Here is a 72,089-nt window from a genome sequence, read left to right as displayed (position 1 = left end):
CCGGGCACAAGGCCGGAAAGTACCGGATATCCCGAATGAGGTTAACTTACATTTAATTTTTGAAATGTTGCAGGAACATAGAACCGCTATCGTCGAACAAGGAATCGCAATAGTTCAGCTGCAAAGTAAAAATGATAAGGCGGCCCCGGAGAGGTCGAAAGTGGTCAACGAATCAAGAAGGGAAGAAACATGGATAATCGAGAGTAATGGATCGGGAGACGGTTCATCTACCGAAGTTCTGAGAATGCTCGAAACATTGGCAAAGCGGGTAGACTCAACTCAGAAGAGGGTGGAAATATATAACTCTCGGGTGGATCAGATCACGGGGGCTCCACTTATTCTAAAAGGACCGAATTCAAAAAGGTACATTCAAAGGCCTTTTCCTCTAAGTGCGGCTCATAAATTGATCCCGAAGAGGTTCAAAATGCCAGATATCCAGAAATATGACGGCATAACGGACCCACAGGAGCACGTGACTTCATACACCTGTGCCATAAAAGGCAATGACGTCAAAGAGGATGAAATTGAGTCCGTGTTGTTGAAAAAGTTTGGGGAAACCCTATTGAAGGGAGCATTAACTTGGTACGACCATCTGCTCGAGCATTCAATCACTTCTTTCTAAATGCTCGCAGATATTTTCATAAAAGCCCATGCTGGAGCTAAAAAGGTGCAGGCCCGGAAGGTGGATATTTTTCGTATAGCCCAAAGGGACGATGAGAGTTATGTGAATTTTTCAACCGGTTCCAAAGGGAACAGATGGAGCTCCCTCCAGTTCCGGAGGAATAGGTTGCACAAGCTTTTACCAAAGGGCTTAATCCTCGGAGCTCGACGGTCTCGTTCAAACTAAAAGAAAACTTGCTGGAATACGAGGTTGTGACCTGGGCAGATGTCCATAACAAATACGAATCAAAGATTCGGGTAGAGGATGACCAACTTAAACTTCCCCCGGGGCCCGTAAATATGAGCAAAAGCTGTGAGAGATAGAGGAAAATTATGAGCCGGAGTCAAGACCATCGAGGGAAAGGTATCGACCATACTCTCATTCAGAAAAGCCAAGCTTCAGGTCGGAAAAATCAAGGATTGGCCCCTGTCAATTCTCCGATCGGCGTGATAAACGAACTAAGCACCGTCGAAGAGTTGAGGTCTATCATTTAGAAGTGATGTCGGGATTGCGACTAGCAACAAAGACCTACAGAGGATATCGGAGTACAACTTCAGCATCAATACCTCGGATCTTGTCTCGGCCATTGGCCATATCGCAGAAGCAAGATGGCCTAGACCACTAAGATCAGATCTAGTTCAATGGGACTCAGGCGTGATGTGTGATTACCATGGAACTCATGGGCACAGAACTGAACACTGTCGCCAATTGAGGGAGGAGGTGGCTCGGTTATGGAAAAATGGCCACCTTCGAGAATTCCTGAGTGAACGAGCTAAAAGCCACTACAAGGAAAGGGAGTCACACAAACGGGCCAAACCGGTGGAACCTCAGCATATAATTAACCTGATAATTGGAGGAACAGATGCTCTTCAAGGGCCGGTGATGAAACAGACAAAGGTTACCGTTGTGCGTGAGAAGCGCAGCCAAGATTACGTGCCCGAGGGTTCCATTTCTTTCAGCAATGAGGATGCAAAAAGCATCATTCAACCACACAATGATGCGTTGGTAATTTCTATTCTTATTTTTAAATCACAAGTTAAACGTATTTTGATTGACCCAGGTAGCTCGGCCAATATCATCTGGTGAAGAGTGGTTGAACAGCTAAGGCTACTCGATCAGATTGTACCGGTAGCCCGAGTTCTTAGTGGGTTCAATATGGCGAGTGAAACCACGAAGGGAGAGATTTCTTTGTCGGTCAACATTGACGGCACCATTCAGCAGACGGTGTTCTATGTCATCGAATGGGATATAAAGAATAATGCTTTTCTTGGCAGACCGTGGATACATAGCATGAGGGCAGTCCTATCGACATTATATCAGCTGTTGAAATTCCCAACACCGGAAGGGATAAAAACCATCCGAGGTGAACAACCCGCTGCAAGGGAGATGTGCGTGGTCGAGGAAGCGCCACTCTTTCCCAAAAAATCGGATCCAAAATATGATGAGTCAGCTGATGGCAAGGACTCTAAATAGCAACTAAAGTGTACGGTTTCGACAGCGGAGCAGAAGGGGTCTGACTCGGGGAATGAAGAGGATGATTTCGGTGTACCCAGATCATTCGTCTTGCCGGATGACTTGGATGCAACCAATTTACAGTAGAGGAGCTGGATCAAGTCATCTTGTTCAAATATCTACCGAATAGAAAGGTATACCTGGGCAAGGGATTAACCTCGGAGATCTGGAACATGTTAATTAAGTTTCTTCAAGCTAATGTCGATTGTTTCGCATGGTCCCATATAGATATGACAGGTGTGCCACCGGAAGTGACGACTCACAAGCTCAGGCTTGACGGGAGATTTCCCCGATGAAGCAGAAGAGGAGGTCTATGGCAGAGCCAAAACACGCCTTCGTAAAGGATGAGGTAACAAAACTTTTGAAAATAGGCTCTATCCGGGAGGTAAAATACCCGGACACCCTAGCTAACATAGTGGTGGTGCCGAAAAAAGGTAATAAATTTAGAATGTGCGTTGATTATAAGGATTTAAATAAAGCATGCACGAAGGATTCATTTCCGGTGCCTCACATCGAAAGAATGATCGATGAGACGGCCGGGCATGAGATGTTAAGTTTTCTCGATGCTTACTCCGGGTACAACCAAATCCGGATGCACCCGGAGGATCAAGAGAAAACATCCTTTATTACCCAGTATGGGACTTACTGTTATAATGTCATGCCCTTCGGATTAAAAAATTCCGGTGCAACTTACCAACGCCTAGTTAATGGGATGTTCGAAGAATAGATAGGGAAAACAATGGAAGTTAATATTGATGACATGGTAGTCAAGTCCCTGGAAACAGAGGACCATTTAAAATATTGGCAGGAAACCTTCGATGTACTCCATAAATACAACATGAAGCTTAACCCGGAGAAATGTGCCTTCGATGTCCGATCGGGCATGTTCTTGGGTTTCATGGTGTCCAACCGGGGAATTGAAATTAACCTAGACAAGATCAAATCCATTGAGGATATTGAGGTGGTAAATAACGTCAAAGGAGTGCAGAGGCTCATCGGAAGGATAGCAGCGCAGAGTCGGTTCATATCGAGATCTTCGAATAAAAGTCACCGTTTCTTCTCCTTATTAAGGAAGAATGACTTAATTTTGACACCAGAATGCTAAATATCCTTGCAGGAATTAAAAAGGTACTTGTCCAGCCCACCTCTGCTACACACACCGAAGGAGGATGAGCAGTTGCTTCTCTACCTTGCCGTATCCGAGGTAGCGGTAAGTGGTGTTTCGGTCTGAGAAGAATCAGGTACGCAATTCCCTATCTATTATGTGAGTAGAACTTTAGTAGATGCGGAGACCCGTTATCCCCACTTTGAAAAGTTGGCTTTGGCATTGGTAAGTGCTTCAAGAACGCTCAAACCTTACTTTCAATGCCATCCAATATGTGTAGTAACTACTTATCCTCGAAAGAACATCATGCGTTAATCAGAATTGTCAGGTAGACTGTTACACCTTCGAAATTTTCCGTTGGTACGCAAGTAAATGGACTAATGATGTGTGCGAGGAGTGTTAGTGTATAATGTTTCATGATCAAGGTGCGTAAATGGATGAGAATGATTAGAATGAAAAGTCGAGAAATGAGAAAAATTGAAAGTTGGCAAAACTGCCCAGTGGTCGTATAGTGCAAAATACGGACCGTAAAGTGCAATACGGTCCGTAAACTTGACGTCGTAAACTGGCATGTCTAACTTCAACTTTCTGCCAGCTGAGGGAATGGCTAAAATACGACCTGGTGGACGGACCGTAAAGTGATTTACGGCCCGTAAACCATGGTCGTAAATCACCATGCATGCAGGCCAAAGTTTTTGGTTCTGCTTAAGCTTAAAAATGACCACGAGGGACGGTCTGTAAACTGAAATACGGACCGTAAACCTCAATGGACGACCACTGTTCACCCAGCACAGATTTTTCAATTCATTAAATATGAGGATCAAGACTTGTCTTATTTCATTTACAACAGTACACCACTTCTCTCTAGAACTTCCCTCTACATTTATTTTATGAGTTTTCAAGGATTATAAGTCATCCATAACATTAAGACAAGTAAATCAAGGACAAGGGAATCATCAAGGATCATCCAAGTCAAGAAATCCAAATGGAGAATATCTAGGGTTTTGCTCAAAGAAGAGTATTATCAACCAAAGCTTGTTCCTACAACTTCTAAGGTAAGATTCATGATTTTTACAAGATGTTTGAGGTATTGGAGAATTAAAATACATGGATTGTAGAAAATGTGGTCAACTAGGTCATGAATGATGAATAGTGACATTTTGAGAAATAGTTTGAATTGAGTTATGAATGTTGTTGTGTTGTGATATGAATGTGTTATAAATGGTATTAAGATCATGAACTGAACACTTTAGACGAATGGACGAAGATGGGTGTTATAATCATGAATGTGGCTGAATTAGAGGAAAATTGAGGAATTCTAGATAATGTGGATAATGTGAATGACTAATGGCCATTGTTATGATATTAATGAAGGTATAAATGCTAGCATTGGAAGGGAACGTGCAAGCATAGAATAGTTCGACGGAAAGGTATGTAAGGCTAACCCTTCTTTCATAAGGCATGGTTCTTGGCCAAATTCCTAAATTCCTCTATATGAGTATGTTGTCTTCACATGGTTGACATTCCGAGCTCATAAGCTCACGACCCTTGATATGTACTATGCTTATACTACGTTCCTCGTATGACGAGTAAGTCTATAATGTAAATGTAACGATAATGATGAGGATAGAAATGATGATGAGAGTAAAATGAGACTAGAGATGCTTACGAGCTACGATATATGTGTATGTGTGCCTATGAAGGGCTATAATAAGACCCCGACCTTATGATGCCGGGTAAGACTATATGTATATGACTATGTATAAAGTATGTATACGATTATGAAACGCGCGCACACCTCTGCAGAGGGTACGGATAACCCTGATGCCTTGGTAGGGCCAGGTATGTATGACCTTGAGCCTTGGTTGGCCAAGTATGTATAAGACACCGATCCCATGAGGTCGGGTATGCTATGTAAATGCTATGTTTATGAAATGATTATGTATATAATATGAATATGAATGTGAAAAGACTATGTATAGGAATACGAATAAGGACATGTATACGAATATGAGCACAAGTATGGTACGAGTATTATTATGGGATACGAACGACGGTGTATGCAAGTAAGCGACATGATGATGATATTACTGTCTCCCCTCCTATGCTATCTTCATATGATATCTATTATGCTTTTATATTGATGTTGATCATGCTTTACATACTCAGTACATTCTTCGTACTGACGTCCTTTTGTTTGTGGACGCTGCGTCATGCCCGCAGATGCGCAGGGAGACAGATTTGATCCTTAGCTGCTTATTCGGAGATTTCATAGAGAGCTCCATTTCCTTCGGAGCCATATCTTTCGGGTACTCAATCTTTTGTGTATATAATTATGGGCATAGCGGGGTCCTGTCCCGCTAATGTGATATGTTATACTCTTAGAGGCTCGTAGACATGTGTGTGTGTGGGTAGATGTGTTTGGCCTTGTCGGCCTATGTTTTGTATATCATTTTGTCGGCCACGTTGGCCCATGTATATTGATGTGGCATGAATGCCTATGATGATATAAATGTGCGGTTGTCCATATGGGACTAGTTGACGAATGAATGGAAATGCATGTATGATTATGGGGATCACCTAGATGTAAGTATAAGAGTAAGCTAAGAGGGTGCTCGGGTGGGTTAGCACTGGCTGCTCGTCACGGCCCCGAGTCGGGTCGTGACAAAAGTGGTATCAGAGCAGTTCAGTCCTAGGATGTGTCTACGAGCCGTGTCTATTAGAGTCTTGGTTATGGGTATGTTGCACGCCACACTTATAAACGAGAAGCTGCGGACATCTTAGGAATATATGACCTTCTTTCTTCATAAGAATCGTGCGATAGAGCTATGATGTAAGAAATTCTTGTTCCTAAATCGTGTGTTGTGTATTTCAGAGATGCCTAAAAAGAAAAAGGCTACAGCAGCCCAAAGGGGCAAGACGGTGGCAGAAAAGCGGGCTGAAAGAGCACCACCACCGGTAGTAGAGGAAGATGAGTCCCAGAGTGCGGCTCAATCTCAGTCCTCCCAGACAGTGCCTATTACTGAGGAGCACGTGGGAGCCTCAGCCCCAGCTCCAGCTCCTCCACCGAATGCTTCAGGCCAAGATGTGAGAGAGGCCATTAATTTGTTGACTCAGTTGGTTGCGGCCCAGACTCAGAGGCCAAGCGCAGGGCAAGGTGACAGGACTGTTAGTGCTAGGGCCCGTGACTTCATTGCTTTGAAACCCCCGGAATTCTTTGGGTCGAAACTGGAGGAGGATCCCCAGGACTTTATTGATGGTATGCTAAGGACGCTCCAGTTGATACATGTTTCAGACACCGAATCGGTGGAGCTAGCGTCATACAGATTGAGGGATGTCTCAATCCAGTGGTATACGGTTTGGATGGCTTCGCGGGGAGCCAATGCACCTCCGCCGGTATGGCAATAGTTTGTCGATGCTTTTCTCCGTCACTACATGCCTCCAGAAGTTCGGCGAGCTAGGGCTGATAAATTCTTGAATCTGAGGCAAGGTAGCATGAGTGCTACAGAGTATAGTCTCCGCTTCAATTCCTTGGCTAGGTATGCTTTGGCCATGGTAGCGGATATGGGCGATCGGGTGCACCGGTTTGTGAAAGGCCTAGGGCCACACTTGATGGATAAATGTTTGACTGCGTCCCTTCAGGATGGCATGGATATTGCACGCATTCAGGCACATGCTCAGGAATTAGAGGAACACCTACAGCAGCGGAGAAATGAACGTGAGCAGGATAGGGGCCATAACAAGAGGGCCAGACCTTCGGGTTCGAGGAGCGAGTCCAGGGGCGGACACAGACAGCAGTTTCCCAGCCATTCAGGCTATTCTATGACCAGTACACCTCCACAGTTCACGGGGCAGAGATTTGACAGATCTACTCGTTCCAAGCCGAGTCAGGGTTATTCGGGGTCTCAGTTTAGAGGTGATTCAGGCCAGCCAAGGCCACCTGTACCATGATGTTCTCAGTGTGGAAAGTTGCATTGGGGTAAGTGCCGATCAGGTTCAGACGCTTGCTATTCATATGGTCGGCCAAGCCATATTATGCGTGATTGCCCCTCAGTACAGGGTAGAGGCAGGACCCAGCCATCAGGGTCGGTAGCCGGATCTGCTGCGTCTGTACGCCCTACGGGGCCAGGTTCACATGCGCCAGTCGGCCATGGTAGGGGTAGAGGCAGAGCTCCCAGTACTAGAGGTCCTCAGCACCGTATTTATGCTTTGGCTGGACGCCAAGATCTTGAGTCTTCTCCTGATGTGGTCACAGGTATATTATCGGTATTCTCTCATGATGTATATGCTTTGATTGATCCGGGCTCCACATTATCAGATGTTACTCCATACATTGCGGGTCAATTTATAATTGAGCCGGAGTCTATCAAACCTTTTGAGGTGTCTACACCCGTGGGTGAATCGGTAATGTCACGACCCAACCCCGTAGGCCGTGACTAGTGCCCGATTTGGACACTCATATTGCCTGTTAACTGTAATCATTTATAACTAGCATGTCATGAACTTGTTTGTATGTAAAGGTAGGGTGTTATTTTAAAGCTGTCAAAATTTTGTATGTCGTAGTCACCTGTCTCCTGAGGAGTTACAATTTTTAAACAACACATATATATTTCTACGCAAGCCGACAAAGCTGCCACGATATGCAACATACCATAGTGCGCACGATCACCAAACCGGCCCGGGAATCGGTGAACGATATCATAATAATGGGCACGAGCAGAGTAGTGCGGAAACTAATGCAATTTACATATCAAAACATTTATGAAACTGGACATAATCATATGACAACCCGTTAGGCAAACTAGTCCGGACAACTGATCAATACGGAGTTTATCTCACAAAAGTACTTCTGAAATCGTATTCATAGTTCAAAATGTAAGTCAGAATATCATGGAGTAATCAAAACATTATTGTTTAATAGCTAAAGTCATAAGCAAAAGTCTCTTTTCAGTATCGAACAAAGTTAAGTCAATTAGGGCAACGAAGGAGACTCGGGGCTAGAGGGCCCACCTTGGTCCAAGTCGAGGCGGCGAACAAAATTTACAGACATTTGACCTTATGGAATCAACCATGAAAGCTTAGGGGTGATTCGATCATGTTTACGAAAGTTACGAATGTTTGAATGTTTCTTTTCAACAAAGCATAAGTTTCTAATTCAATTTCACTGAATGGAATAGTGCTAAAAGTAAACTCGGATTTCTATGAATAGAATGATCCCCGAGGTTCAGACTCAAACCTAGTACATCTAGGACATGCCAAGAGAAGAAATGGGATAGCTTTACATACCTCGCTTGCGCCTTACGCTCGTCCAAACTCAATCCCCGTTTCGTCCAAAATCTACAATTGGTCATAGTTGCCAAATATGAGTTTCACGCTTTTAGAATTTCAAGTCTTAAATTCATATTGTCTACAGGAATTTCGGCAGCATTCCCCCTATAAATTCAACGTCCCCAAGAATCATCTCGGCCCAAAATATCAACAACAACAACACCACAATACCAAGAGCATCAACAATCATCACAAAACGCACTATAACATAAATAATCCTCTTTTCTACATAAGGCGACAATTTCCATTCCAACTTCAGAATATCAAGCTAATATCAACATTCTCATATTCATTCACTAACTCAAGGTTATTCAAACATAATTCAATAACACTCCAATCAATACCCAAGGATTTAAACAATTCCGCCAATTCCACATTCTATCCAAAACTTCAACGAATGCAACAACACTATCAACTCGCATTGTTTTCTTCCAAATTCATTAACAACAACCATAATTCACATTTAGAATCTCACTCTCACCATGATATAAAAATCATATAAAAATCACATAATTTCTCATAATAAGATACAACCAATTTCCATGCCAACTTAATCCATTTTACCTTCGTTTACCTCATAAGGGTCACAACAACACAACTAACATACTAAACAAAATTAATCCATTTCCATTCTACCTCCCTACACCACACGGCTACATTCCATATTTCCAACCTCAATCAAATTTATCCCACTTTCATTTCCAATATGAATTCCACCATAACCACAACTAGAATAATACATAAAATTCAACTCATCTTAACTACACAACAATACACACACACGGCCACATGGACACATGCACACCCATTTTGCAAACTTCCACATTTCCATAAATTCTACTCATTTCCACATACCACAACATAAACAAACCTTCACAACATGATAAAAAGGAATTAATTCTTACCTTTTCTCTTCAACTTCTTCACTTGACCAAAGTGCGGAAACGATGAAACGGATGAATTATCTTCCGAAATAATTGCACCACGTTGAAGAGGACCCTTGAATTAGTGGAAATACCACAAGAAAATAATTTTTGGAACAAGATTTAAAGTACCTAATTTCCAAGGGTCTTGGCCGAATAGCCCCTTTCTCTTGCTCTTCATCTTTTGTTTTCTCCTTATCTAACTTTTCTTGAAGTTTCTAAAAGATAAGGTCCCTTATATAATTTATCACATGGACAAATTTATCCTTTCCATGGGTTGGGCTAGCATGGCCGGCTACCCCTAGTGGAATTGGGCCTCATTTTTCTCTTTTATTTTTGAGCCCAACAATTTAAGGATCTTATTTGCAATTCCCGAAACAAATTTCCAAAATTCCAAATTTTGCCCTTGGCCTTCCTCCGTATTTTCGCAACAATATTTCTCATAAATATCACACACATATGTTAGATAAAACAAAAACATAGCCTTATTTCCTACAAGGCAAGATTATTCCAACTTTTCCAAATGCGCAAAAACGCGGGATATAACATTCTCCCCCCCTTTAGAACATTCGTCCTCGAATGTTAGATTGGCCTTATAGGGTCCCACAAGCATTTCGGGGGAGTTTATTTTAATGAGGCGATGAAAACTCTCGACCACATAGTACAAAATCTTATCTGATAGCTGGTCCTCAAATAACATAATTGACGTAGCAATTTATCTTTTAGCAATCATATCCTTCCTCCATACCCGCTCCTTATCTGTCGTTCTGTTTTCTCGATAATTGAATTACTTGGTATTCACATGATTCATCATTCCATACCATAGGTTTCCCTTTTTCCCTGCACTATTACATTCCAGTTCCTTTTTGCAAATAATTTCGTGCTTTGCCCGTCGGCTCTTTTTGAGGCTCTGCTTACTTACGTTTCTTACTTTTCACCTTTCTGACATTTTGATCTCCTTATCTTCCACTTAGTTACTCTCTTTCCTTTTTATAAATTTGGAAAAATTTGGGCAGAGGTTCCTCTGTACTTCTTACTATTCCAACACCTGCACGCAGAAATACCAACAATGCCTCACAGGGCCAACATATATACGTACGTATCATATCATATCATAGCCACACAAGGCTAATAATTTCAAATAAAAGCATAAAGATGTCGAGACTTACCTCACATGTCCAACTCAAACTGCACCTATTACACTTTTCTGTTTATTTTCCCTTTTCGATCTTCAACTTTATATTTCAATCATACTTCAAATGACTTCCCCAACATACATCTTTCATACCTTTGCGTACCTGAGTACTGTGTAGCTTCCAATATCATCAGTCACTGTCTTCTGTCGATACCGTTCTTCGGCTAAAATCAAAGGTTAGTAGAAAGAATTCATTTCCTACGGCTGGCTCTATCGCACGATCTAAGATTCAAAGAAAGGTAACACCCTAAATGTCCTGTAGCCTCCTGTTTATAGATGTGGTGTACAACACACCGATAAACAAGACTCTACGAGACACGGCCTGTAGACATTCCGAGGACAAACCGCTCTGATACCACTTTTGTCACGACCCAGCCCCGTCGGCCACGACTGGTGCCCTACTTGGGCACCCAAACGGACAAACATACCAAATCGTCATATTAAAGCTAGGTCAATTTTCAAATTCATCATTTTAAATAGATCTGAAAATCATTGTCATCTGAAGCGGTCACGTGTACAGAGATATCATATCAGAACAAAAAGGGGCAGCGGAATACACATCGCCGAATATATACACACATATACGAACATACAGGCCATTTAGGCGGCATCAAAATCGGATAGATTGGCGGAATGTACATCGCCAGACACAAATATCACACGCTGCCTCAAATTATATCAAACTGTCTCGGACACATTTCAAACACAACCATATATATACATATATATCAGAAGCCGACAAGGCTATCAAATGGCGCAACGACCCAAAACATATACAAATGCACGCCGACAAGGCGGCCATGGCGAGTGGGATCATACAAACACACCTGGCCAGAAGTAGGCACAACCCACATATACGACTACAGACCTCTAAACAGACCAACCGAATCATATGGCGGGACAGGGCCCCACCGTACCCCTGAACAAATACATACATATGTAGCGAATGAAGATATATACCAAAATGTAGGCTCCGGAATAAGAAGAGCACTCCAAATAGCAAAAGAGGGTGTCCTAAACAGGTGGATCACCAAACTGTGCGTCTGTACCTGCGGTCATGAAACGCAGCCCCCCCCCCCCCCCCCCCCCCCGAAGAAAGGGGGTCAGTACGAAATATGTACTGAGTATGCAAAGTAGAAGATACAAAAAACAAATCTGAGGCATAAACGAAATAGAAGTATAGAACAAAAGTGCAAACCCAAAATATCAAAATGTTTACTCTCAAAAAAATAAGTCATGCATAGGGCACAGAGAATATGGTCGCCCGCCCGTCGATGGCGCCATAACACAGCATAACACCAGAAGGTTTCAAATCTCCGTATCCCCGTCACACATCATCACAACATATCATAAGCCATATCACAGCATAACTCCATAAACGGAACCCGGCCCTATGGCGAGGTCTCGGGAACCGTAACACAGCATACTGCCGAATATATCATAGTGCGCACGATCACAAAACCGTCCCGGGAACCGGCGAACGATATCTTAATAATGGGCACGAGCAGAGTAGTGCGGAAACTAATGCAATTTACATATCAAAACATTTATGAAACTGGACATAATCATATGACAACCTGTTAGGCAAACTAGTCCGGACAACTGATCAATACGAAGTTTATCTCACAAAAGTACTTCTGAAATCGTTTTCATAGTTCAAAATGTAAGTCAGAATATCATGGAGTAATCAAAACATTATTTTTAATAGCTAAAGTCATAAGCAAAAGTCTCTTTTCGATATCGAACAAAGTTAAGTCAATTAGGGCAACGAAGGAGACTCGGGGCTAGAGGGCCCACCTTGGTCCATGTCTAGGCGGTGAACAAATTTTACAGACATTTGACCTTATGGAATCAACCATGAAAGCTTAGGGGTGATTCGATCATGTTTACGAAAGTTACGAATGTTTGAACGTTTCTTTTCAACAAAGCATAAGTTTCTAATTCAATTTCACTGAATGGAATAGTGCTAAAAGTAAACTCGGATTTCTATGAATAGAATGATCCCCGAGGTTCAAACTCAAACTTAGTACATCTAGGACATGCCAAGAGAAGAAAAGGGATAGCTTTACATACCTTGCTTGCGCCTTACGCTCGTCCAAACTGAATCCCCGTTTCGTCCAAAATCTACAATTGGTCAGAGTTGCCAAATATGAGTTTCACACTTTTGGAATTTCAAGTCTTAAATTCATATTGTCTACAGGAATTTCGGCAGCATTCCCCTTATAAATTCAACGTCCCCAAGAATCATCTCGGCCCAAAATATCAACAACAACAACACCACAATACCAAGAGCATCAATAATCATCACAAAACGCACTATAACATAAATAGTCCTCTTTTCTACATAAGGCGACAATTTCCATTCCAACTTCACAATATCAAGCAAATATCAACATTCTCATATTCATTCACTAACTCAAGGTTATTCAAACATAATTCAATAACACTCCAATCAATACCCAAGGATTTAAACAATTCCGCCAATTCCACATTCTATCCGAAACTATCAACTCGTATTGTTTTCTTCCAAATTCATTAACAACAACCATAATTCACATTTAGAATCTCACTCTCACCGTGATATAAAAATCATATAAAAATCACATAATTTCCTATAATAACATACAATCAATTTCCATGCCAACTTAATCCATTTTACCTTCATTTACCTCATAAGGGTCACAACAACACAACTAACATACTAAACAAATTTAATCCATTTCCATTCTACCTCCCTACACCACACGGCTACATTCCATATTTCCAACCTCAATCAAATTTATCCCACTTTCATTTCCAATATGAATTCCACCATAACCACAACTAGAATAATACATAAAATTCAACTCATCTTAACTACACAACAATACACACACACGGCCACATGGACACATGCACACCCATTTTGCAAACTTCCATATTTCCATAAATTCTACTCATTTCCACATACCACAACATAAACAAACCTTCACAACATGATAAAAAGGAATTAATTCTTACCTTTTCTCTTCAACTTCTTCACTTGACCAAAGTGCGGAAACGATGAAACGGATGAATTATCTTCCGAAATAATTGCACCACGTTGAAGAGGACCCTTGAATTAGTGGAAATACCACAAGAAAATAATTTTTGGAACAAGATTTAAAGTACCTAATTTCCAAGGGTCTTGGCCGAATAGCCCCTTTCTCTTGCTCTTCATCTTTTGTTTTCTCCTTATCTAACTTTTCTTGAAGTTTCTAAAAGATAAGGTCCCTTATATAATTTATCACATGGACAAATTTATCCTTTCCATGGGTTGGGCTAGCTTGGCTGGCCACCCCTAGTGGAATTGGGCCTCATTTTTCTCTTTTATTTTTGAGCCCAACAATTTAAGGATCTTATTTGCAATTCCCGAAACAAATTTCCAAAATTCCAAATTTTGCCCTTGGCCTTCCTCCGTATTTCCGCAACAATATTTCTCATAAATATCACACACATATGTTAGATAAAACAAAAACATAGCCTTATTCCCTACAAGACAAGATTATTCCAACTTTTCCAAATGCGCAAAAACGCGGGATATAACAATATCTCCCTTTTCATCATCTTCCCCATATACATATACATATACATATATCATATAAGCAGCATGCAGGAGAGCCCAAAGAAAGTCATGTATCCATCGGAGTGACGTAAGGTCGGTAACCTCCGATTACATTATGGAATAACCATGGCCTCTTTGTCTCACCTTGAAGGAACAATTATTATAAGATGAGACGAGCAACGAATAACTGCATACATAAACCGACACCTAAAGGCTCAGAAACAAGTTTCGGGTCAATCCAATTTAGTATAAAAAAGTTATGAGCGTTTGAAGTACAGAACCTTCTATGAACGTTTTGGGAGCTATTTTTTGAAAATCAAAGCAATAATCATAACCAGTACCTTTAAACATGAAATCATTCTTATCATAGTCATCATGGAAACATTCTCATCCTTGACATTATCAATGTCATTGTAAAACATATCCATCGTTATTGTCATAAAATCTTACAAAATCATAAACCTCTGTTTTGGTAGAATACAGACACTTTGGAAAAACATTTACGAGTTATTAGGAAGAGAATCATGCCTTGGAATCATAAACATCTAACTTTTGAAAACAAGGAAATATGGAAACAATTACGAAATCATAACATCGGAATCATGCCTTGAAAGAAAGGGACGAGCCTTAACATACCTGTTCCACGTCCTATTCGCTACGCTTAATTGTCCAAGCTCGTTATCGCTAGTCTACATTCAAGAAGATTGACGCAATCATTAGATTCATCACCATATACTTGTCTTAATCCTTCAAATGAATTCATTTGTAATCTGCCGAAATTTCGGCAGCATCTCCCCTGTATATACACCATCCCCGAGAATCTAACTCGGCCCAAATCATCAATCAACAATCCGAGAATTCAACTCGGCCAAACTATCAACAACAATACCATCAATCATACCAACAACATCAATAATCAATTCAAGACGCATTCTAACATTAACAACCTTTGTCATACAATTTAACGACATTTCATTTATATTCAATTCAATTCCCATAACATTCAAAACGACTCAATCAACATACTACTTCACCTGAAACCTTCTAATTCCAACAAGAACAATAGCAACCTATTTCCTTCTTTCAAATTCAATCACAACAACCCAACTTACAATCTTCCAAACAAATGTCTCACTTCCAAATTCGTGAATTCCACCAACATTTTACATTAACAACTTCATTCATACAAATATAAGAATTCATGCTAATGTCACATTAACTTCCACAATGACACCACAACGATTACAACTTCATTTCAAGCCATTAAATCCTCATTTTACATCATGGAATCCACAACACAACAATCAAACTACTAAATAAAATCAATTCATTTGTTCTACACAATGCAACTATATTCGGCCAACACCCCCAACATACCAAATTCATGATTTTCATCCATTTACACACACTACAACATACACAACCATCCATAACATATGTAAAAGAGAATTGAACACATACCTTTCTCACTCAACTTCTTGGCTTGGCTAAGGTTTCCAACTTACACAACAAATGGTTTGCTTGCTCCAACAATCACTCCATGTTAATTAGGGCCTTCAAATTGGTTGAATTACTAGAAGAGAATTATTTTTCTTGACCAATTTTTCATGACCTAAGTTCGGCCATATCATGGCCGAATGACTCCTCTTTTTTTTCTCTTCTTCAAGCTTTCTTATATTGTAGAAAATGATGAAATTTCTAGATGATTTTTCTTGCAAACACATATATATATACATAGCTCCTTAAAATAGTAGGTGGACACATGTCCCTTCTCCATTTTTCTTGAAATTTCTTAAAAATAGTCAAAGAAGACTAATTGTCTTCTTAAGCAAGCTTTGGTCCATATATCTTTATAATTTATAATTAGCCCCCATTTAATAAAATATGGCATGTGCCATACGGCCAACATGGCCCTTTCAAGAACCTTCTCGAATATTTTGTGAAATTTCCATTTTGCCCCTAGCCTTCCACAATATTATCATAAGCCACTTTGCGAATTTCCCTTTTTTCCCTTAGCCTCTCTCAATATTTGCATACTAATAATGTTCATAAATAATATTCATAACCAACTTGTACATTAGAATAATTTTGGAAGATGGTCATTCCCCTTAACTTACTACGACTACCTTGAAATATCCGAACGTACAAAATACGGGATATAACATCCTCCCCCCCTTTAGAACATTCGTCCTCGAATGTTCAACTGGCCTCATGGGGTGTTATAATACTTCGGGAGGGTCCCTTTTATAGTTGTCCTTTTGTGAAGTCTTCGTTTGTACCTCACTCCTCGTCTCTCTTTCCAGCTCTGTGCATAACGTATCGAAACTTCTTACCACAAGTTGTCCTTTCATTTTGCACCTATATCATCATTCTTATCAATATTCCCTTATCTTTCCATCCACTATTAATTTTTCCCCCATTTAGCTTACTAACTCGTGATTCTTCTTAACTACGCCTTTACGTTGCAGCTGTGCGTCCTGCTACTATTACTCTTAGCATAGGATCCTTACAGGTTACACTTTGTCTATCTACGCTCATTAAACCTTTAACTATATTTATGATGTTATGACCGAGCGGTCTCCCCTGCACGTTCCTTGTATTTCATTTCCGTCTCCTCTAAGATCAAATCTTTCAGACTCACATGAATTCTCGCTCGATACCATTAACCTCCAAATCCACAGTGTCAACCCATCATCCTTATTCTTTCCTTGGTGCGTACTCGGGTTCCTACCGCTAACTTGTTAAGGTATCTTCCTTCTTACGCCTATGGTTAGAGGTTTCCAATTATTTTGTTCCCAGATGTTCTCCTCTTCCTTCGACTAATCCGTTGGTATACTCTTCCTTAGGTTCCTTCTTCCTCGAACATTTTTCTCCTCTTGCCATTTGTGGCATCGGCTCTGAAGTTCGTGAAATTTTCCTTTTTAACGCACAACTCTGTCCTATTCTCAACTCACCCTCTCAGGAAAGCTCCTCCATGTCCGAGGCAACCACATTAATATGGCTACACATTTATTCCTTTATATACCTTTTAAGGCCAAAGTCTTATAACATCGTCACTAAGCTTAGTCATTCCTTCTCTCACCTCACATTCCTTGCCGTGGTTACTATTTCCTTAGCCCTACTTATTGGAATCGGTCCTGGAACTTCATACACTCTTCTCCTGTTTCCTTTTTACCACACTCTATCCCTTTTCACATACCTACTTTGAGTTCTTACCCAAATAGTCTCGTGCCTACCCTTGAATCTTTACCCAAGTAATCCCATGTTTTGCCGGTAGTTCCTCTCGGGGCTTCCCCCACAAGGTTTCTTACCTTTCATCTTTTTCCGACATTTTGATCTCCCTGCCTTCCATTAACTCACACTCTTTCTTTTCCAAATGTCGTTATACTAGAATTTCCAATCTTAACCTATAATAATAGCAGCTTATCTTGCAACACTTGTACCATTTATTCTTGCTGTCACTCAAACTTCGGTACCCTTACTTGATTAACGCCTTCTTTACCGTAGCGCCGGTTGCTGGAACTCACATGTCCACCGATACAATCATATGTGGGATATCTTACACATTCATATATATATATTTACTTTCAACTAGCCCATAAAATACTTTCAAACGCTATTCAAGCCTATTCTGATTCCCGAGCTGTGACGCACTCTCTGTCTCTTCACTAGTCTGGTCTGCCTCGTCCTGCACGACTTCTTATGGTCTCCAACTATCCCGTATACTCTAGGTTCCCTTAGGCCGCTCTAGCTTCTCATTTGTCTCTTATGTCTAGATACATAGAATTTCTTGCATACTTCCCAGGGGGTCACCCATCCTAAAATTCCTCCCACCGTAGCACGCTTAACCTCGAAACTTTGATGGAATCCGGTGCCTTAATGCTGATATAATCGCGTCCACTTCCTCGCATGACCTTTATTACATGAACTGGAGCAAATCGAGGTCTCACGAATTTCGAGACATTTTCGTAACACATTCTTTCTTTTACAATTACTATTTTACCCTTTTCACTTCCCAATGTTCACCTCCCACCTGTGTGTATGACTACTTCCTGTCCTGGGCTTCCAGATTCTCGATGGTAGTGATCGCACCTTTATCGTCATGCCAAATCCATAACCTTTCTGAAACAACGCATCTCACTTATTGCCTATTTACAGTATTTCCTTTCCATGCTTCTTCCTGTTAGGCGTATCCATTCTGGCAGAATCTCCTTTACCATTCCTACTTTTCAAAATCTGTGCGTAGTAAATATTGGAAATACTCCACAGAACGTACGGCTATATAACATATGGCTATATAACACATTCTAGCCATCCGGGGCTTCCAGTTCCAGGTAACAGAATAAATATATCAGTACTTACCCCTGTGTCTTTCCATATCGCCGCTCATCTTCTTCCGTCGTATGTAAGGCTTATATAAGGAATTTCTTTTTCCTATGACTTTGCTCTAACGTACAATCTAAGACAGAAAGAAGGTCAACAATCCCTTAATGCCCCGCAGCCTCCTGTTTATAAATGTGGCCGGCTTCACACCCATAAACAGGACTCTACCGGACACGACTTTGCAGACAACCCCTAGGACGACCTGCTGTGATACCACTTTGTCATACCCTGATCTTACTAGGGTGTGATGGGCACCCGACCCCATATTTGGAGCCGAGCGAACCCTCTGACCCTTATCACATACTTAATCTCTTTTGATTCTTACATCAATAAGAAATGAAAAACATAGTTAAGCCTTCAGAATCTTCTTTCGTTGTTCTCAAATCAAACAAAATCTGCGGTCATGTGGAATCTGTAACATAAAATATAAAGACACATCGGCTGGTGAAGCCGCTTTCAAGACTGACATACTACACCCACGACTCTGTCTGCAAAGTCTCTAACTTCGGACAAGACATCATAGCATAGTACTCTGACCCGGCAACACTCCAGAGCAAATGGAGCTTGCCAACTCCACTGGAACATCCTCTATCATAGCTTCAACTCAACTGGGTGTACTTGCGCGGCATGAAACGCATCCCCCGAAGAAAAGGGGTCAGTACGAGCAATGTACTGAGTATATAAGGCATGAATAATAACATATGAGGGACACATAGCATGGGTAATGACACAAAGGAAATATAGGGCATATGGTGAGATGAAAGAGTAACCTGTACATCTGAGTGCCTCTTAGGGCGGATGCCATGCATGGTTGGCTTTCTTTGAAAAACATTTCTTTCCATATATAAAGAAAATAGAACATATCATATCATAGCGCCGAATACGTCGGCTCCCCTACATATGTCCCGCGTCCGGGATGAAAGTTACGCGAACTGACCAGGTGGCAATGCGTCTATAGCGCAACATATCTCCCTTTTCCCCATCTTCCCCATACACATATACATATATCATATAAGCAGCATGCAGGAGAGCCCAAAGAAAGTCATGTATCCATCGGAGTGACGTAAGGCCGGTAACCTCCGATTACATTATGGAATAACCATGGACGCTTTGTCTCACCTTGAAGGAACAATTATTATAAGATGAGACGAGCAACGAATAACAGCATACATAAACCGACACCTGAAGGCTCAGAAACAAGTTTCGGGTCAATCCGATTTAGTATAAGAAAGTTATGAGCGTTTGAAGTACAAAACCTTCTATGAACGTTTTGGGAGCTATTTTTGGAAAATCAAAGCAATAATCATACCAAGTATCTTTAAACATGAAGTCATTCTTATCATAGTCATCATGGAAACATTCTCATCCTTGACATCATCAATGTCATTGTAAAACATATCCATCGTTATTGTCATAAAATCTTACAAAATCATAAATCTCTATTTTGGTAGAATACGGACACTTTGGAATCATGCCTTGGAATCATAAACATCTAACTTTTGAAAACATGGAAATATGGAAACAATTACGAAATCATAATATCGGAATCATGCCTTGAAAGAAAGGGACGAGCCTTAACATACCTGTTCCACGTCCCATTCGCTACGCTTAATTGTTCAAGCTCGTTATCGCTAGTCTACATTCAAGAAGATTGACGCAATCATTAGATTCATCACCATATACTTGTCTTAATCCTTCAAATGAATTCATTTGTAATCTGCCAAAATTTCGGCAGCATCTCCCCTGTAAATACACCATCCCCTAGAATCTAACTCGGCCCAAATCATCAATCAACAATCTGAGCATTCAACTCGGCCAAACTATCAACAACAATACCATCAATCATACCAACAACATCAATAATCAATTCAAGATGCATTCTAACATTAACAATCTTTGTCATACAATTTAACGACATTGCATTTATATTCAATTCAATTCACATAACATTCAAAACGACTTAATCAACATACTACTTCACCCGAAACCTTCCAATTCCAACAAGAACAATAGCAACCTATTTCCTTCTTTCAAATTCAATCATAATAACCCAACTTACAATCTTCCAAACAAATGTCTCACTTCCAAATTCATGAATTCCACCAACATTTTACATTAACAACTTCATTCATACAAATATAAGAATTCATGCTAATGTCACATTAACTTCCACAACGACACCACAACGATTACAACTTCATTTCAAGCCATTAAATCCTCATTTTACGTCATGGAATCCACAACACAACAATCAAACTACTAAATAAAATCAATTCATTTGTTCTACACAATGCAACTATATTCGGCCAACACCCCCAACATACCAAATTCATGATTTTCATCCATTTCCACACACTACAACATACACAACCATCCATAACATATGTAAAAGAGGATTGAACACATACCTTTCTCACTCAACTTCTTGGCTTGGCTAAGGTTTCCAACTTGCATAACAAATGCTTTGCTTGCTCCAACAATCAGTCCATGTTAGTTAGGGCCTTCAAATTGGTTGAATTACTAGAAGAGAATTATTTTTCTTGACCAATTTTCATGACCTAAGTTCGGCCATACCATGGCCAAATGACTCCTCTTTCTAGTCAATCGACCATAAGAACGCATCATTATTTCTAGAGAAAATTGGGCAGCATCTCCTTTGTTTCAACTACTTTTCCCATGTTCTATTTCATTTCCCAAACATTTACAACAAATCTCACACTATAGTATCAACATTCCTCGCTCATACACATTAAGAGAAATCCACCATTTTTCTTCATTTTTTTCCACATTTACTGGTTTTAGCTCGCTATCGCATATTCTCATGTATAATACTTATCTCATGGTCTAAACATCATTTATAGCATATTCACAATCATAACGTACCAACTTTCATGATTCCATTCCATTATCATTTAATGGTGACTCTATTCACTCATTCAAGACCCACTTTCCATGTCATTCTACAATTCAAGCTTCTTAGCCTTCTAATACCTTAAACAACATGCTAAAGTCATGAAACTTACCTTAGATGATAGTTGAACAAGCCTTGAATGAGAATACTCCTCTAGCACCAAAACCCTATCTCACCTCCTTTGATATTCTTTGAGGAAGATGAACTCTACTTAGGTTTTATACACTTTGATTCATGAATTTGATGTTGTTGATCATTGATTTCCTTGGTATTTTTGTGGTGGAAGTGTTTTGAGACTTTTCTAGAGAGTTCTTGAGTTGGAGAGTGGAGGAAATGAAATGGATGAAATAAAATGGACCATTACACTTAAACTTAAAAGCTGGCTGAGCCAACTTATACGGACCAACATACGGTCCGTACTATTTATACGGACCGTATGTATGGGCGTAAATTTGGTCCAGAGGCTGGTCCCTCCTTTGGCCAATTATACGGCCAAATCTACGGCTGGTATAATTTATACGGTCCATAGATTGGACCGTATAATGCCCAGTGGTTCCGTTTTTGTTCTCATCGACTCGTTTGATCCCCGATCCTTATGGAACCTTCTTAACACTTGTTTAACACTTCAATACCAATCTAAGGGACTTCATTGCATGTCTCTAAGACACCATTATTCCCTCACCACATCGTTGCTCGTTATTCTTATCCGATATACAACATACGACTCGCTTTCCCTAACAACTTCCTTCCCTCATCTCGGTTGGTTTTGAAATCTCGTTTGGGGTTATCAAATACTATTCATCACTCATCGACATGTCGTATAAGCCTTGACCTTCGTTGTCCTGTTCACAGTACATGTACGGGGAATTTCCCAAGGTGTAACAGCCACATTTGGCTGGTGAATTTTTTACGGCCTCACTTTAGGAGGGTATGGATATTTCTCGTATTTAGGCCCATGCCCAGAACCTGGAAGAACGATAGCAACAGCGAAGGAATGAGCGTGATTATGATAGGGGCCACAATAAAAGTGCCAGATCTTTAGGCGTTGTTAGTGAGTTTGGAGGTAGTCAGAGGCAACAGTATTCCAAACGCTCCAGTTATTCAGCGGGTAGTGTACCCCTGTGGATTGCTAGCAAGAGGTTTGACCGCCCTATCTACTCCGGAAAAGGTCAGAGTTCCATAATTTACACCTCGAAAAATTTCCCATCAGCGTAGAGTGAATAGGCCAACGAAGGGTATGACGTAGATAATGTTTTGATAAGTAAGAAATAGCATTTGAAGACCCTAATCGAGATTTCGAAGACATTTAAGGCAAGGGAAGAAAGTTGTTAAGGAAAAACAGGTTATATGTTGTGTGTCGGGCAAGGATTTCGAGTATCGAATTAATGAGAGTTTAAATACATCTTGGAGAAGAGTTATGATGACCCTTATATTGTTAATGAAGTGCTAAACAAGTGTTAAGAAGGTTCCGTAAGGATCGGAGATCAAACGAAGTGGCAAAAATAAGATCAGTGAAAAAATAGGATATACGGTTGATTATACGGACCGTATAATGTTATACGGACCGTATAATGGACCGTAGAAGTGTCACAGAATGAATTTTCTGAAGGGTTGATTTCACGGTAGATTATACGGACCGTATAAAATTATACGGCCCGTATAATGTACCGTCAAATTGACACAGAAAAGGGTGGTCACTGGAGCAGTTTTACGGTCGATTATACGGACCGTATAAATTTATACGGACCGTATAATAACGTCGGGACAGATTTCAAGTTTTAAATAAGAGACCCAAGTTCATTTATTTCATTTCCATTTTTCATTCTCCACAACTCAAGACTTCTCTAGAAGCTTCCAAACATTTCATATACAAGAATTCATGAAAAATTGATGATCAACCTCATCAAATCAACAAAACTAAGTGTGAGAAACACATTAAAGTTCATTTAAGCCAAGAAATTCCAAGAGAAGTGGACTAGGGTTTTGGTGCAAGAAGAGTAATACCACTCAAGGCTTGTTCCTAAAATATCTAGGGTAAGTTTTATGGTGTTTACATGCTATTTAAGGTATGGAAAAGTTGAAACACTTGAGTTGTAGAATGATATAGGAAATGGGTCATGAAAGTGTGAATAGTGACATTTTTGAGTAAGGGTTTGGATTGAGTCATGACCATTGATGAATTGTAATTTTAAAAAATGTTATAAATGACATTTATAACATGGAATAAGTATTATATGTGAGAAAATGCAATAATGAATCATGACCATGATTATGGGAAATTGAGGTGGAATTGTGAAATGTGGATAATGTAGATAAATGATGATTGTCGTTGCGATATTGTGAATGTTGTTATGAACGTTTGGGAGTTGATGAAGAATATGGGATAGGTTGTATAAACAAAGGAAATGCTGCCCAATTTTCTTTAACTTTAGTAAGCACGTTCTTATAACCGCTTAGCTAATTTTAATGCGAATTCTTTTGAAGGTAAAGACGTGAACATTAAAGGACACTGAGCAAGCAATAGAGTAGTTAAATGACAAAGGTATGTGAGGCTAGTCCTTTCTTTCTATGGCATGAATCCGACATGATTTCTCTTTCCCCTCCATGAATTCTCTATATTCCGGCATAATCAAGAATTTATGATCCCGAATAGCTATATGAGAAAAGAGATATGATACGAGTTCAATAATGATGTGGTTTGGTGTGCACACTCACCTTATATACTATTTCCTTCAAGTTAAGGCAGAATACTATTAAGTTAGTGATGTCAGTTATTGCATACACTCACCTTATGTACTATTTCTTTAAAGGTGAGGCAGAGTACTTATAGATGTCCATAATGGAATCGGGGGATCACGACCCTACGTCACCCCGATAAAGTATAGTTGTCCTTGAGTCTTTATGCATGCATTATGATGAGTATACTATGATGATCATATTATGATGATATTACACCGTACCTATATGGACGGGCAGACATACACACCACTATAGTGGGAAGCTTATACCCCGGACGTGGGAGGCCTGGACGCAGGTTAATTATTATCACACCGTACCTATATGGACGGGTAGCTTATACACTATTGCGTATATGATATGATGATGATTATGAGTAAGTCAGTATGCGTTATTTCTTCATAAGTGATAGCCATATACAGTTGCTCCTTATTGATGCTTCCTCTATCTCATTGATGTATTATTGTTGTTTATGCCTCTCATACTCAGTACAATATTCGTACTGACGTCCGTTTTCTTTGGAAGTTGTGTTCATGCCCACAGGAAGACAGGGAGGTGATCCTGATCCAAACTCATAGGAGCTAGCAGCTGATTTGACAGCACTCCATTGTTCAGAGGTGCTTATGATTATTCTTTTGTGTACATGTATATTTTGGGCATGATGGGGTCTTGTCCCGTCCTTATGTCTAGCACTCCAGTAGAGGCTCGTAGATACGCAGTGTGGGTTATATGGTCTCACGAGGATGCTATTATGTATGTATATATATATATTATCATTTTGACAGCCGAGAGGCTTATGTATATAAAAGTATTAATGTTTTCAAATGAAAGACGATTTTCCTATGATTTGAGTATAAAATTGATAAAAGAGCAATAAATGAGCATGATGAGTAATAGAATGAGCGGTGCTCGGTGGGTAGCACCGGGTACCCGTCGCGGCCCCTAGTCGGGTCATGACACCACAGTTCCGAGTTCTCAGTACAGGGGTGACTCCAGTCAGATTAGACTACCCTTACCACGGTGCACTCAATGTGGTAGGCTATATTCGGGACAGTGTCGTCTAGGTACAAATTCTTGTTATGCCTGCGGACAGACAGATTATATGATGCGTGATTATCCGTTGAGAGGTGACAGAGGTATGGCTCAGCCTACAGGATCAGCGGTTGCTTCTTCATCATCGGTGCGCCCTCTAGGGTAGAGTTCACAGACATCGGCAAGCCGTGGAAGAGGTAGAGGGGGAGCATCCAGCTCGAGCGGCCCTCAGAACCGTATTTATGCTTTAGCTGGGCACCAAGATCTTGAGTCTTCACTTGACTTAGTTACAGGTATATTATCAGTATCTTCCCATGACGTATACGCATTGATTGATCCAGGGTCTACACTATCATATATTACTCCTTATATTGTCGACCGAATTTGGGTGAAATTTGAGTTGATTAAACCTTTTGAAGTATGTACAATGGTTGGTGACCCTGTTATAGCTAGCCGATTATATAAAAATTACATGGTTATAGTTTGTGATCGTTATACCATGGCAAATCTGATTAAGCTCAATATTGTAGATTTTGATGTCATTATGGGAATGGATTAGTTAACTTCTTGTTATGAAAATGTTGATTGTAGAATGAAGATGGTTCGTTTCTAGTTTCCAAAAGAGCCAGTTCTAGAATGGAAGGGTAATACAGCTTCTCCAAAATATAGGTTTATTTCCTATCTCAAGGCAAGGAAGATGATTGCTAAGGGATGTATTTGCCATCTATTTGGGGTTCAGGATATGGAGGCGAAGCCACCAACTCTTCAATCCATTCCCATAGTGAATGAGTTCCCAGATGTGTTCCTGGATGTGCTTCCAAGTCTTCCACCAGAACGGGAGATTGATTTTGCCATTGATATGTTGCCAAATACTAAGCCCATATCTATTCCTCCCTATAGAATGGCTCCTGCAGAACTAAGGGAGTTAAAGGAGAAGCTAAAGGATTTGCTTGAAAAAGGCTTTATTAGGCCTAGTTCGTCGCCTTGGGGAGCACCCGTATTACTTGTAAGGAAGAAAGATGGCTCCTTATGGGTGTGTATCGACTATAGGCAATTGAATAAGGTAACGATAAAGAATAAGCATTCCCTTCCAAGAATCGATGATTTATTTGATCAGTTGCAAGGTGCCAAATGGTTCTCAAAGATAGACTTGAGATCGAGGTACCACCAGGTGAGAGTTAGGGAGAAAGATATTCCGAAGATGGATTTTTGAACCAGATATAGTCATTTCGAGTTTCGGGTGATACGGTTTGGTTGACTAACACTCCGGCGGTATTCATGGATTTGATGAACAGTGTATTCAGGCCATTCTTAGATTTGTTTGTGATTGTATTCATCGACGACATTCTGCTATATTCGCGATCTGAGGCAGAACATGCGAATCATTTACGTACAGTTCTTAGAACTCTCCAAGCTAGGGAGGTATATGCAAAATTCTCAAAATGAAAGTCTTTGTTGAATTCGGTAACTTTTCTACGGCACATTATTACAGCTGATGGTATTCAGGTGGATACCCAGAAGATAGAAGCCGTGAAGACTTGGCCAAGGCCTACAACGCCTACTGAGGTTCGTAGTTTTCTGGGCTTGGTAGGATACTACAGAAGATTTGTGGAAGGTTTCTTATCCATTTCTGCACCACTAACAAAGTTTACCTAGAAAGCAGCAAAATTTCAGTGGACGGATGCTTGTGAACGTAGTTTTCAAGAGTTGAAGAGCAGATTGACTTCGGCCCCAGTCCTGACACTTCCAGAAGGATCCGAGGGCAATGTTGTTTATTGGGATGCTTCAGGCGTTGGGCTATGTTGTGCGTTGATGTAGCATGGTAAGGTAATTGCTTATGCTTCAAGGTAGTTGTCGAAGCGTGAGAAAAACTACCCGACTTATGATTTAGAATTGGCTGTGGTGATCCATGCATTGAAGATGTGGAGGAATTATTTATAAGGAGTCCATGTTGATATTTATACAGATCATAAGAGTCTCCAGTATATTTTCAAGCAGAAGGAGTTGAATCTTCGACAATGGCGGTGGTTGGAGCTTTTGAAAGATTATGATGTCATTATTTTGTATCATCTAGGAAAGGTGAATATAGTAGCTGATGCTCTTAGCCGCAAATCCATGGGCAGTTTATACGTTGTTTAGCCAGGGAAGAAGGAGTTAGTTCATGAGCTTCGACAGCTAGCCAGCCTATGAGTTTGCTTGATGGACTCAGGCAACACGGGATTCACTATCCAAGATTCAGCTACCTCATCTTTAGTAGTTAAGGTGAAAGAGTGTTAGTATGAATATCCCATGTTAATCCATTACAGAGACACATTCCCTTAGAAGAAAAAGTCACCATTTAGAATTTCAGCGGACGGAGCTCTTACATATCGAAATAGATTATGTGTTCCCGATGTTGCAGAATTACGCTGCTAGATATTAGAAGAAGCCCATTATTTCCGTTATTCTGTTCATCCGGGAGCAACAAAGATGTATCATGATATCAAGTCAATTTATTAGTGGAATGGAATGAAGAAAGACATTGCATAATTCGTAGCTCAATGTCCTAACTGTCAACAGGCAAAGATTGAGCATCAGAAGCTTGGAGGATTGCTACAAGCTGTGGAGATTTCGACATGGAAATGGGAAGTGATTAATATCGATTTCATTATCGGCTTACCTCGTTCTCAGCGTAAGTATGATTCTATATGGGTGATTGTGGATAGACTCACAAAGTCAGCTCATTTTCTGCCTGTTAGAACTAGGTACTCAACTGAAGATTATGCAAAGCTTTATATCAAAGAGATAGTACGACTCCATGGTGTTCCGGTATCCATTATCTCTGATAGAGGTACGTAATTTATAGCAGATATCTGGAGGTCTTTCTATGATGGTTTGGAAAATCAGGTGAGTCTTAGCACAGTATTTCACCCGTTAGACTGATGGACAAGCAGAGCGCCCTATTCAGACCCTTGAAGATATGTTGAGAGCGTGTGTGTTAGACTTTGGAGGTAGCTGGGATGATCATTTGCCACTTATTGAGTTTGCATACAACAATAGTGATCACTCCAGTGTTCAGATAGCCCCGTATAAAGATTTATATGGGTGGAAGTGTAGATCACCAATCAAATGGTTCAAAGTGGGAGAGAATAAATTTGTAGGGCCAGACTTGATCCAGGAAGCAGTGGAGAAAGTTAAGCTTATTCAGGATCGATTGATGACCGCTCAAAGTCGATAAAAGTCCTATGCAGACAATCGCTGACGAGATTTAGAGTTCCAAGTCAATGACTGGGTATTCTTGAAGGTGTCACCGATGAAAGGTATTGTGAGATTTGGTAAAAAGGGTAAGCTTAACCCTCGATACATCGGACCATATAGGATCGTGCGTAAAGTGGGCCAAGTAGCCTGTGAGTTAAATCTACCTCCAGACTTGGGGACAGTTCACCCAGTTTTCCATGTATTGATGCTTCGCAAATGTATTGGAGATCTTTCCAGAGTTGTACCTGTAGATGATGTTCAGATTACCGAGCAATTAGCTTATGAAGAGGTTCCCATTGCTATCCTAGATAGACAGGTCCAGATATTAAGGACTAAAGATGTAGTTTCAGTTAAAGTCTTATGGGGAAACAAAAATAAGGAAGAAATGACCTAGGAAGCTGAAGAGAATATGAAGTCCAGATATCCACACCTGTTTCCATTGCTAGAGGAGATTCAGACAGAGACACCATTGTCTTCAGGTGCGTAATGCTTACTTTTTCTGATTTCCTGTTCATGTGGGGCCATCATTATTGTGTTATTGTTGATATTGTTATAGCCTGTGAGCGTTGTGTTGCAAGCCGAGTTGCCTCAAGGACGTTTCGAGGACCGTCCCGTGGAGTAAAAGATTGGATGAAGCATGGGAGGACGGATTGGAGATGAAAGAGTATTAAAGTGGTCAAACGAGCAAGGAAGGCTATGTTTGCCAGAGGCCACATTCGGAAATTCAAGATTTCCATCTCCACAAGACTAGCCAAACAAGGCCGTTGCCTCATTAATGGAATTTATGTAATAATATGGTCTTATTTTATTTAGTTAGTATAAATAGGTAGTCTTTTATTTCATTAGGAGCTTTTGATGAATTGAGGAAATTGTTAGTATGTTTGTGTTGTCTCTAGAGAGAGAAACAATTGAGAGTCTTATGGATATAAGCTCTTGTTGATTTGAGATTTGCTGAGAGGTTGGTTGCAAGAGAATCTAATTCCCTTGAGGTCTTCCTAAGAGTTTGGTGCTTGTTGATGTTAATTAATTGAGGTCTTTAGGTTTAATATACCTTTAGGTTGCTTTTAATTCCATTGTCTTGTGTCAATCTATCTATCCATTACGTTCCTTGTTATTTTATTGCTTCCGCGTAACCGTTCTTGTATCAATTGGTATCAGAGCAAGGTAGAAGGATCATTCTATTGATTCTTCAATCCTTGGTTGAAAAAAAATAAAAAAATGAAAAAAATGAAAAATTTGAAAATCGGTGTTTTGATGTTTGTTTGTTGGATTTGATGTTGAATCTGTGTTTATTGCTATTAAAAACCTTTAGATCTGAAGTTTCAAGTGATTTGATTTAGTTTTGGAAAATCACCATTGAAGACCTTCAAGCTTTTAGAAGAACTCCAAATGGGTCTTAGTGATTGAGGTTAAATTGGAGGTTAATTCTTATTGGGCTTTGTTCTCTAGGTGAAAAGGGGAGTCTAGATCTAAAATTTGGTGGAAAAATAAGTTGATTTGGAGGTGAATGGGATTTTGGGTGTTCTTCATGTTCTTGAGCATCTTCATATCTTCATAGTGAAGAAGAAGACCATAAAGGAAATTTGATCCAAAATAAATTCCCAAAAGTTATAGAAAGTTGTTTTTTCACCCCAAAAAGGAAAGATCCTACATTGAGTGGGCCCAATACATCATCCAAATTCACAAAATTCAGCCAAAAGTTCGAGAAAAACATCCCAGGAGGCTGTGCTTTGTGCAACCATTGCACGGTAGGGCTTGTGCTCTGGCTCTGCGTCGCACAGCCATCGCATGACCAAAAAAAAAAATCTCAGAAAAATCAGTGTGTTGCACAGATTCAGAGAGGGGTATTTTGTACGATCATTGTGCGACGCATGACCATCACACGACTTTGAAAACTCCGAAATATTTTCTAAGTGTTAGATTCAGAGAGGGGTTATTTGTGCGCCGGGTGTGCGACGCACAACCATCACACGACCATCAAAAAGTTGTTCTAAGTGTTTAAAAACGGTTTGATTTCCACTTGCCGCAAACGTAGCCCTCTCGCTTAACTAATTATACCACGTTGGAAAGCGTCCTCAACTTAATAAGAATACAAAAAGAAAGAGATTTTAGGATCACAATTGAAAGACTTGGAATTATTTTTTTCCCTTGGGTTCGGCCAAATGGCCTTGAAATGCTCTCAATTTTTTTTTTTTGTGAGTTTTTCTTGAAGCTTCTAAGTGATAAGGCCTCTTAATATAAATTTAACACATGGGATTTGAGGGCATGGGCTTGGGCCAAGCCATTTGGCCGGCCACCCCTACTATTGGGCCTTAATTTCTCTTATTTTTTTTTTGTGATTTTCCTAGCCCAATTGGTTATGGCCCCATTTTGTAATTCCCGAAACTAATTTCCGAAATTCTAATTTTGCCCTTAGCCTTCCTTAATATTTCCGTACCAATATTCTTTCATGAACAACTCATATATTAAATAAAATAAAAACATGGCCTTATTTTTTACAAGGCAAGATTATTCCAAATTTTCCAAATGCGCAAAAACACGGGATATAACAACACCTTGGAAAAAATGCCCCGTATATGTACAATGAATAGGCTAACAGAGGACATAGCGTATATGATGTTTTGACGAGTAAGAAAGTGTCACGACCCAACCCCGTAGGCCGTGGCTAGTGCCCAAGCTGGACACTCGTACACGCCTGTTAGCTATAATCCATTTGAACTGAACATAATATGGAAATTCTTAGGAACAATGTGTCATCTCAGAACTGTCACACATATATATACACACCAAAGAAACCTGTCTCTTGTGGAGTCACACTATCTGTCACGACCCAGCCCCGTGGGCCGCGACTGGCACCCTACCTGGGTACCCAGACCAAATCGCATATTTATTTCCGAATCTAAACTTATTTCAGAATTTTCAAGAAGTTATATCAAACATAATTTATATCGAAAATATGTCTTAAGCGGTCATATCAAATCAAACTCAAACAAAGCGGCGGAATAGACATCGCCGGTCAAAATACAAATATATACAAAAGGGCCATTTGGGGCCATCATATCAAACAGACCGCTTTAAGACCCGAAAGCAAAATCAGACAATAAACACATAGGACCCTCGCCCCACATATATGACTACAGGCCTCTACGAACTCAAAACAAAGACATGTGGCGAGACAGGGCCCCGCCGTACCCAAATAGTCAGACATACCAAATATATACAAAACAAAAGAGTCTGTACCAAAAGTGGACTCCGGATCGGATAAGAGTACTCCGGAATAGCAAGAAGTGAAGCCTACTGCGGGGGATCACCGATATCTGCACCTGCGGGCATAAAACGCAGCCCCCGAAGAAAGGGGGTCAGTACGAAATATGTACTAAGTATGTAAAGCACGGAGTACAGAATTATAGATCAAAACCGAAAGCAAATCAAATGTCAAAGTGGGGTACAAACTGGTATGTCAAAATCTGTATCGAAATCATATACGTATATACTATGCAAATGAAATCATGCAAACGCTTAGGAACGTGGTCGCCACTCCAACGCTGACGCCACACACAGCATAACACCAGAAGGTTTCAAATCTCCGTACATCCCCGAACATAATCATAATCATCGGTGAGCGTATCGCATCCCGAGCCATATCACAGCATAACTCCAAACGGAACCGGGCCCTATGGCGAAGCCTCGGGAACCGTAACACAGCATACCGCCGAATTTATCATATAGCGCACGAATCAAAACCGGCCCGGGAACCGGCGAACGAAGTCATAATATGGCACGAGCGGAGTCGTGAGCAAACAAATGCAAATCGTCGTTCAAAATAGTGTTTCAGAACAAGGTAAATTCATAATTCATATCGCATTACAAAATAGTCGAATACTTAGTCGACATAAAATTTCATTTCACAAAACGTTTCCAAAATGGTCCATATAATTCAAAACATAGGTTAGCGTATCGAATTGTCCAAACCTACCCCGTAGGAAGATGTTCCAAGGATCCGAAGTAGTATTTACAACTTTATTATCAAAGATGGCCCGAAGGGCAAATCGGGCATTTTGGGGTCGCGGACCCACCTCGAGTCGAAATGAGGTGGCGAACATATTTTTATGAGCAGTTATATGCCAAGGGTCATACATAATCATTCCCAGGTTACCCGACCACATTTCGATAGGTTTCGGACGAATAATGGCATTCTAGCCAAAAGGGAGCCTTTAGGCTTCAATCGAATTGAATGAATAGTAACTTTCCTGTGGATCGGGTTTCGAGGAGCAGAAATGCTCCGGAAGGTCTCATATTCAACTAACACACTAAGATATGCCAAATAAAGAATTGGGAAGCTTTACATACCTCACAAACGTCGTAAGCTCTTCCAAATGTCTCGTCCCGTTTCGTCAAAAATCTGCAAATGGTCAAAGTTACCAAATGAGATCCTTAGGCTTTGAAATGCCTTTAACTTCATAATTGCCTACCGAAATTTCGGCAGCATTTCCCCTATAAATCTAACATCCCCGAGGCGTAGCTCGGCTCCAATTAACCAGCTACAACAGCCCACACATCAACAACCAAAACAAACAGCAATAACACCATTCTAGTTTCAAAGTTTGACATGATTCCTTAAGTTGGCGACTTTTCATTCAAACTTTCACAACTCCAATTCTACATAATTGTATGTATTCCCACATTAAAACTTATACAATCACATTCTAATTACAAACCATGCCATACACGAAATTGCATAAAAAAAAAAAATCCATTATTTCCCAAATTCTTCAAACATCTAAAATGCACTACGAACATTCTAACTCACGTCGTTCCATTCCGAATTCATCAACATCGATATAGATTCATATCTAAAGTCTATAACACCCAAGATATACATTGATATACATAAAGATACCAAGGATATACACTTTCCGATAACATCCAAATTCGTTTTCCACCGCCAATTTAATTCAACAATCAATCATTTACGATATAAGGATCACAACAACACATTAGACCAACTTAACCAAGATCAATTCACACCAATTTTTCCTTCTATGGCTCTCGGCCAAACCCACTACAAACACACACCCACGACTTCCTATTTACGTTAAAATTACGGGATCTCCATCTACTTCTAATGCTTAACACATTCACATCAATTCTATAACATAAAAGGGTAAGAATTCTCACCTTTTCTTGAAACCCCGACTTGTCGAAAACGTCGTCCCCGTGCCAAACAAATTATACCACGTCGGAGAGCGTCTTGAGTACTTCACAAATATGTAGAAACCAAGATTTTTGGATCACACACAAGCTTGGAATTTTTTTTTTCCCTTCTCTCCCTCTTACTCACGGCCGAACCCTCTCTCTCTTTGTGCTCTTGAAATGTTTGTTGATTTATGATAAATTCCAAGTGTAACATAGATATATATCCTTTAAGTGTCATGTGCTATGCACATGACACCAACATAATGGGTTGGGCCAAGCTAAGGCCGGCCCCTCTCTTTCCTTTGGGCTTCCAATTAATTTTTTTTTGGTTTCTTGGCCCAATGCTTAAAAAGTCCCGTTTTGTAATTCCCGAAACTAATTTCCGAAATTCCGAATTTACCCTCGGCCTTCCCCGAGGTCTTAGCATAAAAGATTCCATAACCCACATAGTCATATTCTCACAAATTAATTTATATCCTTCTAACACCCTAGTCATAATTATTTCTCGATTTCCAATTGTACGAAAACACGGGGCCTAACATTCTCCCCCCCTTAAGAACATTCGTCCCCGAATGTTAAACAAATCTTATGAAGGCTCACAAGCATAACGGGAAAACCATTTTTATATAAATAACACACATGGTCCGTCCGTTCATTGGTACAACAAATACAAAAGTCTAGATTACAGGAGGCGTAGGGAATAAATGGGGGAATCTCTTCTTCATCTCATCCTCCGCCTCCCAAGTCATCTCTTCCCGGTTGTTATTTCGCCATAGAACCTTAACCGAAGGCACTTCCTTAGTGCGCAATCTCCTCACCTGACGATCCAGAATAGATACCGGCTGCTCGTCATAAGATAACTGCTCCGTCACCTGGAGATCATCTACTGGGAATATCCTGGAAGGGTCACCAATACATTTCCGCAACATAGACACATGAAACACCGGGTGCACGGACTCCAAATCGGATGGCAAGTCTAGCTCGCAGGCGACTGCGCCTATCCTCCGAACAATCTGGTATGGCCCGATGTACCGCGGACTCAGCTTGCCCTTCCTGCCAAATCTCATAACGCCCTTCATAGGCGACACCTTCAGGAATACCCAGTCACCAATCTGAAACTCCAACGGTCGACGCCGTTTATCAGCATAAGCTTTCTGTCGACTCTGAGCGGCTAACAGTCGATCCCGAATAAGCTTTACCTTATCTACAGCCTCCTGGATCACATCTGGCCCAATCAACTTGGTCTCGCCCACGTCAAACCAGCCAATAGGAGATCTGCACCTCCTGCCATAAAGGGCCTCATACGGGGCCATCTGAATGCTGGAGTGATAACTGTTATTGTAGGCAAACTCTATAAGCGGCAAATGATCATCCCAGCTGCCCCTGAAGTCAATAACGCAGGCCCGTAACATGTCCTCGAGCGTCTGAATAGTGCGCTCGGCTTGCCCGTCGGTCTGAGGATGGAAAGCTGTACTGAGGGTCACCTGGGTCCCTAATCCCTCCTGAAATGACCTCCAGAAATTAGCTGTGAACTGAGCACCTCGGTCGGTAATAATAGATACAGGGACCCCGTGAAGTCTGACTATCTCTCTGATATATAATCTGGCATAATCCTCAGCCGAATATGTAGTCCGGACCGGAAGGAAATGGGCTGATTTCGTCAGCCTGTCCACAATAACCCAAATGGAGTCATACCTGCGTAGAGTACGCGGCAACCCAACAATGAAGTCCATATTAATCATCTCCCATTTCCAGGCTGGAATCTCCATCTCCTGTAGCAACCCACCGGGCTTCTGATGTTCAACCTTGACTTGCTGACAGTTCGGGCATTGACTAATAAATTCAGCAATGTCTTTCTTCATGCCGTCCCACCAATACAAACACCGAAGATCCCGATACATCTTAGTGGAACTAGGATGAACAGAATACCGGGCACAATGTGCCTCGCCCATAATCTGCCGTCGTAAGCCCGCAACGTCCGGTACACAGAATCTGCCGTCGTACAATAGTACCCCTTCAGGCGAGATCTCAAACTGGGTCTTTGTCCTATTAAGGGCCGCATCTCGGTACTGAATCAAAAGAGGATCCTCAAACTGGCGCTGCTTTACCTCCTGAATAATAGATGACTCAGCAACTGGACGAACAGAAATCCCAGAATCTCCAGAATCCACCAAACGAACTCCGAGGCTGGCCAGCTGATGAATGTCACGAACCAAATCTCTCTTATCAGGTGGAACATCAGCCAGACTGCCCACGGACTTGCGGCTAAGCGCATCAGCTACCACGTTGGCTTTCCCCGGATGGTACAAAATATCAACGTCGTAGTCCTTTAGTAACTCAAGCCATCTCCGCTGCCGCAAATTTAGTTCCTTCTGTCTGAAAATATACTGGAGACTTTTATGGTCCGTATAGATATCAACATGGACCCCATATAAATAATGCCGCCAAATCTTCAGAGCATGAATCACCGCGGCCAACTCAAGATCATGAGTGGGATAGTTTTTCTCGTGCGGTCTGAGCTGCCGGGAAGCATAGGCTATGACTCGACCGTGCTGCATCAATACACATCCTATCCCAATACCAGAGGCGTCACAATAGACAACATACCCGTCAGCTCCCTCTGGAAGAGCCAAAACTGGTGCTGTAATCAATCTCTCCTTCAACATCTGAAAGCTGCGCTCGCAAGCATCTGTCCACTGGAATTTTGCTGCTTTCTGGGTAAGCCTCGTCAGTGGTGCTGAAATAGAAGAGAAATCCTCCACGAACCTGCGGTAATACCCTGCCAATCCAAGAAAACTACGCACCTCTGTCGGTGTAGTAGGCCTGGGCCAATTCTGCACAGCCTCAATCTTCTGCGTGTCAACCCGAATACCATCAGCGCCGACAATATGGCCCAAGAATGCCACAGAAGTCAACCAGAACTCACACTTAGAGAATTTAGCATATAACTTCTGCTGACGGAGGATGCCAAGTACCGTCCTCAAATGATCTGAATGCTCCTCGGCTGATCGCGAGTAAATCAGGATATCATCAATAAATACAATAACAAACATATCCAGAAAAGGCCGAAATACCCGGTTCATCAGATCCATAAACACCGCTGGAGCATTAGTCAGCCCGAAAGACATAACTCTGAACTCATAATGCCCGTACCGGGTCCTGAAAGCAGTCTTCGGGATATCAGACTCCCGTACTCGCACCTGGTGATAGCCTGAGCGCAGATCTATCTTGGAGAAGTGTCTAGCACCCTGCAGCTGATCAAACAAGTCATCAATCCGGGGAAGGGGATATTTATTCTTAATAGTCACCTTATTCAGCTGCCGGTAGTCAATACACATCCGCAACGACCCATCCTTCTTTCTAACAAACAATACCGGCGCTCCCCAGGGTGATGTGCTGGGCCTGATAAAACCCTTATCCAGCAAATCTTTCAGCTGCTCCTTCAACTCCTTCAACTCAGCTGGTGCCATCCTATAGGGAGGAATAGATATAGGCTGCGTATCCGGCATCAACTCAATAGAGAAATCAATCTCCCTCTCAGGCGGAAGGCCAGGAAGCTCGTCAGGAAAAACATCTGGAAACTCACTGACGACCGGAACAGACTGAAGGGTAGGTACCTCCGCGGCAGTATCGTGCACACGAACCAAATGATAAATATAACCCTTCTGGATCATCTTCTTAGCCTTGAGGTATGAAATAAACTTACCCCTCGGCGATGCAGTAGATCCGAACCACTCTATGACTGGTTCCCCTGGAAACTGAAAACGGACTACCTTTTTCTGGCAGTCGACATTAGCATAACAGGAAGACAACCAGTCCATGCCCATAATGACATCAAACTCGAGCATGTCTAACTCTACCAAATCAGCCTTAGTGCTACGATCATAAATGGTCACAGAACAATCCTTATAAATCTGTCTCGCTACAATAAAATCCCCAACTGGCGTAGCTACCTCAAACGGTTCTATAGGCTCAGACACTATCCCAATTTTACTAGCAACGAGCGGGGAAATATACGATAAAGTAGAACTAGGGTCAATCAATGCATATACAGATCTGGAGAAAACCAGCAATGTACCTGTGACAACGTTTGGCGAAGCCTCCTGATCTTGGCGGCTGGCCAAAGCATATATGCGGTTCGAGGGACCGCTAGAACCTGAAGCGCCACCGCGGCCTCGACCGCGCCCTGCCGGTGCTGGAATACCCCGCCCTCCAGGGCGTGCAACAGATGGAACAGAGGAAAAACCGGCGGCTGACCCTGTCTGCTGAGCCGCATTACCCGAACCACTGGCCAATGGGCAGTCTCTCATAAAGTGGGCCTGACCACCACAAGTAAAACAAGCTCCCATCGCTCGGTAACACTCCCCGGGATGAGACTTCCCGCAGTGTGGACAACGGGGTCTAGGTGGTCTGGCCTGACTGGGACCCCTGGATACCTGCGAACCTGCCACTCTGGAGCTCTGACCGGCCCCAGACGGTCCCGTACTGTCGAATCTCCGGCTGCCTGACTGAGTACCCCGGCCGGAAGAAGGAAAATATCTGTCAGACTGCTGCTGCTGCTGAGGCTGTCCGCCTCTAGAATCCCCTGAATAACCCGCGGATCTAGCCCTCTTGGGCGGCCTCCTGTCTCTATCTCTGCCAGCAGGATCAGATCTGCGACGGTCCTCCATACCCATCGCATAGGCCTGAAGCCGGGAAATATCCATGTCTGCCTGCAGTGATACGGCCATACAGCTGTCTACCAAATACCGGTCCAATCCCATAACATAGCGGTGCATCCGATCGGACATATCTGCTACCACGGCCGGTGCATATCGGGCCAGAGAATCAAACTCAAGGCTATACTCGCGAACACTCCGACCCCTCTGCTGCAGACGTAAAAACCGATCAGCCCGTGCCCGCCGTAACTCTGGTGGCAAAAAGTGGCGGGTGAATGCTGTCACAAACTGATCCCAAGTGGCTGGAGGGGCTCCCACTCCCCTAGACAGTTCCCAAGTCTCGTACCAATGAGTAGCCACATCTCGGAGCCTGTGTGAAGCCAGCTCAACTGACTCGGTCTCAGAAGCCCTGACCAAATCCAGCGAGCGTCGCATCCCCCGAATAAAGTCATGGGGGTCCTCGTCGGGCTTAGACCCGAAGAACTCTGGAGGGCCACATAGCAGAAACTCCCGAACTCGCAGGCTGTCCCGCCTGTCATCATCATCATCATCCCTCCGCCCGCGTCTGCGAGCCTGCCCTGCTACCAACGTAGTCAGCAACTGCACAGCCTCTCTCAGGGTCCGGTCCTCCGCCCCTGGCTGAGGAGCTGGAGTCTCAGGTGCGGGTACACGGACCTCTGGAGCTGCCGATGGTCCTGCTCCAGGCTGTACTAGTGGGGGTGTAGCAGACCCCTCAGACTGTGGCACATCCTCAGGCAAATCATAAACACGAGCCCGGGTAGCTCGCTGTGCCTGGCTAGTCTCCCCAATCCTCGCCTTGCCCTTCTGGGCTGCCGTTGCCTTCTTCGGAGGCATCACTGCAAACACGAAGGCGAGTCAGATCAAAATCGTCCTAATAGCACAGCTCTTCGCACGATCTAAGATTACAAAGAAAGTAACATCCTAAATGCCCTGTAGCTTCCTGCTTATAGACGTGGTGCACAACACATCGATAAACAAGACTCTACGAGACACGGCCTGTAGATATTCCGAGGACAAACTGCTCTGATACCACTTTTGTCACGACCCAGCCCCGTGGGCCGCGACTGGCACCCTACCTGGGTACCCAGACCAAATCGCATATTTATTTCCGAATCTAAACTTATTTCAGAATTTTCAAGAAGTTATATCAAACATAATTTATATCGAAAATATGTCTTAAGCGGTCATATCAAATCAAACTCAAACAAAGCGGCGGAATAGACATCGCCGGTCAAAATACAAATATATACAAAAGGGCCATTTGGGGCCATCATATCAAACAGACCGCTTTAAGACCCGAAAGCAAAATCAGACAATAAACACATAGGACCCTCGCCCCACATATATGACTACAGGCCTCTACGAACTCAAAACAAAGACATGTGGCGAGACAGGGCCCCACCGTACCCAAATAGTCAGACATACCAAATATATACAAAACAAAAGAGTCTGTACCAAAAGTGGACTCCGGATCGGATAAGAGTACTCCGGAATAGCAAGAAGTGAAGCCTACTGCGGAGGATCACCGATATCTGCACCTGCGGGCATAAAACGCAGCCCCCGAAGAAAGGGGGTCAGTACGAAATATGTACTGAGTATGTAAAGCACGGAGTACAGAATTATAGATCAAAACCGAAAGCAAATCAAATGTCAAAGTGGGGTACAAACTGGTATGTCAAAATCTGTATCGAAATCATATACGTATATACTATGCAAATGAAATCATGCAAACGCTTAGGAACGTGGTCGGCACTCCAACGCTGACGCCACACACAGCATAACACCAGAAGGTTTCAAATCTCCGTACATCCCCGAACATAATCATAATCATCGGTGAGCGTATCGCATCCCGAGCCATATCACAGCATAACTCCAAACGGAACCGGGCCCTATGGCGAAGCCTCGGGAACCGTAACACAGCATACCGCCAAATTTATCATATAGCGCACGAATCAAAACCGGCCCGGGAACCGGCGAACGAAGTCATAATATGGCACGAGCGGAGTCGTGAGCAAACAAATGCAAATCGTCGTTCAAAATAGTGTTTCAGAACAAGATAAATTCATAATTCATATCGCATTACAAAATAGTCGAATACTTAGTCGACATAAAATTTCATTTCACAAAACGTTTCCAAAATGGTCCATATAATTCAAAACATAGGTTAGCGTATCGAATTGTCCAAACCTACCCCGTAGGAAGATGTTCCAAGGATCCGAAGTAGTATTTACAACTTTATTATCAAAGATGGCCCGAAGGGCAAATCGGGCATTTTGGGGTCGCGGACCCACCTCGAGTCGAAATGAGGTGGCGAACATATTTTTATGAGCAGTTATATGCCAAGGGTCATACATAATCATTCCCAGGTTACCCGACCACATTTCGATAGGTTTCGGACGAATAATGGCATTCTAGCCAAAAGGGAGCCTTTAGGCTTCAATCGAATTGAATGAATAGTAACTTTCCTGTGGATCGGGTTTCGAGGAGCAGAAATGCTCCGGAAGGTCTCATATTCAACTAACACACTAAGATATGCCAAATAAAGAATTGGGAAGCTTTACATACCTCACAAACGTCGTAAGCTCTTCCAAATGTCTCGTCCCGTTTCGTCAAAAATCTGCAAATGGTCAAAGTTACCAAATGAGATCCTTAGGCTTTGAAATGCCTTTAACTTCATAATTGCCTACCGAAATTTCGGCAGCATTTCCCCTATAAATCTAACATCCCCGAGGCGTAGCTCGGCTCCAATTAACCAGCTACAACAGCCCACACATCAACAACCAAAACAAACAGCAATAACACCATTCTAGTTTCAAAGTTTGACATGATTCCTTAAGTTGGCGACTTTTCATTCAAACTTTCACAACTCCAATTCTACATAATTGTATGTATTCCCACATTAAAACTTATACAATCACATTCTAATTACAAACCATGCCATACACGAAATTGCATAAAAAAAAAATCCATTATTTCCCAAATTCTTCAAAACATCTAAAATGCACTACGAACATTCTAACTCACGTCGTTCCATTCCGAATTCATCAACATCGATATAGATTCATATCTAAAGTCTATAACACCCAAGATATACATTGATATACATAAAGATACCAAGGATATACACTTTCCGATAACATCCAAATTCGTTTTCCACCGCCAATTTAATTCAACAATCAATCATTTACGATATAAGGATCACAACAACACATTAGACCAACTTAACCAAGATCAATTCACACCAATTTTTCCTTCTATGGCTCTCGGCCAAACCCACTACAAACACACACCCACGACTTCCTATTTACGTTAAAATTACGGGATCTCCATCTACTTCTAATGCTTAACACATTCACATCAATTCTATAACATAAAAGGGTAAGAATTCTCACCTTTTCTTGAAACCCCGACTTGTCGAAAACGTCGTCCCCGTGCCAAACAAATTATACCACGTCGGAGAGCGTCTTGAGTACTTCACAAATATGTAGAAACCAAGATTTTTGGATCACACACAAGCTTGGAATTTTTTTTTCCCTTCTCTCCCTCTTACTCACGGCCGAACCCTCTCTCTCTTTGTGCTCTTGAAATGTTTGTTGATTTATGATAAATTCCAAGTGTAACATAGATATATATCCTTTAAGTGTCATGTGCTATGCACATGACACCAACATAATGGGTTGGGCCAAGCTAAGGCCGGCCCCTCTCTTTCCTTTGGGCTTCCAATTAATTTTTTTTTGGTTTCTTGGCCCAATGCTTAAAAAGTCCCGTTTTGTAATTCCCGAAACTAATTTCCGAAATTCCGAATTTACCCTCGGCCTTCCCCGAGGTCTTAGCATAAAAGATTCCATAACCCACATAGTCATATTCTCACAAATTAATTTATATCCTTCTAACACCCTAGTCATAATTATTTCTCGATTTCCAATTGTACGAAAACACGGGGCCTAACACTATCAACGGATAACGTCGTACATAAGCCGACAAGTCTATCATAACATATGGGAACGTCCCAACCATACATATACGCAAGCCGACAAGGCTGCCACTACATACAACATCCCAAAACATATATATACGCAAGCCGACAAGGTTGCCACTACGAATGGGAACATCCCAAAACACAAGTCATGCTAACACAACTGAACAACATCTATATAAAACCCACACATATGTCTACAGACCTCTAAGAGTATCAACAGTAACATATGACGGGACAGGGCCCCGCCGTACCCCTGAATGAACATATACATATATCAGCAGATCTGTGCCAAAAGTCTAGACTCCAGAACAACGGAGCACTCCAAGACAGCTGAGTAGAAGTCCTAAGCTGGAAGGTCACCAAATCAAGTATTTGTACCTGCGGGCATGAACGCAGCCCCCTGGAGAAAGGGGGTCAGTACGAGATATGTACTGAGTATATAAAGCATGAAATACAATATGGAAGATCATAACTGAAGTAAATATTCCAGGAGACAAGCATAACAATCAATAAATCACTGTACCTGTGCCTTACAAAACAAGTCATGCATATCATTATCATATACCGTACCCGGTCCATCATGTGACTCGGTGGATAGTCATATCATCATATCATCATATACCGTACCCGGCCCACTATGGGACTCGGTGAATAATCATATCATCGTATACCGTACCCGGCCTATTATGGGACTCGGTGAATAATCTAGTAAAATTGTGCATGATAACATACCCGGCCCATTATGGGACTCGGTGAATAATGTAGTAAAACTGTGCATGATAACATACCCGGCCCGAGACTCGGTGAATGATGTAACAACAGTATGCACGAGTAGAGTAGTGAGTAACCACATGCAATTAAATCATCATCTGAGACTCGATAGATAAGTAGACTAGCAAACATTCGAGTGTCAAAGCGATAGTCATGTTAAGTACTCTTTAAATATCATTATGAACTATATCAAAAGGGAGCCTCAGGAATCATAGACATGTATCGAGAAAATGTGAAATAACTTATGAAGTCAGAGACATTAGTCGTTATAGATCCTTTAGGAATAGAAACTTATACATCCAATTATACTATCCAACATATAGAAAGCTCGAGGGCAGTAGCATAACTACTTTAAAAGTTCTAACATCAAGAAGTGAATAAGAATCATGAATCATATTCGGAACTTACGAATGGAATTACCCCAAAGCTTATATTGTTCATCACTTACGTCTACGACATGCCAAAAGAAAGAAGGGATAGGTTTTACATACCTTTAGCGTTTATTCGCCACACAACACGTATATGCTGCCCAATAGTAGCTCAACCTATATTAAGACGTCAAGAACTACGGTTAAGCTACGGGGAGATTCAAAACGTATTCTAACGTTAGTAACTCCTTTCTAGATAATTAGATGATGTTCCTTACATTCAAACCAATTACACATTACTCAAGCCAATACCAATAACTATAATTTCAAGTATTATACCGAAGCTATTCAAGGCAGATTCGGATAGCCCGCACAACATTCCAAACAACCCACATTTACAACATTCGATAACAATCCATATACGACTACTACATATTCAAATTATCCTTAATGACCCATAGTCTTAACATTTTCATCGATACGATCTTCTAACATCCCAACCAATACAATAACATCATGTATAACTTTAGTTACACTTAATCTTCCAAACTCAACAAGAACAACAACGACATATCAAAATAGCCCGTAACTAACAGCATAAACGATGCTCGAAAATCTTGCGAATACCTACGAACACACCAAGCAAACCACATACGATTCTTACACGTTATTTCATACAATCTTTTCATCTAATTTTAGTGAAATACAACAGCAGCCACACGACAACTACATCATCTATTCATATGCAAGTAACCACATTATTATCACTATAATCCTTACAACAACCCACAAACAAATTTAACTTCAACTTCCGTTAAATGCCTCCATTCTCATCATAAAATCCATAACAACAACAACCAAAATGTTACTTAAAATCAATTCACCAATTTCCACCAAAACAGCCCCTACACGGTTTCAACATCAACATACATAATTTCATATATTCAATTCACATCCACCAACATTATAAAAATCTAAACCATCTCTAAATCACATCGAAGAAAATTAAATCTTACCTTAATAACTTGGCTCCTTAATTTGCTGAAATTGGTGAATTTAATCACCAACGTTCTTGCTGCCTCTTCAATGATTAATTCACATTGCTATGACCTCCAATTGGTTGGAACACCATGGAAAATAATTTTGGCATCAATAATTCATGAGCTCAAATTGAACAGCCATGGCCATGAGCTGCCATGGCTGGACTCTCTCCCTCTCTAACTCTTATAATTCACCAAGTGTGAAGATGATGCAATGAATAAAGGGCTGGTTGTGAGTTGGTGGAGCTGCCATGGCTGGCAATGGCTTGGTGAAGCTGCCATGGCTGGCCGTGGCTCTCTCTCTTCTTCACTTGGTGAGCCTCTCTCTCTAAGTTCAACTTGGAAAATGAATATGAACTGATCTTAGTCATTAACTTCACTAATATATGCTGCCTATAATGGTGACACATGTCCAACCACAATGACATGTGTCCCATTATGCCAAACACCAATCAGATTCAGCCACTTATCTTGGTGGGGCCCACATAGTGGTCTAATTAGGCTAATTAATCACTAAGCCCCACTTAATAATCTAATAATGGTTAATTAATCTCTAATCTCCACCAATATTTCTACACCGATTAGAATTTATAAGCAATTCATGCACTAATTATAATCGGGGATTAAAATTCCTTGTCTTATATCCAAAAATAATCTTGTCCTTGGATTTATGCCGATTAGCTTACGAATAATCCGTCGTATAAAAATACGGGATATAACATCCTTCCCCCCTTTAGAACATTCGTCCTCGAATGTTAAACCAGTTCCATAAGGTCTTGTAAAAATTTCGGGGGAGTCTCCTTCATTGCTATGACATGTAGTCTCATCTACCAATCAATATAGTCAAGAGAGGAATTTAAATTACCTGCAGGCGTAGGAACAAGTAAGGATACTTATCCTTCATTTCCTCTTCGATTTGCCAGTCATCTCTTCCCTATTATTTTTTTTCCATGATACTCTGACGGAAACCACATCCTTCGTACGCAACTTTCTAATCTTGGCGATCAAGTATAGCTATAGGGTCCTTCTCGTAAGACAATTCCTCCGTTACCTGAACATCATCTACGGGGAATACTCTAGAAGGGTCACCAATACATTCGCGAAGTATTGACACATGAAAGAATAGATGCACTGCTTCCAAATCAGATGGTAGGTCCAACTCATAGGCAATCTTGCCTACCCTACGAATAATCTGATAAGGCCCAATATATCTCGGGCTAAGCTTCCCTCTCTTACTGTTACACCCCGGAAAAATTTTGCGTTACCAAAACCTGTAGACGGCTTAGAATGGGCCAAAGGGCCAATACAGCGCGAACGCGCTGAACAAAAATCTGAAAATCAATTTCAGAATGAAGGTTGTGTTATAAGAAGGTAATAATAGCATATATATGACATTTGGAGACCATATGGTGTAAATTAGTTCATATGTTAATTGACGAAAAGCCCTCGTTGCTGCAAGCTTAGTGGGGCCCACATGTCAAAGTTTTATTAAGGACATATGAAGATACATACGAGTAGTATATGGAAAGTTGAGCAAATCCAAAAGAGGACCCATAAGCCAAAAATGGGCATAAGCCCTCCAAAAGGACGATTTAAGGAAACGTTTTCGGATGATCTAACTTGAAAGGGCAAAAAAGGCATTATAAGTTTGGAATTTGGGAAAACCACCAGAAATAGAAGTTGTAGATAATTGAAAGAGCTTTCTAACCATAGGTCGTGGACCCTCATACGATATCGGGATCAAGAGTTATGACCGTTTTACTGAACGAACATCCAGTCAGAAAATTTAACCCTGCGCGAACGCGCAGAAGGAGTTTATTTAACCCTACGCGATCGCTCCAGAAGGAAGCGCGAACGCGCTGAGCATTTTTCCAGTAGTTTCTGGCAGCTTCTAAACATCATAAAAATGGGGAAACCCCCCTCATTTTCAGTTGAACCCACGAAAAACACACCCCAAAACTCTCCAAAAATCTGGAGAGTTCTCCCCAACTCCCCAAGCCAAATTTTTGCCCAAACCAGGTATAATTTCCCAATTCCAGTCCGGATAGCGTATAGTTTTCGCTGCAGAATCATATGGCAGGCGTGTGGTGGCCTAAATTTAGCATGGAAAAGTGGAGATTAAGAAATATTAAAGGGAGAAAGGTATGAATCTCTTTCTATTTGTGTTAATACTAGTTTATTTACGAAGAATACGCGATTAAATAATTGTATACTGAGTTAATTAGTTATGAAAGTTGGAAAACAGCGTGTGGGATGTTTTATGAGATATTTTGGAGTTGAAAACATTATAATTGATGTTGGTATTGTTGTTGGTTGCTGAATTAAAAATTTGGGCTAGGCATATAAACAGGGGAGATGCTGCCCGATTTTCGGCAGAATATAAAATAGTATAATTTGAATTATGGTACAAGTGTACGATGAAAAGGCTAACATTAGTGTGAATTATCTTAAATGTAGACTTACAAGCTCGGACACATAAGCGTAGCTAATAGGACGTGGAACAGGTATGTTAAGGCTCGTCCCTTTTCTTTCAAAGGCATGATCCCCAAGTCGTAATGTCTCAAATGTCTTTTTTTATATATCTTCTTTACTTGCAAAAGCTATAAGTCTATGACTCCAAGGTATAAGTCTTTTCCTAAAAGTTCATAATTGTTTTTCTTCAAAATGCCCATATTTTTTCGAAAACCAAGTTTTAAGAGATAGGAAGCTCTTATGACTAAGATGGTGAATATGATCTTATAATGACAACGATGAAGTCAAATATGAGAAAATGTCTATGATAGATATGTTGACGATATGTTCCTACCATGAATATGACAATATGAAAATGTTAAGTTATTTCTTGATTTCTCAATTCTATTATGGATAAGGACTATTTTGAAGGTTCCAAGTATGTGAAACGATGCCTTATGACCCGGTTCTATGTTTTCTCATGATGACACTCTCCATTGATAGTCTCGCCTTATATTAATTGTCCCTTCAAGGTGAGACACGACGTCCATGGCTATTTCATAATATAATCGGAGGGTTACCGACCTTACGTCACTCCGATGGACGCATGATTTTCTTTGGGCTCTCCTGCATGCTTATATGACATATGTATATGAGATATGTATATGTACATGGGGTGGGGGAAGGGATATATGGGGAAGGGGAAGGGACATATGTTGCATTGCCACCTGGTCAGCTGGCGTTATCATCCCGGACGCGGGATATATGGGCGAGCCGACGTATTTCGGCGCTATGTGGGCGAGCCGACGTTGTTCGGCGCTATGATATGACATGACATGATATGATATGATATGACATGATATGATATGATATGATATGACATGATATGATACGACATGACATGATATGATACGACCAGACAAGCATGCATGCCATTCGCCTCCAGGGGCACTCATATGTACAGGTTACTCTTTTATCTTATGACATGTTCTATGTTCCATACAGTTATTACTCCTGCTTACAATTTTACTATGTTACTATTCATGCCTTACATACTCAGTACATTGCTCGTACTGACCCCCTCTTTCCTCGGGGGCTGCGTTTCATGCCGCGCAGGTACACCCAGATGATGCGAAGCTAGCATAGAAGACGTTCCAGCGGGGTTGGTAGGCTCCACTTGTCCTGGAGTGCTACCGAGTCAGAGTATATGTACTATGACACATTGCTCGAAGTTAGAGACTTTGCAAACAGAGTCGTGGGTATCGGGAGTCAGTCTGTCAGCGGCTCCATCAGCCGATGTGTCAGTTTGTATAATGTTATAAGTTTTACACAGTTACAAATGTTATTTGATTTGAAAGCAACAAAAGAATATTTCAGTAAGCTTTATTATGTATACTTGACTTAGAGGTTCAAAAGATGATATATGTAATAGGAGTCGGAGGGTTCGCTCGGCCCTAAGTAAGGGTCGGGTTCCCATCACACCCTAGTAAAGTCGGGGTGTGACACTTACCGAATCTTATTACACCCTTCATGGGTGACACCTTCAAGAATACCCGATCACCAATTTGGAACTCTAAGTGTCGACGTCGATTATCTGCATATGACTTCTGTTGACTTTGGGCTGCTAATAACTTTTCCTGAATAAGCTTCACCTTATCAAAAGCTTGCTGAATCATATCTGGGCCGATTAACTTAGTCTCACCAACATCGAACTAACCAATGGGTGACCTGCATTTCCTGCCATACGAGGCCTTATACAGTGCCATCTGGATACGAGAATTGTAGTTATTATTATAAGAAAACTCGATAAGTTGCTAATGGTCGTCCTAGCTACCTCTAAAGTAAATAATACAGGCCCACAACATATCTCCTAGCGTCTGAATAGTACGCTTGGCCTGTCCGTCAGTCTGAGAGTGAAATGCTGTGCTAAGACTCACTTGTGCCCCCAATCCTTCCTGGAATGATCTCCAGAAGTTAGCAGTAAACTGAGCTCCTCTCTCTGATATAATAGATGTGGGAACCTCATGGAGTCTCACTATCTCCTTGGTATATAACCTCGCATAGTTCTTAGCTGAATAGGTAGCCCTGGCTGGAAGAAAATGGGCTGATTTTGTCAGCCTATCCACAATAACCCATATAGAGTCGTACTTCTGTGGAGTGCGAGGTAAGCCTGAGATGAAGTTCATATTCTGGATGTCACGACCCGACTAGGGGACGTGACGAGTACCCGATACTTGTACCGAGCACCCCTTCACTATCCTGTATGAACAGTGGCACATTTTTTTTTCATTAACATTAGCAGTAAACTTTCTAATATCGCGTTACACCGGGACGCGAACCATTCAAAATACAATAAGTTTAACTGTACATAGCTGACTGTGTATATCTGTCTACGAGCCTCTAGACATAGTTCATTTATACATAGGAAGGGCTGAGTACTGTCGCGCCTGAAAATACATACACAAAATAGTACCGATGATATGAGGCTCCGGAACAACTGGAGCGCTGCCCAATGCTGCAGATAGAGCCCTAGAAACCCGGTCCGTATACCTGCTAACCTGCGCGGCATGAACGCAGCGTCCACAAGAAGGGATGTCAGTACGAATAATGTACCGAGTATGTAAGCCATGGAAAACAATGTAAGCAGTAACATAGAGTACAATCAATAATAATATCACGGAGCCATAGGGTGTATAACGAGGCAAGAACGTAACCTGTACATAGGAAGGCCCCTCTTTAGGCCGGCTGTCATGTAGGCTTGTCTTTTCATCTTTGAAACGTTTATTTTCATGTGCACAGGGGTCAACATTTTTATATTTCTTATTCTCGTGTGCAGAAAACAGTACATTTCAATAATGGTATCTTTCATTCACATTTACAGGCGCCGAATACATCGGCTCTCCCAACCCCCTCCCCAACGGTGACCCAACACATTACATTACATATGTATCATACATCATATATATATGTATATAGTCGCCGCGTACGGCTCTTCCCATATCCCGCATCCGGGCATCCCGCGTCCAGGATGGAATCCAGCTGAATCAGGTGGTGATATAATAGTGGCCCTTCCCTTTTTCCCCACATACACGTACATTTACTCATCCCTTATGCATATACATGTCTTATATACAGTTACTTTGTCATATATATATACATACCCATACACGTATACCCGTTTTATATGTATATGTCATATAAGCGCACAAGAGAGCCAAGGAAAATCATGTATCCATCGGGGTGACATAAGGTCGGTGACCTCCGATTACATTACGGAATGCTAGTGATAGCTTTGTCTCACCTTGAAGGAACAAGTATTTTACGGCGAAACTGTCAACGGAAAATAGTGTTACAGTAACCGAAAATGAAATCTTAGGTATTTTAGAAAATAAAGTTATAACTAGAAAATATAAATATGATTCAAAAATTAGTTTATCGCTTTCATGTTTATATGAAGTACTTGGCTTAGTCGTAGAGTCGTTCCGGTCGTACTTATCATAGCTACATTCTCTTGTCCGACATTGTCATCATCATTATCATCATAGAAACACTCCCGATGGAGTAGTCATAGTACTTATCACTTGGTGACGAAATCGGGATCGAAGGCCCCCTTTGGATTCACTTCAAGTACGTTAACCAAGATTATAGGAAGATCTGCGAGTAACGGGCCCACCTCGGGCCGGACGAGGTAGCGTATACAATTTACCCATATTACGTGTCATAGCGTTACTTGTATGAGTCTTAGGGTAATCGGGTCCCACTTAGGCAAGTTATAGGGGTCTAGAAGGTCTTTTCATCATTTTGCACACTTTTTACTTCAATTCAATTGAACGAGAAGTTGAAAACTTTAGGTGCGGATTCCGGGGATTAGGGTTGTCCCCGAGACTCGTACCCGACTTCTTTTAGTTAAGACATGCCATAGAAAGAAGGGTGGAGCCTTACATACCTCTTTCCGCTCCTTTATCTATTCCAAATTCACGTCACAATTTCGTCAAAATCTGCGAATTGGTCATTTTTACCAAAACTTCCATTAGTATACTTAGAGTCAAAGCCTTAAGGAAACATTTTGCTACCGAAATTTCGGCAGCATTTCCTCTGTAAATATACCATCCTCGACATTCAATTTAGTCAAATTCTCATCAAACACAATCCGGGAATTCAAACCCGGCCAAACTATCAACATAATTCAACAATCGCACTAACAATTCACATATTTCCTTCAATATACATAATCTCCCAATTATCAATACTTCACCAAAGTTATCAACCCTTTATTTGCGATATAACATCTACAACACAACGACTAAGATATTAATTACAACTCGCTCATTATTCTTTCACAACTCACCAATATACAAGACTATACATTAAGTATACACGGCCACATACACACCACACACTACACGGCCATATCATGCACACACAACTACATTCTATCCAATTTCATTCAACTTCCATTTTCCACATATCATTTACAACCATAACAACAATTACCATACTAAGTAAAATTAATTCACCACACCTTTCCATAGCCTACACCATTCGGCCAACACACCCCATATACATATTTTCATGAATTTTCATATTTTCTATACTTTACAACAATAACCAACACACAACATATCACAACACAACACACAACACACAACACACACACACGGCTATACATATAATATACACCACACGCCCACCACCTCTATATTCATGTTCTTCATGAATTCCATTCATTTTCATACCCTACAACATGGACAAGCCTCCATAACATAAAAAAGATTAAACCTTACCTTTTTCCTCAATTCTCCACTTGACTAGAATCCACAACTTGTATGAATATGTGTTTTTCTTGCTTCAATAACCCCTCCACTTTGTTAAGCACCCTTAGATTGGTAGGAAATGATTTTTGGAGAAATTTTTATCAACTTTTCTTGGAAATTTTTTCTATGGCCGAAAGCCTCCAAGGCTTTTGCTCTCAATTCTTTTTTTTTTCTTCTTTCTTGAAAGTTCTTGAATAATGTTAAGTGATAAGCCTCCCTTAATTTATTTATTCACTTGGATTAAATCAAGACATGGGCTTGGGCCAATTTTTGCTTGCCATGGCCGGTTGGGCCTCAATTTTGTCTTAAAAAAAATGTTTCAAGCCCACTTGAATTTTTAGCTAGTTTATGTAATTCATGAAGCATTTTTCCAACTTTCAAATTTGCCCTTCGCCTTTCTCCATATTTCCACTTCAAAATTTTTATAAACAACTTGTACACCAAACAAGATCAAAATTATAATCTTGCTCTTAATCTCCCGCAATTACCTTAAATTATCCGAATGCGAAAAATGCGGGATATAACACTGGAATCTTCAGCCTCATGTATTACTTTTCGACTTCTTTAGAAGACTTTAACTGGTATTCTACCTTTTGGCTCTTAATCTCAATCCTTAAAGTTGGCTACCGAGTAGCGCTGGAATTCCCTCATATAACGACTTTACACAGCTGCTCTGTGCTCTGTCTATTATTGACTGGTATACTCTGAAAGAATTTTTGATTTGACATATAAATTTACTGTCATCTAGTAACGTGCTTGTTCTGATCGTCTCGCTTAAACCATTTTATAATTCCCTTAACTCAACTTGTAGCACTCTGGGCACATTATCTCGTGTCATTCTTTATCTTTAATTCGAATTCTTTTATTGCCTCTTTACTCAGGTTTTGCTCTTAACTTTCCTGTTCACACATTATGTTGCAATCTTTACGAGAATATGCGAAGATACTCAAATTAGCTCAAGAAATACCTTGGCGTCGTTTCACTAATCTTTATGCTTTACCTTGGCTTCTCCTCTCTTTTCTTACAATCGATATCGGGATAGATCTTTGGTTCAACCATGGCCATGTTCTATTTGCCCTCAGTACTAATTCTATCTCGGCAATTTGGCTTAAACCATGTTTACATCATTCTGTAATGTACCCCAAAATATCACAATTGCATTGTTATTACTGAATCCTTACTCCTCTTATCAAGTGCTCACTCACTTGGTCTTACGCTTAACATACAAATATTCGTAGGTTGCATAACTATTCTTGGACAATTTGTATAAGGTAGACACAGTTTTTTTCGTCTCCTGGTTCATTCTGCTTTACATATCTCATTCATACTAAAACTCGCTCGTCCTATTTTGTCATACTCCTTTTCCTTCCTTTATTCACTCTTTGATTTTCTCATTTCCTACCATAGGGTATTTTCTATTCCTTTTTCCTTGTTACTTATAAGTCGCAATATCATTAGCGAACAACTCTATTGCCAACATCTTAGCCTCTAATCATGTATAGCGTTGCTACCCTTCACAATATCTCTTAAATTACTCGGTACCATCCTCTTGTCGTATTCTTTTCTTTTTACACGCACCCACTTTTTAATGTCATATCATTCAAGATTTCTACAAATAATTCTCAACACTGCCTCAAATACCATCCTAACTCCTATCCATCTATTGCTAGCTTTTAGATCTTACTAACTTGTCTCAGCAAGGAATTTTACCTGAAGCTCAAGCATCCATATCAAATATTGTCACGACCCGACTAGGGGCCGCGATGAGCACCCGGTGCTATCCTCACCCGGGCACCCCCCTTGACATGCTTTACATAATATCTAGGTGATCCATAAATCAGTTCATGCATTCTAGTCGTCAATCATATTAGTCCCATTGGACGACAATCATCTTGGATAACATCATAGGCATCTATGCCACATCAAATGTACAAGGCCGACGAGGCCCACAAAATGATATACAAAACATAGGCCGACAAGGCCAAACATATCTACCCACACACACACATGTCTACGAGCCTCTAAGAGTATAACATATCACATTAGCGAGACAGGACCCCGCTATGCCCATAATTATATACACAAAATAATGAGTACCCAAAAGATATGGCTCCGAAGGAAATGGAGCTCTCTATGTAATCTCTGAATAGGCAGCTACGGATCAAGTCTGTCTCCCTGTGCACCTGCAGGCATGACGCAGCGTCCACAAACAAAAGGACGTCAGTACGAAGAATGTACTGAGTATGTAAAGCATGATCAACATCGATATATATAAGTATAAGGAACAACATATGAAATAGCATAGGAGGGGAGACAATAACATCATCATCATTACACTTACTTGCCTTTCATAGGGGCTTCCCATTTTTCATACGTATTTGTACACCTACGTCCTCATCCGTATTCCATAATAGTACTCGTACCATACTCGTGCTCATATTCGTATACATATCCTTAGCCGTATTCTCATACATAGTCTTATCATATTCATATTCATATTCATATTCATATTATATATTTAGTCATTTCATATACATATCATTTTACATAGCATAACCGACCTCATAGGATCGGTGTTTCATACATACTTGGCCAACCAATGCTCAAGGTTACTCATACCTGGCCCTACCAAGGCTTCAGGGTTATCCGTACCATCTGCAGAGGTGTGCGCGCATTTCGTAATCGTGTACATACTTTATACATATTCATATACATATATTCTACCCGGTGTCATAAGCTCGGGTTTCATTATAGCCTTTCATTGGCACATATAAGTATAATAGCCCGTCGGCACCTTTAGCATCATCATTAATATCATCATCGATACTATCGTCATCATTATCGTTACTTCTATATCATGGGCTTACTCGTCGTAAGAGGTGCGTAGTACAATTGTAGCACATATCAAGGATCGTGAGCTTATGAGCTTGGAATATCAATCATTTGGAAACAACATACTGATATAGAGGAATTAGGGATTTGACCAAGAAACCATGCCTTATGAAAGAAGGATTAGCCTTACATACCTTTTCATCGGACTATTCTATGCTTGCACGTCCCCTTCCAATGTTAGCGTTTCTACCTTCATTAATATCATAACAATGGCCATTAGTCATTCACATTATCCACATTATCTAGATTTCTCAACTTGCTTCTAATTCATCCATATTCAAGGTCATCACACCCAACTTCGTTCATCCATCTAAAGTGTCTAGTTCATGATCTTTAATACCATTTATAACACATTCATATCACAAAACAACAACATTCGTGATTCAATTCAAACTATTCCTCAAAATGTCATTATTCATCATTCATGACCTAGTTGACCATATTTTCTGCAATCCATGCATTTCAACTCTCCAATATCTTAAACATCATATAAATATCATGAATCTTACCTTAGAAGTTGTAGGAACAACCTTTAGTTGATAATACTCCACTTTGAGCAAAACCCTAGTTTTTCTCCATTTGGATTTCTTGACTTGGATGACCTTTGATGATGTTCTTACTCTTGATTCACTTTGTTTTATGTTGTTGATGAGTTATGATCCTTGAAAACTTAGATAATAAATGTAGAGAGATGTTTTAGAGAGAAGTGGTGTAATGTTGAAATGAAATAAAACAAGTGTTGGTCCCTTTATTTAATGACTTGCAAAATCTGAACTGAAGTGCACAGTGGTCGTCCATGGGGGTTTACGGTCCGTATTCCAGTTTACGGACCGTCCTTCGTGGTCGTCTTTAACCATATTCGGAACCAGAAACTTAAGGCTGCAACATGGTGATTTACGACCATGGTTTACGGGCCGTAAATCACTTTACGGTACGTCCTCGAGGTCGTATTTAGCAATTTCCTCAACTGGCAGAAAGTTGAAGTTTTGCATGCCAATTTACGACCTGCTAGTTTACGGACCGTATACCAATTTACGGTCCGTCCTAGCACTTTACGACCAGTGGGCAGTTGCAAATCTGTAACTTCCCATATTTCTTAGACTTCTCATTTTAATCACCCACGTCCCTGCACATGTATTGCTCACCTTATATCTCATCTTAACTTAGCCAACTTTCTCATTTCACATCGGATACCTTTGCAATCTCGCCTAAGGTCATCAAACGTCGTTTCTTGCCCATGGACATCATGCACTCATATTCATCACTAGTTCATTCACTTTCGTACCAACGGAAAAATTTCCGAGGTGTAACATTCTCCCCCCCTTAAGAACATTCGTCCTCGAATGTTAAAGTCTTCGGGGATTCTATAAAAATTTTGCCAGAGTTTCCCCTATAATATGGCACTACCATCCGGCTAAAACAACCCATAATATCGATGCCTCACAGGGCCACAACATAATAGCATAAAAATTTGGCCACACACGACCTAAAAGCATAAAAGGAAAACAGGCATACCTTATGATCTTGACGTTTCATCTTGGACCTCTTCCAAAGGCTGAAACAAATGTGGGTATTTGGATCGCATACTTTCTTCCGCTTCCCACGTCATTTCCTCTCGTTTACTGCTTCTCCATAGAACCTTAACTGAGGCCACTTCTTTGTTTCTAAACCTCTGTACTTGCCTATCTAATATGGCAATGGGTATTTCTTCGTAAGACAACTTTTCTCTCACTTGAACATCATTTACTGGGACGATCCTCGTGGGATCTACGACACATTTTCGAAGCATCGAGACGTGGAATACTGGATGGACTGACTCCAACTCGGGAGGTAGATCTAACTCATAGGCCACTTCGCCTATCTTTCGTACAATCTCATATGGCCCAATATACCTGGGACTAACTTTCCCCTTTTTGCCAAATCTCATAACGCCCTTCATCGGCGACACTTTCAAGAACACCCAATCTTTCACTGCGAACTCTAAGTCCCTTCGACGATTATCCGCATAGGACTTTTGACGACATTGGGCTGCTAACAACCGATCTTGTATGAGCTTAACTTTCTCTATAGCTTGCTGGACCAAGTCTGGCCCTATTAACTTAGTCTCTCCGGTTTCAAACAACCCGATCGGGGATCTACACTTCCGCCCATATAAAGCCTCATACGGTGCCATTTGAATGCTGGAATGGTAACTATTATTATAAGCAAATTCAATGAGTGGCAAATGATCATCCCAATTTCCTCCAAAATCTAACATACAAGCTCGCAACATATCTTCAAGAGTCTGAATGGTACGTTCGGCCTGCCCATCGGTCTGTGGGTGTAATGTCGTACTAAGACGTACTTGGGTCCCTAAACCCTCTTGGAAAGACTCCCAAAATTTAGTTATAAACTGAGTTCCTCTATCGGAGATAATAGACACTAGAACGCCATGATGTCTCACTATCTCTTTAAGGTAAAGCCTTGCATAATCTTCTGCCACATAGGTCGTTCTGACCGGTATGAAATGCGCTGACTTTGTGAGTCTATCCACGATCACCCATATGGAATCATATTTATGTCGAGAACGGGGTAACCCTGTGATGAAGTCTATATTAATCACTTTCCACTTCCACGTTGGGATTTCTATAGCTTGCAACAATTTGCCTGGCTTTTGGTGCTCAATTTTCACTTGTTGACAATTAGGACATTGAACTACAAATTCCGCTATATATTTCTTCATTCCATTCAACCAATATATATAATTAAGGTCGTGATACATCTTCGTCGCTCCGGGTTGAACGGAGTAACGGGAACAATGAGCTTCTCTCAAAATCTTGTGGCGTAGAGTTGCCACATCAGGGACACAAAATCTGCCTCTACATCGGAGAACTCCGTCTCCTGAAATATCAAAGAATGACTCCTCCTTCTGAGGGAGTGTATCTCTGTACTGCATTAGCATGGGATCCTCATATTGTCGCTCTTTCACTTCCGCTACTAGCGACGAGACTGCCGAATTCTGAATAGTAGCTCTACTGCTACCTGAGTCCACCACTCAGACTCCTAGGCTAGCTAACTGTTGCAGCTCACGGGCCATCTCTTTCCTTTCTGGTCGTACATCACTTAGACTTCCCATCGACCTACGGCTAAGAGCATCAGCTACAACATTTTCCTTTCCGGGGTGATACAAAATATCAACATCGTAGTCTTTCAGCAATTCCAACCATCATCGTTGCCGCAAATTTAACTCTTTCTGCTTGAAGATGTATTGAAGACTCTTATGATCTATGTAAATATCCACGTGGACACCATATAATTAATGTCTCCATATCTTTAATGCATGGACCACCGCGGCCAATTCTAAGTCATGGGTAGGATAATTCTGCTCATGTTTCCGCAATTGCCTTGAAGCATACGCAATCACTTTTCCATGTTGCATCAACACACAGCCTAGCCCAACACATGAAGAGTCGCAATACACAACGTATCCTTCCAATCCCTCTAGAAGTGTCAGAACTGGGCAGAAGTCAATCGACTCTTTAACTCTTGGAAACTACATTCACAAGCATTTGTCCATTGAAACTTGGCTGATTTCTGTGTCAACTTTGTGAGTGGTGCAGAAATAGAGGAAAAACCTTCAACGAATCTCCTGTAATAACCTGCTAAGCCCAAAAAGCTACGAACCTTTGTAGGTGTTATGGGTCTTGGCCAAGTTTTCACGGCCTCAATCTTTTGACTATCCACTCAGATACCATCAGCTGCAACAATATGCCCTAAAAATGCCACTAAGTTCAACCAAAACTCGCATTTGGAAAACTTCGCGAATAACTCTCGAGTTCGAAGAACTCCAAGGACCATATGCAAATGATCCGCATGTTCTGCCTCGGATCTAGAATACACCAAGATGTCATCGATAAATACTATCACAAATAAATCCAGGTAGGGCCTGAACACATTATTCATCAAATCCATAAATACCGCTGGCGCGTTCGTTAGCCCAAATGACATTACCCGAAATTCAAAATGACCATATCTTGTTCTGAAGGCTGTCTTAGGGATATCTTTCTCCCTAACTCTCACTTGGTGATACTCTGACCTCAAATCAATCTTTGAAAACCATTTGGCACCTTGCAATTGATCAAATAAATCATCAATCCTCGGGAGAGGATATTTATTCTTAATCGTCACCTTATTCAATTTCCGGTAATCGATACACATTATCAAAGAGCCATCTTTCTTTCGGACAAACAATACGGGCGCTCCCCATGGGGATGAACTAGGCCTAATGAAGCGTTTATCAAGTAAGTCCTTCAGTTGCTCCTTCAACTCTTTCAATTTTGCGGGTGCCATTATATAAGGAGGAATAGATATGGGTTTAGTGCCTGGCAATACATCAATGGAAAAATCAATCTCCCGCTCGGGAGAAAGGCCTGGAAGCTCTTCCGGGAACACATCCGGAAATTCATTCACTACGGGAACTGCCTGAAGAGTCGGCGATTCAGCTTCTACATCTAGAACTCCCACTAGATGATAAATACATCCTTTCGTGATCATCTTCCTTGCCTTTAGATAGGAAATAAAACTACCTTTTGGTGATGCCGCATTCCCTTTCCATTCTAAGACTGGTTCTCCCGGAAACTGGAAACGAACCATCTTCATTCGGCAATCAACATTGGCATAACAAGAAGCCAACCAATCCATGCCCATAATAACATCAAAATCTACCATTTCTAGCTCATGCAAATCAATCGTGGTACGACGGTCACAAATCGTGACTATACAATCCCTATATACTCGGCTAGCTATTACCGATTCACCCACGGGTGTGGACACCTCAAAAGGTTTGATCGACTCCGGCTCAACCATAAATTGACCCGTAATATAAGGAGTAACATATGATAATGTGGATCCCGGATCAATCAAAGCATATACATCGTGAGAGAATACCGATAATATACCTGTGACCACGTCAGGAGAAGACTCAAGATCTTGGCGTCCAGCCAAGGCATAAATACGGTGCTGAGGACCGCTAGTAGTGGGAGCTCTGCCTCTACCTCTACCATGGCCGACTGGTGCATGTGAACCTAGCCCCGTAGGGCGTACAGATGCCGAAGATCCGGCTACCGACCCTGATGGTTGGGTCCTACCTCTACCATGTACTGAGTGGCAATCACGCATAATATGGCCTGGTCGACCACATGAATAGCAAACATCTGAACCCAATCGGCATTGGCCCCAATGCGACTTCCCACACTAGGAACATCATGGTATAGGTGGCCTTGACTGGCCAGAATCACCTCTAAACTGGGACCCCGAATAACTCTGACTCGGACCGAGATGAGTAGTCTATCAAGGCTCTGGCTTGAAAATCGTGGAGGTGCATTGGTCATAGAATAGCCCGAATGTCTAGGGAACTGTTGCCTGTGTCCGCCTCTGGACTCACTTATTGGGCTCGAAGATCTGGCCCTCTTGCTATGTCCCCTATCCTGTTCACGTTCACTTCTCCGCTGTTGTAGGCTTTCTTCTAAGTTCTGAGCATGTGCCTGAATGCGTGCAATATCCATACCGTCCTGAAGGGACGCAGTCAAGCATTTGTCCATCAGATGGGGCCCTAGGCCCTTTACAAATCGGTGTACCCTGTCGCCCATATCTGCTACCAAGGCCGAAGCATACCTGGCCAAGGAGTTAAACGGAGGCTTTACTCTAGGGCACTCATACTGCCTTGCCTCAAATTTAAGAATTTATCGGCCCTAGCTCGCCGAACTTCTGGGGGCATATAATGACGGAAAAAAGCATCAACAAACTTTTGCCATACCGGGGGAGGTGAATTTGCTCCCCGTGAAGCCATCCATACCGTATACCACTGAATCGAGACATCTCTCAATCTATATGATGCTAACTCCACTTACTCAGTATCCGAAACATGTATCAACCAGAGCGTCCTTACCATACCATCAATAAAATCCTGGGGATCCTCCTCCGGTTTTGACCCAAAGAATTCCGGAGGGTTCAAAGTAATAAAGTCACGGGCCCTTGCGCTAACAGCCCTATCACCATGCCCTGAACTTTGCCTCTGAGCCTGGGCCGCAACCAAATGGGTCAACAAATTAATGGCCTCTTTCACATCCTGGCCCGAAGCATCTGGTGGAGGAGCCCGAGCTGGAGCTGAGGTTCTCTCACGCTCCTCAGTAATAGGCACTGTCTGGGAGGATTGAGATTGAGCCGCACTCTGGGACTCATCTTCCTCTACTACCGGTGGCGGTGCTCTTTCAGCCCGCTTTTCTGCCACCGTCTGGCCCTTTTGGGCTGATGTAGCCTTTTTCTTTTTAGGCATCTCTGAAATACACAACACACGATTTGGGAACAAGAATTTCTCACATCACAGCTCTATCACACGATTATTATGAAGAAAGAAGGTCAATCATTCCTAAAATGTCCGCAACTTCTTGTTTATAAGTGTGGCGCGCAACACACCCATAACCAAGACTCTACTAGACACGGCTCGTAGACACACCCTAGGACTGAACTTCTCTGATACCACTTTTGTCACGACCCGACTAGGGCCCGCGATGAGCACCCGGTGCTATCCTCACCCGGGCACCCCCCTTGATATGCTTTACATAATATCTAGGTGATCCATAAATCAGTTCATGCATTCTAGTCATCAATCATATTAGTCCCATTGGACGACAATCATCTTGGATAACATCATAGGCATCTATGCCACATCAAATGTACAAGGCCGACGAGGCCAACAAAATGATATACAAAACATAGGCCGACAAGGCCAAACACATCTACCCACACACACACATGTCTACGAGCCTCTAAGAGTATAACATATCACATTAGCGAGACAGGACCCCGCTATGCCCATAATTATATACACAAAAGAATGAGTACCCAAAAGATATGGCTCCGAAGGAAATGGAGCTCTCTATGTAATCTCTGAATAGGCAGCTATTGATCAAGTCTGTCTCCCAGTGCACCTGCGGGCATGACGCATCGTCCACAAACAAAAGGACGTTAGTACGAAGAATGTACTGAGTATGTAAAGCATGATCAACATCGATATATATAAGCATAAGGAACAACATATGAAATAGCATAGGAGGGGAGACAGTAACATCATCATCATTACACTTACTTGCCTTTCATAGGGGCTTCCCATTTTTCATACGTATTCGTACACCTACGTCAACATCCGTATTCCATAATAGTACTCGTACCATACTCGTGCTCATATTAGTATACATGTCCTTAGCCGTATTCTCATACATAGTCTTATCACATTCATATTCATATTATATATTTAGTCATTTCATATACATAGCATTTTACATAGCATACCCGACCTTATAGGATCGGTGTTTCATACATACTTGGCCAACCAAGGCTCAAGGTTACTCATACCTGGCCCTACCAAGGCTTCAGGGTTATCCGTACCATCTGCAGAGGTGTGCGCGCATTTCGTAATCGTGTACATAATTTATACATATTCATATACATATATTCTACCCGGCGTCATAAGCTCGGGGTTTCATTATAGCCTTTCATAGGCACATATAAGTATAATAGCCCGTAGGCACCTTTAGCATCATCATTAATATCATCATCGATACTATCATCATCATTATCGTTACTTCTATATCATGGGCTTACTCGTCGTATGAGGTGCGTAGTACAATCGTAGCACATATCAAGGATCGTGAGCTTATGAGCTCAGAATATCAATCATTTGGAAACAACATACTCATATAAAGGAATTAGAGATTTGACCAAGAAACCATGCCTTATGAAAGAAGGATTAGCCTTACATACCTTTTCGTCGGACTATTCTACGCTTGCACGTCCCCTTCCAATGTTAGCGTTTCTACCTTCATTAATATCATAACAATGGCCATTAGTCATTCACATTATCCACATTATCTAGATTTCTCAACTTGCTTCTAATTCATCCATATTCAAGGTCATAACAGCCAACTTCGTCCATCCATCTAAAGTGTCTAGTTCATGATCTTTAATACCATTTATAACACATTCATATCACAACACAACAACATTCGTGATTCAATTCAAACTATTCCTCAAAATGTCACTATTCATCATTCATGACCTAGTTGACCATATTTTCTACAATCCATGCATTTCAACTCTCCAATATCTTAAACATCATATAAATATCATGAATCTTACCTTAGAAGTTGTAGGAACAACCTTTAGTTGATAATACTCCACTTTGAGCAAAACCCTAGTTTTTCTCCATTTGGAATTCTTGACTTGGTTGACCTTTGATGATGCTCTTACTCTTGATTCACTTTGTTTTATGTTGTTGATGACTTATTATCCTTGAAAAGATGGATAATAAATGTAGAGAGATGTTTTAGAGAGAAGTGGTGTAATGTTGAAATGAAATAAAACAAGTGTTGGTCCCTTTATTTAATGACTTGCAAAATCTGAACTGAAGTGCACAGTGGTCGTCCATGGGGGTTTACGGTCCGTATTCCAGTTTACGGACCGTCCTTCGTGGTCGTCTTTAACCATATTCAGAACCAGAAACATAAGGCTGCAACATGGTGATTTACGACCATGGTTTACGGGCCGTAAATCACTTTACGGTCCGTCCTCCAGGTCGTATTTAGCCATTTCCTCAACTGGCAGAAAGTTGAAGTTTTGCATGCCAATTTACGACCTGCTAGTTTACGGACCGTATACCAATTTACGGTCCGTCCTAGCACATTACGACCACTGGGCAGTTCCAAATCTGCAACTTCCCATATTTCTTAGACTTCTCATTTTAATCACCCACGTCCATGCACATGTATTTCTCACCTTATATCTCATCTTAACTTAGCCAACTTTCTCATTTCACATCGGATACCTTTGCAATCTTGCCTAAGGTCATCAAACGTCGTTTCTTGCTCATGGACATCATGCACTCATATTCATCACTAGTTCATTCACTTTCGTACCAACGAAAAAATTTCCGAGGTGTAACAAATATATTGCAGTGTCGATCGTCTCCATCTTACACTTGCATTTCTCGCACCCGCTTCCCCCCTTAAGGGTGTACTTATACCATTATCCGTTTATACTTTACTCTTTGTCCCTATTTCCAATCTCAAATTCATCCAATCTTTTTTTCCACTCCACTTGGTACTGTACCATATCCAAATCTTTCTTTATAATTTATAACTTGATTATCCACGCACGAAACCTTGACTAAATCACGAAGCGACGAGAACCTTTCCATATATAGTGCAAAATTTCGTCTGATAATCTGTACTCGAGTAATGCGACCAAGGTAACAACTCATCCAAGGACACATTCCACTCATTCCAATCAATAGTTAATTAGTACTTGTAGTCGTTCCAATCTCAATTAGGCAGCACTTATATTCTGACGATAAGCGTCTAAAGTTCTCTTGAAATAGTATCTTTATCCCAACCTATATCATCTGTTTCTTTTGATGAATTTATATTGCACGAATTGTTCATCAAGCCTACCGTCTTTGTCCCTTAAAGATTCCACTATTTTCGAGGTGAAGTCTTGTGCACGCAATACCCTTTTATGCCTTATGCCCTTTTACCCTTATTGTGTACCCAACACAGGCTTCTAACTTACTCAACAACATACCAAGTTCGCCTCAATAATGGTCTTACCTTATCACCATGGCGTCGTACTACACCTTTAAGTTCATAACTATATATCCCCCTTTCGTCCCATACTCGTATTCAATTAATTACATTTATCTTGGGTGCTTCCGTTAGAATTCCCTTATCATTTCTCCCGTCTATGTCTATCTTTTATTCTGCACAAGAGGAATCTTATGCTACCTCTGTATCGTTCGGAAAGCATCGCTTCTGCATAACTCCTTTCTCATTTTCAAAATGTATTTCATTCATCCCTATTTGTTCTTATCATATGTCACGACCCGACTCGGGGCCGCGACGAGCACCCGGTGCTAGCCCACCCAGGCACCCTCTTAGCTTACTCTTATGCTTACATCTAGGTGAGCCACATAATTATACATGCATTTCCATTCATTCGTCAACTAGTCCCATTTGGACAACAACACATTTAAATCATCATAGGCATCTATGCCACATCAATGTACATGGGCCAACGTGGTCGACAAAATGATATACCAAACATAGTCCGATAGGGCAAGACATATTCAAACACATACACGTGACTACGAGCCTCTAAGAAGAGTATAACATATCACATGAGCGGGACAGGACCCCGCTATGCCCATATTTATATACACAAAAGAATGAATACCCAAAAGCTATGACTCTGGAAGAAATAGAGTTCTGCTATGTAATCTCTGGATAAGCAGCTATGGATCAAGTTTGTCTCCCTATGTACCTGCGGGCATGACGCAGCGTCCACAAACAAAAGGACGTCAGTACAAAGAATGTACTGAGTATGTAAAGCATGATCAGCATTGATATATATAAGCATAAGGAACAACATATGAAATAGCATAGGAGGGGAGACAATAACAGCATCATCATTACACTTACTTGCCTTTCATAGGGGCTTCCCATTTTTCATACGTATTCGTACACCTACGTCATCATCCGTATTCCATAATAGTACTCGTACCATACTCGTGCTCATATTCGTAAACATGTCCTTAGTCGTATTCTCATACATAGTCTTATCACATTCATATTCATATTATATACTTAGTCATTTCATATACATAGCATTTTACATAGCATACCCGACCTCATAGGATCGGTGTTTCATACATACTTGGCCAACCAAGGCTCAAGGTTACTCATACCTGGCCCTACCAAGGCTTCAAGGTTATTCGTACCATCTGCAGAGGTGTGCGCGCATTTAGTAATCGTATACATACTTTATACATATTCATATACATATATTCTACCCGGCGTCATAAGCTCGGGGTTTCATTATAGCCTTTCATAGGCACATATAAGTATAATAGCCCGTAGGCACCTTTAGTATCATTATTAATATCATCATCGTTACTATCGTCATCATTATCGTTACTACTATATCATGGGCTTACTCGTTGTATGAGGTGCGTAGTACAATCGTAGCACATATCAAGGATCATGAGCTTATGAGCTCGGAATATCAATCATTTGGAAACAACATACTCATATAGAAGAATTAGGGATTTGGCCATGAAACCATACCTTATGAAAGAAGGATTAGCCTTACATACCTTTTCGTTGAACTATTCTACGCTTGCACGTCCCCTTCCAATGTTAGCGTTTCTACCTTCATTAATATCATAACAATGGCCATTAGTCATTCACATTATCCACATTATCTAGATTTCTCAACTTGCTTCTAATTCATCCATATTCAAGGTCATAACAGCCAACTTCGTCCATCCATCTAAAGTGTCTAGTTCATGATCTTTAATACCATTTATAACACATTCATATCACAACACAACAACATTCGTGATTCAATTCAAACTATTCCTCAAAATGTCACTATTCATCATTCATGACCTAGTTGACCATATTTTCTACAATCCATGCATTTCAACTCTCCAATATCTTAAACATCATATAAATATCATGAATCTTACCTTAGAAGTTGTAGGAACAACCTTTAGTTGATAATACTCCACTTTGAGCAAAACCCTAGTTTTTCTCCATTTGGAATTCTTGACTTGGTTGACCTTTGATGATGCTCTTACTCTTGATTCACTTTGTTTTATGTTGTTGATGACTTATTATCCTTGAAAAGATGGATAATAAATGTAGAGAGATGTTTTAGAGAGAAGTGGTGTAATGTTGAAATGAAATAAAACAAGTGTTGGTCCCTTTATTTAATGACTTGCAAAATCTGAACTGAAGTGCACAGTGGTCGTCCATGGGGGTTTACGGTCCGTATTCCAGTTTACGGACCGTCCTTCGTGGTCGTCTTTAACCATATTCAGAACCAGAAACATAAGGCTGCAACATGGTGATTTACGACCATGGTTTACGGGCCGTAAATCACTTTACGGTCCGTCCTCCAGGTCGTATTTAGCCATTTCCTCAACTGGCAGAAAGTTGAAGTTTTGCATGCCAATTTACGACCTGCTAGTTTACGGACCGTATACCAATTTACGGTCCGTCCTAGCACATTACGACCACTGGGCAGTTCCAAATCTGCAACTTCCCATATTTCTTAGACTTCTCATTTTAATCACCCACGTCCATGCACATGTATTTCTCACCTTATATCTCATCTTAACTTAGCCAACTTTCTCATTTCACATCGGATACCTTTGCAATCTTGCCTAAGGTCATCAAACGTCGTTTCTTGCTCATGGACATCATGCACTCATATTCATCACTAGTTCATTCACTTTCGTACCAACGAAAAAATTTCCGAGGTGTAACAAATATATTGCAGTGTCGATCGTCTCCATCTTACACTTGCATTTCTCGCACCCGCTTCCCCCCTTAAGGGTGTACTTATACCATTATCCGTTTATACTTTACTCTTTGTCCCTATTTCCAATCTCAAATTCATCCAATCTTTTTTTCCACTCCACTTGGTACTGTACCATATCCAAATCTTTCTTTATAATTTATAACTTGATTATCCACGCACGAAACCTTGACTAAATCACGAAGCGACGAGAACCTTTCCATATATAGTGCAAAATTTCGTCTGATAATCTGTACTCGAGTAATGCGACCAAGGTAACAACTCATCCAAGGACACATTCCACTCATTCCAATCAATAGTTAATTAGTACTTGTAGTCGTTCCAATCTCAATTAGGCAGCACTTATATTCTGACGATAAGCGTCTAAAGTTCTCTTGAAATAGTATCTTTATCCCAACCTATATCATCTGTTTCTTTTGATGAATTTATATTGCACGAATTGTTCATCAAGCCTACCGTCTTTGTCCCTTAAAGATTCCACTATTTTCGAGGTGAAGTCTTGTGCACGCAATACCCTTTTATGCCTTATGCCCTTTTACCCTTATTGTGTACCCAACACAGGCTTCTAACTTACTCAACAACATACCAAGTTCGCCTCAATAATGGTCTTACCTTATCACCATGGCGTCGTACTACACCTTTAAGTTCATAACTATATATCCCCCTTTCGTCCCATACTCGTATTCAATTAATTACATTTATCTTGGGTGCTTCCGTTAGAATTCCCTTATCATTTCTCCCGTCTATGTCTATCTTTTATTCTGCACAAGAGGAATCTTATGCTACCTCTGTATCGTTCGGAAAGCATCGCTTCTGCATAACTCCTTTCTCATTTTCAAAATGTATTTCATTCATCCCTATTTGTTCTTATCATATGTCACGACCCGACTCGGGGCCGCGACGAGCACCCGGTGCTAGCCCACCCAGGCACCCTCTTAGCTTACTCTTATGCTTACATCTAGGTGAGCCACATAATTATACATGCATTTCCATTCATTCGTCAACTAGTCCCATTTGGACAACAACACATTTAAATCATCATAGGCATCTATGCCACATCAATGTACATGGGCCAACGTGGTCGACAAAATGATATACCAAACATAGTCCGATAGGGCAAGACATATTCAAACACATACACGTGACTACGAGCCTCTAAGAAGAGTATAACATATCACATGAGCGGGACAGGACCCCGCTATGCCCATATTTATATACACAAAAGAATGAATACCCAAAAGCTATGACTCTGGAAGAAATAGAGTTCTGCTATGTAATCTCTGGATAAGCAGCTATGGATCAAGTTTGTCTCCCTATGTACCTGCGGGCATGACGCAGCGTCCACAAACAAAAGGACGTCAGTACAAAGAATGTACTGAGTATGTAAAGCATGATCAGCATTGATATATATAAGCATAAGGAACAACATATGAAATAGCATAGGAGGGGAGACAATAACAGCATCATCATTACACTTACTTGCCTTTCATAGGGGCTTCCCATTTTTCATACGTATTCGTACACCTACGTCATCATCCGTATTCCATAATAGTACTCGTACCATACTCGTGCTCATATTCGTAAACATGTCCTTAGTCGTATTCTCATACATAGTCTTATCACATTCATATTCATATTATATACTTAGTCATTTCATATACATAGCATTTTACATAGCATACCCGACCTCATAGGATCGGTGTTTCATACATACTTGGCCAACCAAGGCTCAAGGTTACTCATACCTGGCCCTACCAAGGCTTCAAGGTTATTCGTACCATCTGCAGAGGTGTGCGCGCATTTAGTAATCGTATACATACTTTATACATATTCATATACATATATTCTACCCGGCGTCATAAGCTCGGGGTTTCATTATAGCCTTTCATAGGCACATATAAGTATAATAGCCCGTAGGCACCTTTAGTATCATTATTAATATCATCATCGTTACTATCGTCATCATTATCGTTACTACTATATCATGGGCTTACTCGTTGTATGAGGTGCGTAGTACAATCGTAGCACATATCAAGGATCATGAGCTTATGAGCTCGGAATATCAATCATTTGGAAACAACATACTCATATAGAAGAATTAGGGATTTGGCCATGAAACCATACCTTATGAAAGAAGGATTAGCCTTACATACCTTTTCGTTGAACTATTCTACGCTTGCACGTCCCCTTCCAATGTTAGCGTTTCTACCTTCATTAATATCATAACAATGGCCATTAGTCATTCACATTATCCACATTATCTAAATTTCTTAACTTGCTTCTAATTCATCCATATTCAAGGTCATAACACCCAACTTCGTCCATCCATCTAAAGTGTCTAGTTCATGATCTTTAATACCATTTATAACACATTCATATCACAACACAACAACATTCGTGATTCAGTTCAAACTATTCCTCAAAATGTCACTATTCATCATTCATGACCTAGTTGACCATATTTTCTACAATCCATGCATTTCAACTCTCCAATATCTTAAACAACATATAAATATCATTAATCTTACCTTAGAAGTTGTAGGAACAAGCATTAGTTGATAATACTCCACTTTGAGAAAAACCCTAGTTTTTCTCCATTTCGATTTCTTGACTTGGATGACCTTTGATGATGTTCTCAATCTTGATTCACTTCGTTTTATGTTGTTGATGACTTATTATCCTTGAAAACTTGGATAATAAATGTAGAGATATGTTTTAGAGAGAAGTGGTGTAATGTTGAAATGAAATAAAACAAGTGTTGGTCCCTTTATTTAATGACTTGCAAAATCTGAACTGAAGTGTACAGTGGTCGTCCATGGGGGTTTACGGTCCGTATTCCAGTTTACGGACCGTCCTTTGTGGTCGTCTTTAACCATATTCAGAACCAGAAACTTAAGGCTGCAACATAGTGATTTACGACCATGGTTTACGGGCCGTAAATCACTTTACGGTCCGTCCTCCAGGTCGTATTTAGCCATTTCCTCAACTGGCAGAAAGTTGAAGTTTTGCATGCCAATTTATGACCTGCTAGTTTACGGACCGTATACCAATTTACGGTCCGTCCTAGCACTTTACGACCACTGGGAAATTGCAAATCTGCAACTTCCCATATTTCTTAGACTTCTCATTTTAATCACCCACGTCCATGCACATGCATTGCTCCCCTTATATCTCATCTTAACATATCCAACTTTCTCATTTCACATCGGATACCTTTGCAATCTCGCCTAAGGTCATTGTCACGACCCAACCCCGTAGGCCGCGACTAGTGCCCGACATAGGCACTCGTACATACTTATTAACCAAATTTCACTTGCGTTTACATATTATGAATCCCGTGCATGCAAAATCATATACATATTATTTAAACCGTTGCTTATATTATAGTACATAAATCGATCAGGTCAACATGGTTTAGGGGAATGCCGAACACGAACCAAATAACCATCACTGAACAAACATGACCCATGACCCACACACATGTCTACAGGCCTCTAATACAGACAACAGAATCATATGACGGGACAGGGCCCCGCCGTACCCAAAATAGTCATAAATACAAAGATATGTACAACGGAAAGATCTGTACCAAAAGTGTGGGCTCCGGATCAAAGGAGCGCTTCGAATAGCAGAATGTGTACCCTAGGCTGGCGGATCACCTCTATAAATGTCTGTACCTGCGGGCATGAAACACAACCCCCGAAGAAAGGGGGTCAGTACGGAAAATGTACCGAGTATGTAAGGCATGAAATATAGAACGGCGAGTCATAGCCAAAAAATGGAAACTCTACAGAACCAGTAAAACTGTGAAAAAGAATCATCAATACGTTTTCTTTGGTGTAACAAAGTAGTATACCTCAAATCATGAATCATATACGTATACTTATACATACATATATATACAACGTGTCCCGTCCCTTTAGTGAGGGACTCGGTGAATAAGGTTAGACATATCAACATCACATACCGTGTGTACATATAACGTGTCCCGGCCCTTTTGTGAGGGACTCGGTAAATAGAATCATGTATATCAATATCATGTATAGTGTATGCATATAACGTGTCCTGGCCCTTCATTAAGGGACTCGGTGGATAGAATCATGCATGACAGAATCATATACCACAAATACATAACGTGTCCCGGCCCTCTATTGCGGGTCGCGGTGGATAAAGTCATCACGATCCATCCTGGCCGCCATCCCCGTATCATCATATCATCACATACATATACATATAACGTGTCCCGGCCCGCAAGTGAGAGGGACTCGGTGAATAATGCAGAGAAGTGCGCACGATAACATGTCCTGGCCCGGGCTCAGTGAAATCCAAACTAAGACTTGCATGAACAGAATAATGCGAAACCATGTACACGTAAATCAAGACCCGAGATACAACATGCTTATATACAAACATACTTATCGACATCTGAAGGTTCAGAAACAAGTTTCGGGTCAATCGGAATTAGTATACGAAAGTTACGAGCGTTTGAAGTACAGAACGCTCTACAATCGTTTCAGAAGTCATTCTTGGAAAATCAAAGCTGTAATCAGGTCAAGTACCTTTTGGACATCGTTATGGATCAAACCAAATAGAACTCTTGGAATCATACGTACGTATCAAAGTATGTCGAAGACTCGGTAGAATAATCGACGTGCTAGCATTTAATAATCAAACTTTAGTCATATCAATCTACCGACATCATATATCATATACGTGTATAACAGATTCATACATGCATACTTATAGGATATCATACAGTGTGTTGCTGCGAAACGTGCAGCCCGATCCACAGATACAACGTATTAGTGCCGAAATTGTATACAAAAGTTAAAGACATTAGTGCTTACAACATTATCTTAAGGTCATGAATTCTTATACTTAG

The sequence above is a fragment of the Lycium barbarum genome, chromosome 4, assembly GCF_019175385.1.
Source record: "Lycium barbarum isolate Lr01 chromosome 4, ASM1917538v2, whole genome shotgun sequence".
In the NCBI taxonomy this organism is placed as follows: Eukaryota; Viridiplantae; Streptophyta; class Magnoliopsida; order Solanales; family Solanaceae; genus Lycium; species Lycium barbarum.
Note: the sequence above shows the minus strand (reverse complement) of the source record.